Below are 72089 nucleotides of genomic sequence, written 5' to 3' on the forward strand. Positions count from 1 at the left end.
CCTTCCTGGGCCCTGGCAGCACCCAAAATCCTCAACCATGACTCTTGCAGCTAGCAAGGCTTGTTTGGGGTCTTTCTGCATGGAAACAGCTCTGCGTCCTCCAGCACACAGTGGGACATCTTCTGACCAAAGGAGACTTTCCTGGCACCTTCCGTTGTTGCAGAATCTTTGTCGTCTTCCACCTGGAGGCAGCCCTTTTGCACCTTCATTCGGGGTTTAGTGGGCTCCTTCACCCCCTTGGACACTTGCGTGACTCTTGGACTTGGTCCCCTTCCTCTACAGGTCCACAGGTCCAGGAATCCATCTTCAGTGCTTTGCAGTCAGTTGTTGTCCTTGCAGAATCCCCTATCTCAACTTTACAGTCTTTCTGGGGTAGTAGGGTAACTTTACTCCTACTTTTCAGGGTCTTGGGGTGGGGTATCTTGGACACCCTTAGTGTTTTCTTACACTCCCAGCGACCCTCTACACACTACACTAGGCCTGGGGTCCATTCGTGGTTCGCATTCCACTTTTGGAGTATATGGTTTGTGTTGCCCCTAGGCCTATTTTCTCCTATTGCATTCTATTGTGTTCTTCAGTGTTTGCACTACTTTTCTAACTGTTTACTTACCTGATTTTGGTGTGTGTGTATATTTTGTGTATATTACTTACCTCCTAAGGGAGTATATCCTCTGAGATACTTTTGGCATATTGTCACTAAAATAAAGTACCTTTATTTTTAGTAACTCTGAGTATTGTGTTTTCTTATGATATAGTGCTACGTGATATAAGTGGTATAGTAGGAGCTTTGCATTTCTCCTAGTTCAGCCTAAGCTGCTCTGCTATAGCTACCTCTATCAGCCTAAGCTGCTAGAACACCTCTAATCTACTAATAAGGGATAACTGGAGCTGGCACAAAGTGTAAGTACCACAAGGTACCCACTATAAGCCAGGCCAGCCTCCTACATCCACCAGGCACACTATCTGCACAATCATAGAGTGAAAGCTCTTTCGATTTCTGAACACCTGTTCATTTCTCCAGGGGGGTGACAAAGGCAATATGTCTACCATTAATTGGCCCAATAATGTTGGGGATATGTCCCATTGCATAGAAGTCAGCTTTCACTGTGGCCAAATCCTCCACCTGGGAGAAAACAATGTAGCTGCGCATGTGTTTCATCGGGGCAGACAACACTCTGGTCAGCACGTTTGAGAACATTAGCTGGGACATTCCTGCTGCCATGGCCACTGTGACTTGGAAGGAGCCACTCACCAAGAAATTGAGCACAGTTAGGATTTGCACAAGAGGTGGGGTCCCAGTGGGCTGACGGATAGCTGAGATCATGTCTGGCTCCAATTGGGCACACAGCTCTTGGATTGTGGCCCTATCAAGTCTGTAGGTAAGGATAATGTGCCTGTCCTCCATTGTTGCCAAGTCCACCAGGGGCCTGTACATGGGGGGATGTCTCCATCTCCTATTCATCCTCAGCGGTTGTACTCTAGAGGCAAAACAATGAGCATCTGGTCAGTTCTTAATATTTCCTCAATGTGCATGTTGTGACAGAAACAGTATCTTTATGTTTATTCCCAAAATGTGCTTATGTCGGCTGTGACGCAGTTAGGTGCCGTGGCCTGCCCCCCTCCTGAAATGGAGGACGCCTGTCCTGTGTGGAGTGACAGGTGGAAATGAGGTAATGCCGCTGACTTTGTGCGCCATTGCGGGAGGCGTATGAGTACCGCCGTGCAACTCCTCATTGGTTATGATTGGGCCCTATGGGTTACAGTGGCCAATGGTGATGTACGCCGGCGGTGACGGTTCGCACCACCGCGGATGTGACCGCCATTTTCTATCTGTTCACTCACTTGGTACCTGACCTTCAACAGGAGAGGACCTACACTGCAAGTGCTGCTGTGACGTGTGTCTGGAAGCGACGATGGCTCGAGTCACTGGGGAAAGGGACCCTGCCTTCACCGCTGCAGAGTTGGAGAAACTGGTGGATGCGGTCATACCCCAGTACCGATTGTTTTATTGGCATCCAGACCAACAGTTGAATACACTCTAGGCACGATGCATGGGGCATGAATGCATGGTGTGATGTGTGTGAAGGCCTTGTGTAAGGGGGGGTGGGAAAGGGGTCTTGGGCAGCATGTAAGGTGGTCTATCTATGTGCGTATGGGGATGCAAGGGATATGGTGGGCCATGGGTGTAACAGGCCGGACGGTATGACTGATACCTTTTCCTATGTTTCTTTTTCTGCAGGTCAGTGCCCATCAGAAAAAGGGTATATGGGTGAGTGCCATCGCCAATGATGTGCAGACCCTGGGGGTCTACAGCAGGCAGAGCACCCACTGTCGGAAACGGTGGGAGGACCTGAGAGGCTGGGTAAGGAAGGCGGCAGAGGCCCAGCTGGGGATGGCCTCCCAACGAGGAAGGGGTGCCCGTCGAACCCTGACCCCCCTGATGTTCCACATACTGGCGGTGGCCTATGCGGAGCTGGATGGGCGCTTGAGGGCATCACAGCAGCCACAAGAGGGTGAGTACAGTTTCCAAATCTGCAAATTGCACATAGTGGGTGGGTCTCTGGGTTGGGAATGTAGGCCTGTGGCTGCCCCTAGGCTAGGCCAGAAATTGCAGGGTAGGTTCCATGTTGGGCAGGGGCTGATGCACTCCACCCCCAAATATGCTAGTGGACATCTACTACTGGGCAGGAATCTGTGGGTCTCAGGTATGCTGCTATTGGAGTTAGGTATTACTGTCCATGGCCTGGTGACTAGCATCGTGAGTAGTAGTGCATCGCCTAGTACATAGGGCTGTCCCCTGTGTGATGTGTACACCAACAGTGGGGTTGTTGCTGGCATTGACCAAGTGTATCCTCTGTCTCTCTCCCCCCCCTTTTTGTTTTGTCCTTCTGTGCATTAGCATCATCTGGCTGAGGAGCAGAAGCACATGCGACGGAGGGAGCTGCATCCCACATGGCCCTGGAGGTCGAATCCACCGACCGCGAGGGCACCAGTGGGATGGAGGGTGAGGGGAGCACCACAGTGGAGACAGGAGGGGACAGTTCTGACAGTGATACCTCCTCCAATGGAAGCTCCCTGATGGTGGCAGACAGCTCTATGGCCACCCCAAGTACAGGTACAGCCGCCACCCCCGTACCAGCACTGCCCTCCCAGCAGCCCCTCAGTGAGTTTCCTGTGCCCACTCACCCAGGCGGGTGGGCATCTCCTTCACCCCAGGCACCTCAGGCCCTGCCCCAGTGAGCCCTGCTGCCCTGAGTGAGAAGGCTATTGACCTCTTGCAATCCATTTTTATTGGGCAGTCAACCATAGTGAATGCATCCAGGTGCTGGCAGGACATTTGCAACTTACAAATGCATTCCTGGAGGGCATTCAATCCGGCCTGGCGGCCTAACATAGATCATTCCAGGCTCAGGCCTCCTCCCTGATGGCAGCTATTGTCCCTGTCTCTAGCATCCCCCCTCCAACTTCCTCTACCCAGTCCCATTCCCCTGAACTCCAACCTATCCCAAACACACAATCAGACCAGCATGCACCCAAGACAACACACAGGAGTGGCTCAGGCAAACACAAGCACCACACATCATCCCACAGGCACTCACACAAACACCCTCCAGAAGCAGACACAACAACATCCACAGCCTCCACTGTGTCTCCCTCCTCGTCCACCTCCCTCCCAGTAGCGTCTCCACTCACACCTGCATGCACTACATCCTCATCCACTACCTCCATCACCATCACGCCTAACACTACACACCCCTCACTGGCAGTCACCACCCCCACATGATGCACACGTCCCCTGTGTCCTCTCCCACTGGGCATGTGCCCCCTCATCCCAAGGTATACAAACACAAGCACTCAGACACCCAACAGCCATCCACCTCACAGCAGCATCCAGCCTATGCACCTGTACCCAAACACAGCAGACAGACACCTCCTAAAACCACTCCCTCTTCCTCCACTCCCAAACCTTCACCCTCTTCCCGCCCCGGTGTCCCTAAGAAGCTTTTCCTCTCCACCCTTCACCTCTTCCCTACCCCTTCCCCTCCCCGTCCTTCACTTTGGGTAGGCAGAACCCAGGCCAGCACCTCAGCCACCCAGTCCACGGCCCCTGTAGTTTCGGCAGCTACTGCAGGTGTGAGTAGCTCCAAGGAGACACCCATCAGCACTGGCAGTGTTCCTGCACCAGCTGCCAAGGGCAAGGCAAAGGAACAACCAACAGCTGCCAAGGGCAAGAAGGGACCACCAGCTGCCAAGGCCAAGGATACATCACCTGCTGCCAAGGGCAAGAAGGCACCACCCGCTGCCAAGGCCAAGGATGCATCACCAGCTGCAATGGGCAAGGAGGCACCACAAGCTGCCAAGGGCAAGGGCAAAGTCCTTGCCCCTGCAGGCAGGAGGAACAGGAGGCCTGGTGCTGTGACAGGATTTGAGCCCCCATCACCAACCATGCCGCTTCAGCCATCCATGGCTGCAGAGGAAGGGCGGGAGCCTCCCCCCACCACTGGTAGGACCGCCACCAGCACCGCCCGAAGCACCGGCACCACCACCAGCACCACTGGCAGCAGAAGCCCCAGTCGGCTGCCGCCGAGGCTGCAGGGGAAGGGCTGGAGCCTCCCCCCACCACTGGCAGCACCGCCACCAGCACCGCCACCAGCACCACTGGCAGCAGCCCCAGTAGCCAGCCGTCCGAGGCTGCAGGGTAAGGGCTGGAGCCTTCCCCCACCACTGGCAGCACCGACACCAGCACTGCCACCACTATACAGCCGTCCCCGCCGACAGATGGACTATAGTCCTGCCTCCATGGAGTGTCATGCATCCTGCAAATCTCGTGGATCTGACACCCAGGTTAGAGACTGTGAGCTTGCACTCCCCATGTACTGCATCACAGGGCACAAAGCCCCCTCCAGAACCAGTGGAAGAAGGCACCCACTCACCCCCTCCTTGCCAGGATGAAGCACACTGGGCACAGAGCCCCCTCCAGAACCAGTGGAAGAAGGCATCCACTGATGTCCTCATTGCCAGGGTGAAGCACACTGGACACAGAGGCCCCTTCAGACCCAGTGGAGAAACCATCCACTAGAGAGACTGTGGTCTTGCACTCCCCAGGACCAAGCAGTGGGCAAACCACCCACTTGAGAGACTGTGGCCTTGTACTCCCCAGGACCAAGCAGTGGGCAAACCACCCACTTGAGAGACTGTGGCTTTGCATTCCCCAGGACCAAACAGTGGGCAAACCACCCACTTGAGAGACTGGGGTCTTGCACTCCCCATGACCAAGCAGTGGGCAAACCACCCACTTGAGAGACTGTGGCTTTGCATTCCCCAGGCCCAAGAAGTGGGCAAACCACCCATTTGAGAGACTGTGGCTTTGCACTCCCCAGGACCAAGCAGTGGGCAAACCACCCACTTGAGAGACTGTGGCCTTGCACTCCCCAGGACCAAGCAGTGGGCAAACCACCCACTTGAGAGACTGTGGTTTTGAACTCCCCAGGACCAAGACCAAGCAGTGTGCAAACCACCCACTTGGGAGACTGTGGTCTTGCACTGCCCAGGACCAAGCAGAGGGCATGTCGCCCCTCCCGGAGCAGTGCCATTGTACCATCTTCTGGCTGAGGTGCCCCCCCTCCTCACTCCCCCTGAGGTGCCTGTAGATTTCCGACCTGATTCCCCAGCAGTGTTCTCTCCATATTGAGGCAGGAGTCAAGTGGGGCCTTGGCTTATGTGATATGGCCCTGTGGCCCATGGACATTATGGACTGGGCAGTGCCCCTTCATTTGTATATCTGTAAATACTGTTTTGATTTTTGAAAACGTATTTCTAGTATTTTATATTATTACACTCACTTTCTTCCAATGATTATTCCTGAGGGGTGGGGGGGGTGAATATGTGATGTTATTGCATCTGCTTGTGTGTATGGTGTTGGGGATGAGGGTGGGGGTATTGTGTGTTGCGTGTGTGTCTCACTCTCTTCTTCCTCCCCCTCCCCTATATGCTAGGCGGCAGTAATCACTGTGGTCGTCATCGCCGGCGTTGGTATTCCTGGTGTAGGATGAGTTAGACCAGCATGGGGAACACCTGCAGTTCGGGCTCCATGGCGTTGTGGTTCTTCCTTGAGTCTCCAGAGGTGAGTCCTTTGCCTTCTGTGCACTGTTTCACCTGTGCTTTTGATGCGTTGGTACTGCCCCGGAAAAGGTGGCGGATTGGTGTGTTATAATACAGTGGGTGGAACCTTGTCTTCCGCCTGGCTGTTGGCGGTTACCGCCGTGGTGCTTGTTGCTACGGCCGTGGCGGTCAGTGTGTTAAAGTGGCTTTCTGTGTGGGTGTTTTTCCCCATGGTCATAATTAACTTTTTGTTACCGCCAGCTTGTTGGCAGTATTACCGCCGCTTTATCTCCGACCGCCACAGTTGTATTGAGGGGCAAAATCTCACTGCTCCAGAAAACCTCTCAAAGCGGCCATAATTGAATCTTCCTGGCCTGAAGAGCTATGACAGGGTGTGCCATGTGGGATATACTCAGGGATCCTGTAGAGTGGCCATTCTCCTTCACAAGACACTACCTCTTGCAGTAACAAGAATTACACGGGACGAGCAGGGCAGGTCTGTGCTCCTACAGGGCTCCCATGCAGGTCCTCTGTTCAACATAATGAGTGTCCATGTCCCAACAGTCCACCAGGCCACACTCAGGAACCTGATAGTGGCAATGGCTCTGGCATAACTGAAATGGGGGGTGACTTCAACAACATCATCGGACATTTGGACTGGTCCAAACCCCAGGGGGGACCGCAGAGGTGGAGAAGAGGTCTTAGTGACATATGGTGCATCAGAAACCCCGGGAAAAGGGCATATACACACACATCGGCGGCACATGTCTTGTGAGCCCTTATAGACTATTTGTTTCTCCCACTACTACTACTTCAGGGTTGCATATCCTACCTCAAGGGACTTGATTTCTGATCACACCCTGGTCCTCACTTGCCACATCCCGCTTGGAAGATCACCCGATGTGGCGGCTCAATGCTTGGCATCTGGTTGATGAACCATTTGTGGGGCATTTAACCACTAATTGAAAGCTTTCTTTGACCTTAAGAGGAGCACAGTAGATTCGGCAGGGGTGATGTAGGGAGAAAGCAATGTTTCTATGAGAGGATTAGCTCACTCTTACACTAAGGGAAGGAATATCTCACGCCGGAGTACCAGGCATTGCATCCAACGGTTGCTTTTGGCCCTGAATTGGATCCAAGCTGTAGGAGGCTCAACAGGTCATCTCTTGCTAGATTTCGAGAAGGCTTTCAATACTGTGCATTGGTCATTCCTGGAAGAGACCCTCACCAAGGTGGGGTTTGGGCCCAAGTTTTGCATATATGTCAAGGTCCTCAGGCCAGGGGGCATATCAATGGGATATTGTCTCACTGATTTCCGACCAGGCGAGGCACCAGGCAGGGGACCCCATGTCACCCTGTTGTTTGCCCTGACCATGGAGACCTTGGCAGCTTGGATCCACAGGTTTGGGGGTTTGACTGGGGCCTTGCAACAGAAGATCATATAGCCCTGCATGCAGACAGTGCTACAGTTTATATCCAGACCGACAGGTACAGGGCCACAGCTCTGTTATGTCCTGGAAGCTTTTGGGGCATCCTCCAGACTGATGGTTGACTGGGAGAAGTCTTTACTGGTGCCGTTGAGAGGAGGCAGTCAGGACAAAGGTTGGCAGCCCTGGGTCCAGATATGTCACCTGAGTTTTATATATCTTGAGAGATATATCTCCTGGGAGCTGGGCCTGCCCTGGAGCCTTAATCTTGATCCACTGACAGAGCGGATCTGAGAGGATATGATGAGATGGGACAACCTCCCCCTCAATCTTTTGGCAGGTTTGCCCTGTTTAAAATGGTCATCCTCCCAAAACTACTATAAGTCCTTCAGAACCATCAACAGCTCATCCAGAGGATGTGATTCAAGCCCAAGCATCCATGGGATGCAGATTCATCTGGGCCGGCAAACCCCAAAAACAGCAGTGAGTGAATGTGTCTGCTCAGTTTATGATGGAAGCCTTGCCATGGCAGAGGTCGTTCTCTATTAGTGGGTAGCCCAATAGGTATTTCTCAATGAATGGAATAATGCGCGTTGGGGAGATCTGGAATACCGGGGTGGTTTGCCTCTTTTAGATCTGAATACTGTTACAGGCATACTTTGTGGTATCCCCATCAGAACCTCCTTTTCGGAAGTGACCCAGGTGGTGTTTTGGGCATGGAGGGATGCATTTTGCTGACTGGCTGGGACCACACACTCACACGGAAGACACCCCTGCGTGAGGGTAGATGGTTGGTGCATGTGTGGAACTTGCAAGGCTTTCGGGGTGTGACTCCTTAGATATCTCGTGGCTGGGGGATGTCTGGGATTGAAACCCTATTCAAACATATCTCAAGGCTGGGGGATGTCCGGGATCGAAACCCCATTCAAACATTTCAGAACCTACAGGCTGAGTTCCAACTGCATGCCTCCCAGATCTTCAGATACCTTCAGCTCCATCATGCACTTCATGATTATCATAAGGAGCTGAATGAAGTCCCCACATACAGTCCACTTGAAAGACATTTACTTATGGGCCATCTAGGAAAGGTCAGAATCTAGGGCACTTACAGAACGCTTGTGGTGCATCTACCTGACCGGTTGAGCCCTTTGAAAGAAAAATGAGAAAGATAGGAAAAGGAGATGGATTAGGCAGACTGGAGCGACACGTGCATGGCTCAACAGGTGCTGGCATTATCATGAATGTTCCAACTGGTGCAGTTAAAATATTTACACTAAGCTAACCTTACAACCCTGTGACGATGGAAGGCCAGGGTCCAGGATAGCCCTACGTGTCTCAAAGGGGAGACGTTTACCATATGGTTCTGACCTCTCCAGTCATACAGAGGTACTGGGTTTCCATCATAGGAAACCTTTCCCAGGTGGTGGGGATAGATGTCGAACCATTCCCTAGACTTGCACTCCTTTGCATAATGGATGATGTGGGAGGACCCAAAAAGGATAGGATACTGGTGGAGCTGGAAACAGTGACAGCAAAAATGGATATCACTAGATAGTGGAGCTAATCAACAGCCATATCTCTGACTGTTTGGATTAAGGAAATGGATTGGTGTGGCAAATTGGAGGAGGTAATATGCACTACCAAGAGTTGATCTCATAAATTTGAGGCCATATTGAGGAAACGGTGGATCTAGCATGGCCTGGAGACCTAAAACTGGTCATGGTCACACCCCAGTCCTGTTATGCAGTGGGTGGAAAGGGGCAATGCAAATGGAAAATGGATGGCAGTATGTATGCAAAGTGTATTTCAGAAAGAGCAATTGTAATTTTCACTGCTGTTTTCATTAACATTAAAATTGTTTCTGAAAAAAAAGTCTGACTTCAACATTTATTTGGATTTTTAGTAACTATTGAAAATAATGGCTTCATTATTTCCCATCTGGTCCAATTCCCGCGATACAGTATTGGTAGATTAATCTGAACTCTGGTTTTCTAGGTACAATTTGGCCTGCCACAGTGAAAATAGCTTTTAGGGCCATGTCACTGTAGGAGCACATACACAATAATTTTCTAAATGTCCTGCTTTTAAATACCATGCACGCTTCCTTGTGAGCTACAAGGCTTATAAAGTCGTAACTTACTAATATTTAAAAGGGAAGTTTTTACCTGCTAAAAGGATTTTTTTAAACAGGTCTCAATGCCGGTTTTATACTACAGTGGTCAGGCTACAATAGTAGTCCTGAAACCTGTTTTACTTTGTCACAATAATTGATAACACAATAAGTGCTGAAGTCTATATGATACATTTTAACTTTCCATGCCATAGGTGTATTTTCTTTACATTTACTATAGCCATATAAAAATGTTAAATAAGCCTATGAGGAATTAGCCAATTACTACATGTTTTAGGGTTCAGAGCACATGCACTGTGCACTAGACAGCAGTGTCCTAGTGTGCAGAGTCTAAAAGTCAGCTATAAAATTCAGCACAAAATGGGATGACTATGCAAAAAGGGGCATTTCCTCACACTGCTAGGTCTGAAAACACTGACTTGGGTCTGATAGGAATGGAATGGGATGGCAGTGTCAGCCGAGGTCTTTGTTCGACTAGTACCACATATATCAAGCTCCTGGTTTGCATTTCTTAAATAGCGAATTTTAAGAAATGGATATTTTAGAAATGCAAAATGGGATGTATCAAAATTGCGAGTCGGTATTTGCGACTTCTTGAAATTTGCAAACACAATTTGCAATTAGCAAATACCGAATCGCAAATCATTTGCGACTCGGTATCTGAAAATCGCAAATTGCGAAAATTGGAAACCGGAACAGCCTGATGACATCACAACCAGGAAGTGAGTCAGCCCATGCTGTTTCCAGGAGCCACACCCACAGGAGCAGGCAGGAAGACACAGCCCAGCACCAGGGAGCCAGCCTTGTGATCCAGCCAGGACCAAATGACAACATGGCCACTGATGGGAAGGTGAAGGACAAGGGGGACAGGAAGTGCAAGCTCAAGTTCAGTGAGCAGGAATTGGAGGTGCTCACTGAGGAGGTTGTCAGGAACCATGACAAACTCTTTGGGAAGAACTCACTACAGGTCCCTGAAAGTGAGAAAAGGAAACTCTGGTTGGAAATCCAGACAAAAATCTGTGCAGTGGGTGTTGCACAGCGCTCTGTGGAGGAAATTCGCAAGAGCTGGTATGACCTGCGTTCTCGTGCCAAAGAAAGGGTAGCCACCAGGCTAAAGGAGGCAAGGAGCACCAGAGGAGGACCACCCATCCAGACACCGTCCACACCAATGGAAGACATGGTGGAGTCCACACTGCTTCTGGAAGCCGTCAGTGGTGTCACTGAAATTGACACCTCAGCGACACCTAGCAAAGGTAATTGCAGTAATGATGTGTATGACCATATGTACATGTACAAATGCCCCCTAGAAATAGCCATTAGCCTGATGAAGCATGATAAGTAGTCCTTGCCAAATCTTACATACAACACAACAATGCCTTGTGGGAGTGATAGGCCACAATCTGAAGGTCAATAAACCACATTCAAAACAACTTGGTGTTAAGCCACATAGAGAAACAACACACACACGTCACAGTGATGTGAGGTCAGAGTAGAAATTTTACTATTGTGCTACTTATTGTGAGATATACATTAATGACATTCTGCACATTGTCGTTGCAGATGTCCCGGGCCCTGCTGCAGCAGAAAGTGGAAATGTGGGGGATGTTCAAACACAGCCACAGTCTGACTCCAATACAAGTGAGTGTATCAGTATTGCACCAACATGACGCAGGGCAAGGGTGTTACCTTTCCCAGAGTACAACCTGGAATCAGATGAGTTGCGGGATGAACTCCACACACCACTCCCAGAGGAAAGATCCACAGGAACACAGCAGTCCCTGCCCCAGCGTCAGTCAACTCTCCTCAGGAGGCGTCACAATGCAGGCAGACAGTGCACAGAGGAAAGAGAGGGCCCATCAATCTTTAGCGGACTTGAAGCTTCCATGCTGAAAGTGCAGTGCCTGCAATGCAAACACATGAGGTCAATGCACAGGCAGTTGGCGTCATTCAATCAGAACATAGGCACAATGAACAAGCATTAGGAGTCACTGCACTAGGGACAGCAAACAGCAGCCGAGAACACAAAGGACTTGACAAAAGCCATTAGGGACCTCTGCACTGAGATTCAGCAGGAGCGTGTCAGCCACCATAGGCGCCATTACCAATTCATCAGAAGGTTTGATGGGTTCTGCTGATCGGTCAATCGGTTTGTTAGCTCAACTGCCATGATGTCACGACGTGCTGTGGGCATACAGGTGGAGATGGCACACTGCATTTGGGATTTTGCACAGGGCTTGGTGCAAATAACCAATGTCCTGGATGCAATGCAGACAGCACGCAGTGCTACAAATAGCGAACTGGGTGGTGGAGATATTGAGGAGTTCTCTAGCCTCAGCAGTCTTACAGCCCCTGTGATGGACCCTAGGCGTCGCAATACGAGACACAGTACTGAGAGGAACCCGCTACAAGAGGTGCCAGTGAGGCCACTGAGCACTCAAGTGGAGTGCGTGGACGTAGGAGGTACTGTTAAGGCCTACAGGGGACTACCGTAACATGTACAGTTATACTATGATGCTAATAGTGTGACACTGTTATTTGCACATGGTAGCCTATGCTTCATGGCTATGTCCTATTGACACATATGTTACCTGAAGTCAAGGTAATAAAGTTGCTAACTGAAGAAAGACATAAAATTGCAGTAGTGTTGTCATTACGTACATTAGAAATGGTTGCGTGTGATGTCAGCACGTCTTTGCCTGCCCTCTGCTGCACTGGTCCTGTCTACTGGGTGATGGAGTGGTAAGGGATCACCATCTTCATCAGAGTCTGGCTCCATTGGTTCAACCAGTATGCCCCTTCTTGTTGCTATGTTGTGCAAAATTGCACATGTAGCCACTATTTTACATGTCGTCTCTGGGCTGTACTGTAGTGACACTCCACTCTTATGGATGCACCTGAAGCGACTCTTTAGGAGACCAAACGTCCTCTCCACCACACTGCGGGGTGCCCTGTGTGCAACATTGTACTTCCTCTTTGCAGATGTTGCAAGGTTCAGGTAGGGCATCAGTATGTAGGTGTGCACTGTATAGGCACTGTCTCGTGGAATGAACAGACGGTAAAATGAGTACTGTTGGAATCTGACGTCACTATTACTTTAATGCAACATAGTCATCTATTACTTTACCCAGTAGGTATCCTTCACCAAACTCCCCAGCTAGCAGTCTTGTATGAATCCCACTGTGGCGAAAGATGTAGGAGTTATGTGTGCTACCTGGGCATCTGGCCACAAGATCGGTGATGATGTTAGAGGCATTGCTAATCACCTGTTTGTTCATTGAATGATGGTTTTTACAGTTCTGATAAACATACTCGTTGGCCGATGGTGGACAGATTGCTACATGTGTCCCTTCGATGGCACCTATGACATGAGGGAATTGTGCAATCTTATAAAACTTGATTTTTGTTTGTTGTAATTCCTGTGGGGTGTTGGGGAATCTTATGTGCTCTTGTATTTTGCTCAACATGGCATTGAGAAATGCATTGAAAAATCGTGAGAGGGCACTCTGTGAGATCCCCCTGCTGCTGCTATGACCCCTTCATAGCTCCCTGAGGCTAATAGGTGCAGAGAGCATAAAACCTGCACATGGGTGGGTATGCTATTGGTCCTGTGTGTGGTGCGCTGCAGTCTGGGTTGTAGATCAGCTTTCAGGTCAAGTATCATGGCTCAGCTTAACCTGTACTTCTCATAGATTTTCTCCTCTGTCTGGTCAAAAAGGATCATATGCACTCTGAAAATGCGCTCCTGTCTTCTCCTCCCTCTCCTCAAACCTGCCAAGATCCTCATCCTCCTCGCCATTACGTAGAGTGCAGCCATTGTGGAAGAGTGGCTGAGGCATTCTGGGCCTCTTTATATAGGTTGCACCTTGTTACCACCTGATTTCAATTTGTGATAAATTGCATGTGTGAAAGGCCATTCTGTACATTTTCGCAATTTGTGACTTTTTGATGCATTCCATTGCGACATGGTTTTGCATGTTGCAATCAGCATATCGCAAATAGCGACATGAAATACCGAATCGCTATGTGTGATCCGCTAAACTGTGTCGCAGTTTGCATCTCACAAATAGCAATTCGGTATTTCATGTCACTATTTGTGATACACTGATTGTGACACGCAAAACCATGTTATATTCCGTATTTTCCCACTGCGAATGCCTTTCATACATCGCAGGGACCATTTTTGAATTTGCAAACGTCCGATTTTTGGAATTCGCACCGTTTGCGAATGCAAAAAAGCTTGATACATCTGGCCCAATATTCTTCTGAAACGTATTAATAACTTAGAAAACATGTAAAAAATGTATATCATTGTGATCAATGTGACAACAATGAATCATTCTCAGTACGATTTTGCTCAACACATTTCAAAGATTCTTCAGAATCTGTTCAGAATGCTGCTTTTTGTAGATGCCAAGCCTTTTTCCAAATTTTTTAACATTTTTTATTTTTATGAAATTTAAAAGGCAGATATGGAAACTTGGGTTAGGCCAAGCAGAACTGCAGTGGCATGCAAATACAGTAGAATATAAAATAACATTAGAACATACATGGCATTTCAAGATTCTTCGTAACACAGAAGATGGGGAAAATCGACCATCCCAATATGGATCAAGGACCAGATTCAACTTACACATGAATCTCCATTTTGGGTGTTGTTTACAGTTGCCTACCTAGTAACATTTCTGTTAATATTATCCCACATTGTTGGAACCTTGGAGGTGGCCTAAAGGTTGAGTATGGTCTTACTATTTGGGGTGCTAACCAATGGGTTTAGTTTAATAAGGGCATGCTTTCCTTCTTATCTCCTTTAGAACTGAATAAATCTGAAATGTGCTTACCTGCTCAACATGGCAAGGAAATTAATGAAAGGTTTGTTGGCAGATCTTTCAGGCTGAATTTGTGCAGGTTGATACTGTAATTTCTGATACAGAACGACTACATATTTTTTAACTGAAGCCTGGGAAGTGCGTGGCCTTTCAGGTCACGGGGAACCAGCAGAACATGTAGGCAGCAAAACAATGAGTGATAATTAGAAGGGTTTGAATGGAGAGGTGAAGGGTGAAGATGGAGAAAAGGCTGGACACAGTTACTTTCAAGTATCCAAATTCTGCTTATACTCAGTTCCCAAGCCAGACGTCAAGACAAGCCCTTCCTTCCTTAGACTCATATGACCTTTAAAAATCATTCCCAATCCCCCACCAACAAAGGAGCCCCAAACACTCCAAGTAAAGTTTAGGGATGCAGCTTTATACTCACTGTTAGCCCTGACAGCCTTAGAGAGGTCTTCCCTCCAACTTTTTGCCCACATCCTCCAATTTTTTTACCTTGTTTTTGCTGGCTTTAGAACTCAGTACTCTTTACCACTGCTAACCAGTGCTAACAGGCTTGTTCTCTCGCCCCTAAAAATGGTACCATTAGCTTATCCTCAATTGGCATACTTAATTTATATATCAGTCCTTAGTTAAGTGAACTACATGAGCCCATGGCCTGTAAGTTAAATGGTACAAATGGTATAATGCTAGCACTGGAAGGGCCCCCATTCCTGAGTCATGGAAAGGTGCTATTGTAATACCTGCCCACAAAGAAGGCGACACCTCACAACCTAACAATGATAGGACAGTAAACCTAATTGATCAAAATATTTTTTGCTGTTGTGTCCTTGCCAAGATTCAGGATTGGATGTGTGAGAGGGATATTCTTAGCCCCTTTTAAGCAGGTTGTTGGCCTAAAATCTCAACTATTGAGCAGGCTTTTCATGTTTTACTGATTGATTAGTGCAATGTTATTATTGGCAAGGGCAACCTTTTTGATGTCTTTGTCGACCTCAGATCAGCCTTTGATTTAGTCCCAAGATCCACCTTATGGTGAGTCTTGGCCAATGAAAATGACCTAGAATCATTTATCTCTTTTGGTATGTCTTCATGAGAATAATTTTCTCCATATTAAGTGGGGGAAGCAGGAGACACTGACTGATAAGATCCCAGTCCTTAGAGAAGCACATCAGGGATGCCAATTGGCTTTTTTCCTTGTTTATTAATGATATTGTTTCTTTTCTAGCCCAGGTGAAGTGGATGCCCATGTAGTGGCTCGAACCAGAACACCAAGCCTCAAATTTATACTTTTTGACGCACAACTGCGCAAATGCAGTTTTGAGTCAAAAAGCTTAGCACTGGCTATCGTCATTTATTAGCGCCATCTGAGCATGAAATTTATACCATGACGCAAGACAGCGCTAAAAACTGGTTAGTGTCACATTTTTTCACGTTAACCATTGTGCCTTGTCGTAAGGCAAAATGACGTTAATGCCGCAAAAATTATTCTAACCTGTTTTACAGCACATACATTTTTCGCAAGATGGATTTTCACCATTTTTAACTGGATTAGTGTCCACTTCGGACGCTAATGGAGAAAACATTGCAAAGGAGAGGCAAAATGGACCCAGAAAGCCAGGAGAGACCCCGGGTGACCCCATTCAACCAGGAACCAGCCAGAAGGACACACACAAGTCCCAGGGGAGGGAGAAGAAAAAGAGAAAGTGTTGTTTTAGTGCGAAGGAGCATTGAAATACTTGTGAGAGAGGTGACGGAGCACCAACATCAACTCTTCATCACCTCCAAATTGCCAATTGGCAGGAGAGAGGCAATCTAGCAGCAGATAGTTGACAAGATCAACAGTATGGCAGAGGTGAGAACCATAACTGAGTGCAAGAAACGCTGGCATGATTGCAAGCAAAGGACAAAGGAGAAAATGGCAAGGAACAGGAAGGCAGCACTGCAAACTGGAGGTGGAAGTCCAGCACCACAAGAGGACCTGGAGGAGATGGAGGAGATGGTTGTAGTGGTCATCCCGGAGGAACTGGTCACTGGAATCGCAGAACAGAACAGTGCAGACTACCCAGAAACATCACAAATGCAGGGTAAGTTGCATGGGGGAAATTAATGCAAAATTGTCAAGTGCAAGAAAGGGGAGGCACATAGCACACACTCAATGCATGTCAAAGGAACACAGAGGGACACATTGCACATGAATCAAGTTGCACCATTCAAACGTGAGCAACACATGTACATAGACCTTGGTAGGGCCATGCACCACAACACACACACAGCCTGGACATATGTCAATCACCAGGGCTGAATACCTACGTGTACATATGCAGCACATAGGATGGAAGGCATGTCTAATGACTGTGCCTCTGGTTGTGTCATCACAACATCCCTTGCATGTAGTCAAACAAACCCTACCAGCATGACCAAGACATCAGAGACTAGGAAGTCAGTCAATACCATTCCTGGAGTTACGTCATGGTGGTGTCCCTTGTAGTAGCACCTTGCAACTGCCTTGTCTCATTGCCAAAACACACGTATGCTGCATCTTACAGCACACAGTTCATTGCAAACTTTCCGTACAGTACCAAGACATGCCGGTAGCATCACCCCCGCACATTAACAACACATCCACATAAGGTAGCCACCACTCCAACATGCAGTAAGGATGCCCCTCTGGGTGCAAGGAAAAGTAATCTGGGCAGGCACTGGGGCAATAAAAGGGTGGTCCTATATCACAGGAAACATGCCACTATCCAGTGTAACTAAACTGGTCTAGTGTGGAGCCACACATTACGGTGCTGATCAGAACTATTCCACTAGAGAAAATATGTACTACAGATTGAAAACTGTAGGTCACAACAAATACAGGCCGAGCCCACATCTACTCTGACACAACCATGTGAGACACATAGGAATGGGGTAATAACTACACAAATACAACACATGGTGTATGACTGTGACATAATGGTGTACAATTTCACATTGACGGCGGTGGATGGTGCATGGGCAAGTCTGGTGTTGGTAAGACTGCCAGTGCAGTGTACCCTTTGCAGTTGGCAGTATGAGTTACACGTTGGGATGGCGGGTGGAAAGCTGTCTGCTCATGGTAGCTCTGTGGGGCAGTTACTACAACATTATTGATGGATCAAATAGAGTCAGTGCCAGTCTTGGGGTACATTGGGTGTGACAGGACATGCTGCTCTTAGCCCTGCAAATCAGGCAGTGGAAAGCGCAAAGGGGCTGAGCATGGGGCCCCTTGCCCTGCCCATGCCAGGTGCATGAGCTGTGCAGGGTTACCCAGAGGCACATCACACCACATCACCACCAACATTTGTATGGGGGTTTCACCGCCACGCAAAGGCTTGTGGAAAAGTCGGAACACACCTCGAGGGTAACACTGATCGTAATACTGGTCTGGTGTCAGAAGATAGGTGGCATTGCCACTCTATAAGCTGCCGGCAACCTGCCAGTGCCAGGCTATTGCCCCATGGGGCATTCCCAGTAGACAACATGTGCCATTACCACCTGCGCTGTTGTATGTGGTCATATAGACAATGGCAGTCAGGTGGTCATAGAACCGCTGGACTTATGCACCAATATGACTGTCTGCAAAATCACAATCAAACTACCCTGAGGCCCTGACCTAACGTCAACTTCAGTAAACTGGCTATCTTCATTAATTATTTTACCATCAGGCACTGTCATTTAGAAAATGATGTACACAGCAAGAAATTATACCCTTGCTGACCATCCTGTTGCATCTCTTGCATCATAGTGCAAGGATGGCTGCATTGAGGGGGAGATCATAATTGTGTAGGAAGGAGCATCTTCCAGCACAGACAGAAATTTAAATTGAAATCTGATAGGTCCATGTGTGCTGTGCAATGTAGCACACATACACATATATCAACATGAGGAGCTATCAAAGGAAACAAAAGAATAGTGTTGTGGCAATGCCATCCCTGGGGTGGTGTAAGGTTTTAGTACCGCCCAGGTGTATGTGAAACATGTAAGACTGGGACAGGGGCATATTGTAATGTCTGTTGCTGTGACTTGACCCCTGCAACACCCATTGCAAGGCCCTACCATGCAAAAGGATGCATAGGAAGGGTCCACAATAACAATATGGTGTCAAGCCACCAAAAGGATTGACATCACACCTAGTAGATATGATGCAGCCAATTGCACCACCTGAGTTTCCCCTTATGTGATACTCAGGTGGGAAAAAGGGCTGCAACCATGATGCACAGGATCAATGTTTGGGAAGTAAGATGAGAATGAGCCTCAAATAGAAAGTCAGTGGCGTGACATGTCAACTGCCACAACATAGACAAATTGATTTCACACCATCTCTTTGCAGAGGAAAATGGCTCTCCTACTGATCTGCCTGTCCTTGAGTATCCCGATGACCTGGATGGCCAGCTGACAACCATCAGCCAAGAGACCCTCCAAGAAGTCCTTTTATCCCTCTAGGCATCACCTTCGGTCGCAAGGAGGACAAATAATGTAGCAGCCATCCCAGATGCCCCACCCAACACCCCAATACTACAACCTGCCAGCACTGACACAGCTGAGGACTCCGAGGACCGAGGGACCAGCTTTGAGAGGACAGTGGTAGGAGTCCAGCAGAAGCTTGCCAAGCAGGTGAGAGTAGGGATGGAAATTGTGGTAGCCAGCCTACAGGGAATGTGATGTGCTTTGTTACGGCCAATGAACATACTGCAGTCAAACAAGGCACACGTTCCCCACTGCATGGAGTTCAGCAGTATCTGAGGGACATAGCTGCTGCCATGAGGGAGAGGCCACAAAAACTGCCCTCCCAAACTACCAGCAGCATGATTGAGAACAAGCTGGACTCCATTCATGGAGGAGTGGCCTCCCTCAGAGCAGACATGGCTGCCTACCACCGGGATGTTGATGCTATCCTGAAAAAGCAGCAGCTCCTCCTTGCTGCAGTGATGTCATATTTTGTTCCACAAATGGCAGCTGCCGGGAATTAGGATTCCACATCTTCAACCACTGAATTGTGTGTGGCCCCCTCTGCCTCCCCACCACCACCATCAAGGGCAGAGGAGACACCACACACATCGTAGGATGAAGATGTGGAACAGATCAGCTTCACTTGTAAGATTTCCCAGTAGCACCAGCCCATGCCACATGGACAGTGTTCTCCTTTGTCTTGTGCTTGAGATCATGTCAGTGTTAACACTGTTGGATGTGTGCACTCTTTACCCACACATTGTTGACCTTTCTGCTATGGACTGTCATTCTCTCACTTACCAATTGGAATTCTTGTTCTTCTGCACTTAACAACACTTCACCCAAGCATGTCCCATGATATGTCCATCAACCCAGGGCTTGTGTTGTGTCCCAATTGTATGGATCTCACAAATTGGGTCACTGACCTGGACATTGCAAATAGCGCACTTAAAAACTTGTAAATAAACACCTCCTACACAAACAGCATGTCTTTGTGTATTGCGATCCATTTACCACGCTTATTAATTGTGATGTGTGTATCCATGTCATTGGTCACAGAATATCAGTACAAGAGTGCAGGACTGTGGGGGCACAAAGCTACACACAAGGTCCCTAACATGACAAATAATTATGCTGGTCTCATCCCCTACAAGAAATTCACTGAGTATATCACAATGAAGAACATATGTATGCTTCACTCACTATATACGGCAGGAATGGCTGTAAAACAGTTCTAGGACAAGATCATCAGTTGTGAGAACCAGTAGAACACATTGATGTGATACAAAGGTACCCAACCTCATTAGTGATTGCCACTGGTCAGTTTTGCAGGATAGAGTTCCAGTTTAGGCTGTTGTCAGATATGCCACAGTTCCTGACATTCCTACACAGGAATTCAACACTGACAGCTGAACTTTCACACCTACCTGCCCAATACAAAGTAAACATAGTCATCTTGAGTGATGGGTACACTGGATGGCAGATGCATGGACAAGCAGATGTGTTGTTGCTGCCAATCTGACAGCCCAGTTGTCAATAGGTGATGTCAAGAGAGGTATTTGGAGGCAGGACAGAATCTCTAGGCCAACACACAGTTTGCACTGTAAACGTATGGGAAGACCCTGAGACACAAGTATATAACACAAAATGTATAGGAGTATGTAAAACTGTTTATTAAAATTTCAACTAACCTAATAAATAAATAAAACCTACCCTATCCTAAACTAACCCATTCTAACTATATTTATCCAACAACTAAAGCTATCTACCCTATGCTAAGCTTAACTAGCACATTTAATACCACACTTTAAACATTGCACCCCCCCTTAAGTTACAAGACACATGCAGGACAACATATACCAATACTACACATATACTAACTAATCCTCAACAAATATATATTTTTTTGTATTTTTTCTATATATGTTTTTAAATTTTTTATTAAAGAAAACACATAGATACCCCAACATGACCAAATTAATTAACACATTGTTAGAAATGAGGTCTTTGGTTGGCAGTCAGGTTAACCCCTGTCCAAGCAAGGACCCTCACTCTAGTCAGGGTAAAGGAGAATCACCCTCAGTTAACCCCCGCTCACCCCATTGGTAGCTTGGCACGAGCAGGCAGGCTTAACTTCAGAAGTAAGGCGGAAAGTGTTTGTGCTAATACACACTCAGTGAAAACACTACAAAATGACACAACACAGGTTTAGAAAAATAGGCACAAAAAAAGACCAAAATGACAAAGACCCAACATAAACAAGTCAAGGTATGAATTTTTAAAGAATAAGGCCCTCATTACAACATTACACCCACATTACCCACAACCCTTTCAATGAAAAAAAAGATTGCTAACTGAGAGAGAGACAAGCCAGGAGCACCTACTCAATCTGAGCCACAGAACACCATCACCCATACACCATCCACGCACCTCACAGCACACACCCCAACACATCACCTGACACACCCTCACACATACCACTTGCAGCAGGCGTCCATTGCTAGGAAGATGGAGCTATGGCGGAGAGACCTGGACAGGGTCAATGCCGTGGGACAGCACCTCAGAACAAGGGATGACATCAGGAAGAGGTGAAACGACCTACGGGGGAAGGTGCGTTCTGTGGTTGCAAGACACCAGGTAGACGTTCAGAGGACTGGCGGTGGACCCCCACCTCCTCCCCCACAACTAACAACATGGGAGGAGCAAGTCTTGACAATAATGCATCCTGAGGGCCTCGCAGGAGTAGCAGGAGGACTGGACTCTGGTAAGTCAAATCTTTCCTATTAGATACCCCACCCTACCTGTATGCCATCACAAAATCCTACCCCTACCCTCACCCCCATCACTCCACCACCTCACACATACCTCACTATCACAACCCACCCATCCCAAAATCAAGCCCTGCATGCCACACCAATGCATGGACACCCATCACAGACCTGCATGGACACCCATCACTAAAGCATGCACATTAGAGAGAATCACCTAGCACACAAAATCACCACTTGCACAAGGCAAAGCTGACAGGGCAATCACACCCATACAGGGAAACACACCCATGCACAAGATGGCACACACGGATACAATAACACTGCATTTACATCCCCACAGGACCCCTACTGAACGTCACCAGAGAGGAGGTGCCACCAACATCCAGTCCCCTCCCAGAAGAGGCCCACAGTGACGACAGCAGCTCTGAAAGCCTGGATCATGATTATCGACCTGGCCCATCAGGGACCTCTGGACAGTCGGTTACCCTGCCACAGTCCCATACCACCACAGAGCCTTGCCCCTCAGGAAACACCACCACAGTAACCACCCAGGGACCCCATACCACTGTCCCCAGGACACGTCAATCAGCAGTGTGTCCACTACTACAGGGAACCCAGGCAACCCCACAAACACAGGATGATCAGGGACAGGGGGTCAGTGGCAGTGGGCACACAGTTCAGGTGACAGAGGCACAGGACAACAGGGAATCTGGGAGGACTACTGTGTGACAGAGGGAGGACAGACCCAGGGAACCCACTCTCCACATGGCACTTGCAGGGATCCTGGGAGCATACCACCATTCCCAGGAGACCTTGGGCCAGATACTGGCCAAGTTGCAGGAGTTCCAGCGGCTGAAGGAGGGACAGTACCTGGGGATCAGGGAGGACCTCAAACACATCCACACCATCCTGATCACCATTGCAGGGGTGCTGGCTGACATGGCCAACACCATGAGGGAGGCAGTGGTACACCAACGTACCCCTGACACTAGCCACACCGAAGATCAGCTCTTCACCTCTGCCGGCGCTAGTGGATAGGAGACCCTGCCACAGGACCAACAGGCCACCAGCACCCCACCCCCTGCAGAAGGAGAACCACTTTGTAAACGGTCCCTGCGATCCAGGCAGAAGCCAGAGAACATTGCCAAGACCCCCACCAGGAAATAAGACTCTCCTGAATGTCGCCCTTGTGTCCCACTATGTCACCCTGTCCACCTTGAACTGCCATTGCTCCCCTTCCTATGCCCCCTTGGGCAATTCCACTGTGATACAAAGAGACTGGACTCTATCTGGACATTCCTCCACCATCACCCAAGCCCATTGCACATCCCCCTCCACCTCTTACCATTTAAATAAACACCCTTGGAGCAAATACAAGTATGGAGTCTGTCAATTGATTGCAATATGTGTTAGTTTAACAAGCTGTAAACATTTTACTCCATATGTGCAGTTATATATACATTGGTATGACCTGTAGTGGGCAGCAGTAAACACACCAGGAGCCAGAGTGGGCCACAGAGATCTGAAAATAGAGATGCCAAAGGGTACAGTGGGTGGCCATAGACATAGGGAAATCAGGCTGCCATGTCCAATGTCTAATACAAAACTGCAATGTAAAGTTGAATGAGAGAACATCTGTTGTCCACATCTTCATCCTCTGCCTCCTCTTCGTCACTGTCCACAGTTTCCACCTCTTCCACAAGACCATCTCCAGGCTCATTCTCCTGCAGAAGAGGCACCTGGCGACTCAAGGTCAGGTTGTGCAACATGCAACATGCAACATGCAACAATGACCTGGCACACCTTCTTGGGTGAGTAGTACAGGGATCCACCTGTCAGATGGAGGCACCTGAACCTGGCCTTCAGGAGGCCAAAGGTTCTTTCAATTATCCTCCTTCTTCACCCATGTGCCTCATTGTAACATTCCTCTGCCCTTGTCCTGGGATTCTTCACTGGGGTCAGGAGCCATGAGAGGTTGGGGGTAACCAGAGTCACCTGCAAATATCGAGGGATACCTGTTAGCCACTCATTCACCCTTAGGGACAACCCCATACCCATACACCAACATATACTGGGTGGGGACCATGGGCTCACCTATTAGCCACACACGGTGCCTCTGGAGTTGACACATTACATATGGAATGCTTCTATTCCTCAGGATAAAGGCATCATGCACAGAGCCAGGATACTTGGCATTCACATGGGAGACGTACTGGTCCACCAAACACACCATCTGCACATTCAAGGAGTAAAAGCTTTTTCTATTCCTGAACACTTGTTCATTTCTCCGGGGTGTGGCAAATGCTATATGTGTACCATCAATGGCACCAATGATGTTGGGGATATGTCCCAGGGCATACAAGTCAGCCTTCACTGTGGCCAAATCCTCCAACTGGGGGAATACGATGTAGCTGTGCATGTGTTTCAGCAGGGCAGACAACACTCTGGTCAACACGTTGGAAAACATTGGCTGAGACATTCCTGATGCCATGGCCACTGTTGTTTGGAAGGAACCACTTACCAGGAAATGGAGGACTGACAGGACCTACACTAGAGGGGGGATACCTGTGATCTGGCGGATAGCTGAAATCAGGTCTGGTGCCAATTGGGCACGCAGTTCTTGGATTGTGGCCCGATCAAGTCTGTAGGTAAGGATAATGTGCCTGTCCTCCATAGTCCCAGGTCCACCAGGGGTCTGTACACAGGGGGATGTCTCAATCTCCTATTCATCCTCAGCGGTTGAACACTAGGGTGGAAAGGGTGAGCAGAGAGTCAGTTGATGTGCCAATGTCTGCTGTGACGCAGTTGGGTGCCATGCCCTGTGCCCCCCTGAAATGGCGGCTGCCTGACCTGTGAGGAGAGACAAGTGGAAATGAGGTAATTCTGCCGGCATTGTGCACTGTTGCGGTCGGTGGTCGATGACGGTCGCGCAACTTCGCATTGGTTATCATTGGGGCCTATAGGTTCCAGGAGCCAATGGCGATGTACACCGGTGGTGATGGTACGCACTGCCGTGGACATGACTGCCATTTTCTATCTGTTCAATCACTTGCTTCCTGACCTTCGACAGGAGAGGACCTATACTGCAAGTGCTGCTGTGACCTGTGTCTGGAAGCGACAATGGCTCAAGTGTCTGGGGAAAGGGCCTCCCCCTTCACTTTGGAGGAGTTGGAGATATATACTTTACTCTATGGTTCTCCAGACAAACAGGTGAGTACACTGTGAGCATGAAGCGTGGGCCATTAATTTATGGATTGCTGTGTGTGTAAGCCTCATGTATTGGGGGGGCTGAGGGGTCCTGTGCAGAGTGCTGCATGTCTGATGGTCAATGTCTGTGTTTAAGGGGATGGGAGGGATTTTGTGAGACATGAGTGTAACAGTCCAGACGGTATAACTAATTCCTTTTTTCTATGCATATTTTCCTGCAGGTCAGTGCCCATCAGAAAAAGGGTATTTGTCGTGCCATCGCCAAGGAGGTGTGGACCCTGGGGGTCTTTGACTGGCAGAGCACCCACTGCCGCAAACGGTGGGAGGACCTGCGCTGCTGGGCAAGGAAGACGGCGGAGGCCCAGCTGGGGCTGGCCTCCCAACGATGAAGGGATTCATGTCGCACCCTGAACCCCCTGATGTTCCGCATCCTGGCAGTGGCCTATCTGGAGTTGAATGGGCACTTGAAGGCATCACAGCAGCCACAAGGGGGTGAGTACAGATTCAGATTCATAACTTTGTGCGTGTTAAGGTTGTACCTGGGTGGGGGATGTGAGCTGTGGGTTCCCCTAGGACAGGGTGAATTGGCAGGGTTAGGCCCCTTGTTGGTCAGGCTCTGAAGCACGCCGCCCCTAATAGTGTTAGTGGGCACCTACTACTGGGCAGGGTACTGTTGGTTTCAGGTGTGCCGCCAATGGTGTTGGGCAATGTACCCCATGGGCTGGTAACTGGTAGTGCATGGCCTAGTGCATAGTGCTGATCCGTGTGTGTTGTGTACTCCAACGGTAGTATTGTTGCTGGCATTAACCAAGTGTATCCTCTGTCTCTCCCCCACTTTTTGTTTTGTCACCCTGTCCTTGTGTGCATTAGCATCATCTGGAGGAGGAGCAGAGGCACCGGCGACGGAGGGAGCTGCATCCCACATGGGCCTGGAGGCCAAATCCACCAATGGTGAGGGCACCAGTGGGAAGAAGGGCGAGGGGAGCACCACAACAGAGACAGCAGGGGAGACTACAGACAGTGACTCCTCCTCCGATGGAAGCTCCCTGGCGGACACTTCTGTGCCCACCCCAACAACAGGTACAGCCTCCACCCCCTGTACCAGCACCGCCCTCCCAGCAGCCTCTCAGCGTGTTTCCCGTGCCCGCTCACCCAGGAGGGTGCGCATCTCCTTCTCCACAGGCCCCTCAGGCTCTGCCCCAGTTAGCTCTGCTGCCCTCAGTGAGGAGGCTATTGACCTCCTGAGATCCCTCACTCTTGGGAAGTCAACCATACTAAATGCCATCCACTGTGTCGAGAGGCATTTGCAACAAACAAATGCATACCTGGAGGGCATTTACTCTGGTGTGGCGGCCCAACAGAGAGCATTTCAGGCTCTGGTCTCTGCACTGATGGCAGCCATTGTCCCTGTCTCCAGCCTCCCCCTCCAACTTCCTCTACCCAGTCCCAATCCCCTCAACCCCAACTTGTCCCAAGCACACCTTCAGACCAGCATTCACCCAAATCAACACACAGAAGTGGCTCAGGCAAACACAAGCACCACACATCATCCCACATGCACTCACACAAACACCATCCAGAAGCAGACACACCAACATCCACAGCCTCCACTGTGTCCCCCTCCTCCTCATCATCCACCTCCCTCCCAGTAGTGTCTCCACTCACACCTGCATGCACTACATCCTCATCCACTACCTCCATCACCAGCACGCCTATCACTTTACTCCCCACACTGGCAGTCACCACCCTCACATCCAAATACACGTCCCCTGTGTCCTCTCCCACTGTGTCTGTGACCCCTCCTTCCATAGTACACAAACGCAAGCACACACCCACCCAATAGTCATCCACCTCACAACAGCATCCAGCTCATGCACCTGCACCCAAACACAGCAGAATGAACCTCACACAACAACTCCCTCTTCCTCCACTCCCAAACTCTAACCCTCTTCCCGCCCCAGTGTCCCTAAGAAGCTTTTCCTCGCCACCCTTGACCTCTTCCCTCCCCTCCCCCTTCCTTCACCTCAGGCTAGGGTGGCCAGAACCCAGCCCAGCACCTCAGCCACCTAGTCCAAGTCTGCTCTGGGTCCTGCAGCTCTGAGAGGCTCTAAGGAGGCATCCGTCAGCCCAGCCAGTGTGCCACCAACACCTACCAAGGCCAAGAAGGGTCTGCCACCAGGAAAGGGCAAAAAGGGGAGAACATCCAGCAAGAAAAAGAAGGCACAACCAGCCAGCAAGGCCAAGTCAAAGACTCCAGCTGGCAGAAGCAAGGAGGCACCACCATCTGCCAAGGGCAGGAAGGGGCACAGAACACCAGCCAGGGCACTTCAGCTGTCCGAGGCTGCAGGGAAAGGACTGGAGCTTCCCCCTCTGCTGGCAGCACCGCCACCGGCACCGCTGCCACCACCGCCACCTGCACCGCGGCCAGCACCACCACCTGCACCGTGGCCAGCAGCATTGCAAGAACTGCCACAAGTAGCACCGCATGCAGCACCGCCACCAGCAGCAGCAGCCCCAGTGGCCAGCCATCCGAGGCTGCAGGGGAAGAGCTGGAGTCTCCCCCCTCCACTGGCAGCCCCGCCACCTGCACTGGCACTGCAAACACTGCACAGCCCTCCCCGCCGGCAGATGGACTGTAGTCCTGCATCCATGGTGTGTCATGCATCCTGCCCTCAGAAAATCATGCAGATCTGACGCCCAGGTGAGTGACTGTGACCCTGCACACCCCATGTGCTGCATCACTGAGCACAAAGCCCCCTCCATAACCAGTTGAAGAAGGCATCCACACACCCTATCCTTGGCAGTATCAAGCACACTGGGCACAAAGCCCCCTTCAGAACCAGTGGAAGAAGGCATCCACTCACCCTATCCTTGGCAGGATGAAGCACACTGGGCACAAAATCCCCTCCAGAACAGTGGAAGAAGGCATCCATTAGAGAGACTGTGGCCTTGCACTCCCCAGGACCAAGCAGTGGACAAACCACCCACTTGAGAGACTGTGGCCTTGCACTCCCCAGGACTAAGCAGTGGGCAAACCACCCACTAGAGAGACTGTGGCTTTGTACTCCCCAGGACCAAGCAGTGGGCAAACCACCCACTAGAGAGACTGTGGTTTTGCACTGCCCAGGACCAAGCAGTGGGCAAACCACCCACTAAAGAGACAGTGGCCTTGCACTCCCCAGGACCAAGCAGTGGGCATGGAGCCCCCTCCAGGAGCAGTGGCGTTGTACCATCTTCCTGCTGAGGCGCCCCCCCTTCATCATTCCCCTGAGGTGCCTGTGTGTTTTCAACCTGATGCCCCTGCAGTGTTCTCTCTGTATTGAGACAGGAGTCAAGTGTGGGCTTGGCCTATGTGTTTTGGCCCCGTGGGCCACGGACATTTTGAGTGGACATAGTCCCGCCTTTTGTAAATATTGTATATTTGTAAATACTGTTTTTGAATTCTAAATGTATTTATAACTATTCCTAATATAACACTAATTTTAGTCCATTTGTTTGGTCCTTGCGTTATTCCTGAGGGTTACGGGGTGTTTATGTAATGTTGATGCACATGTTTGTGTGTATGGTGTTGGGGGTGGGGGGGTTGCATGTGTGTGTCACTCTCTTTTTCCTCCCCCCCTCCCCTCTCCCCTGTGTGCTAGGTGAAGTACTCACCGTGGTCGTCGTCGACGGCATTGGTACTCCTGGTATATGAGCAGATACACCAGCATGGGAATAAAGTGCAGCTCGGGCTCCATGTCATCCTGGTTCTTCCTTGAGTGTCGAGAGGTGAGTCATTTCCCTTCAGAACACTTTTTCCGCTGTGCTTTTGATGGCATTGGTACCGCCCCGGAAAAGGTGGAGGATAGGCCTCTTCTGATACAGTGGGTGGAACCTTGTCTTCCACCTGACTGTTGGCGGTTACCGCTGCGGTGTTTGTTGCTACCGCCGTGGTGGTCGGAGTGTTAAAGTGATTGTTTGTGTTGGCGGCTTCCACCGTGGTCATGACTCAATTTGTTTTACTGCTGGCCTGTTGGCAGGGTTACCGCCGCTTTACCACTGACCGCCAGGGTTGTAATGAGGGCCTAAAACTCTTAAATCCTTTAGAAAACAGTGAGAACACTGTTAACGCACAAAAGTACCTGGAAAGCGTCAAAATAACACCGCACGGGCGAGTGTGCGTCAGAAAAGGCCAGCGATGCGTCGATTTTTCACTTGCAAGAAAGACCGTGCGTTGTTTCTCCTCCGGTCAGTTCGGCGTGCAACGTTTCTCCTCTCCCGCAAGAGACCAATGCATCGACCCGGACAGGCACCTCGGGTCCGAGCAGGTTTTGCATTGTTTTTCTGTGCCCAGCGATGTTGCGTTGAAAATCTTGTCGCACAGCATCACAAAACCACGCTGTGTAGGGTTTACGTCGTTATCAGTCTCCGTTAGCGGGTGTTGCGTGCCGTTCCTCCAGCTGTGTTGCATTGATCTTCCAGCTGCAGTGCATGTGGACCATTGATTTCTGCTGCAAAGCCGGTGGCGTGCTGTTTATCAGCCTCATCATGGAAGGTGCATCAAAAATGTCCCTACACGGCGGTCTGTGTGTGGATTTTCAGTCTTTCTCTGCCAGCTTCACCTTTCAAGGGCCCAGAAACTGCATAGGGCACCACTTGGCAGGGCAGGTGTCTCAGCAGAGAGTCCAGGTGCTGGCAGGGGAAGTCTTTGATGGCTCTGAGACTTCCACAACAGGAGGCAGGGTCAGTACAAGCCCTTGGAGATTCTTCACAAGCAGGAGTGCACAACAAAGTCCAGTCTTTGTCCCCTTTCACAGGCAAAAGCAGCAACTGCAGGATAGCTCCACAAAGCACAGTCACATGCAGGGCAGCACTTTTCCTCAGCTCTTCAGCTCTTCTCCTTGGCAGAGGTTCCTCTTGAGTCTAGAAGTGACCTAATGTTCAGGGGTTTTGGGTGCTCTTCTTATATCCCTTTCTGCCTTTGAAGTAGTCCTACTTCAAAGGAAAGTCTTTCTTGTTTGTGAGATCCTGACTTGCCCAGGCCAGGCCTCAGACACACACCAGGGGATTGGAGACTGCATTGTGTGAGGGCAGACACAGCCCTTTCAGATGTGAGTGTCCACTCCTCCCCTCCCTCCTAGCACAGATGGCTCATCGGGATATGCAGGCTACACCTCAGCTCCCTTTGTGTCACCCTGAAGAGAGAGGTGCAAACAGCCCAAATGTCAAACTAACCCAGACAGGGAATCCACAAACATGTAGAGTCACAGAATTATTTAAGCAAGAAAACGCCTACTTTCTAAAAGTGGCATTTTCAAACAAACAATCTCAAAACCAACTTTACTAAAAGATGTATTTTTAAATTGTGAGTTCAGAGACGCCAAACTCCACATGTCTATCTGCTCCCAAAGGGAATATGCATTTTAATCACATTTAAAGGCAGCTCCAATGTTAACCTATGTGAGAGATAGGCCTTGCAACCGTGAAAAACGAATTTGGAAGTATTTCACTGTTAGGACATGTAAAACACATTAGTATATGTTGTACCTTGAACATGCACTGCACCCTGCCCATGGGGCTACCTATGGCCTACCTTAGGGGTGTCTTACATGTAAGAAAAGGGAAGGTTTAGACTTGGCAAGTGGGTACACTTGCTAAGTCAAGTTGGCAGTTTAAAACTGCACACACAGACACTGCAGTGGCAGGTCTTAGCCATGTTTACAGGGCTATTGATGTAGGTGGCACAACCAGTGCTGCAGACTCACTAGTAGCATGTGATTTAAAGGCCCTGGGTACCTATAGGGAACTGTAATAGGGACCTACCAGTAAATCAAATATGCCACTCATGGAAACCCAATTACACATACATTTCACATAGGAACACTTGCACTTTAGCACTGGATAGCAGTGGTAAAGTGCCCAGACTAACAAAAACAGCAGAAACATAGTTCAGCACACATCAACAACCTGGGAAACAGATGAAAAAGGTTAGGCAAGACCACGTCAAGGATACCAAGTCTAACACGTGTCCCCCCAGCTTAAAGTGGGAAGCAACTACCCAACCTCATGGGAGTTCTAATCACTAACGTGGAAAAATCTGGACAGACCATCAGCATTGGCGTGTTCTGTGCTAGGGCGGTGTTCCACTGCAAAGCCCATCCCCTGTAGGGAAATGGACCACCTCAACAGTTTTGGATTCTCACCCCTCATCTGCATTAACAACCTGAGGAGCCTGTGGTCGGTCTGACCCCGGAAGTGAGTCCCAAACAAGACGGGTCTTAGCTTCTTTAGCACCCAGACCACAGCAAAAGCTTCACACTCTATGGCACTCCACCTACGTTCCCTGGGAAGTAACTTCCTCCTAATTAAGGCTATAAATGTATCTAGGCCCTCTTCATTAAGCTGCGAGAGTACTGCTCCTATACCATTCTCTGAGGCATCTGTTTGCATAACAAACTCCTTGGAATAGTCAGGTACCTTCAGCACAGGTGCTATGCACATGGCAGCCTTCAGGGCATCAAAAGCGGTCTGGAAAGGCTCAGTCCAGATCACCTTCTTTGGTTGCTTCTTGGAAGTCAACTCAGTCAAGGAGGTAACAATGGTGCCATACCCCTTGACAAACCTCCTGTAATAGCCAGTGAGGCCTAAAAAGGCTCTCACCTCAGTCTGGGTCTTGGGAGGTTCCCAAGCCAGAATGGTGACAATCTTTGGCTGTACGGATGCCAACTAGCCACTCCACTTGCCTTAGTGAGGCCTGCCTTTTGCAGGGCCTCCAACACTTAGTAGAGGTGTTGCAAATGGTACGTGGCACTGAACTTATCCAGTCCAACCAACACCTGGTTAACCAACCTCTGAAAGGTGGCAGGGGCATTTTTCCTTCCAAAGGGCATCACCTTAAACTGGTAGTGCCCATCTGGGGTGGAGAATGCCGACCTCTCCTGAGCCCACTCTGTCAGGACGATCTGTCAATACCCAGAGCTAAGATCAAATGAGCTGAGGTATTTGGCAGCTTCCAAACGGTCAAAGAGCTAATCAGCTCGGCGGATGGGGTACGCGCCAGTCTTGGTGACCACATTGAGTCCCCGGAAATCCACACAGAACCTGAATTCTGGAGTGACAGCAGGAGCAGCAGGCTTTGAGACCAATACCACAGGGCTGGCCCAAGGGCTGCTAGAAAACTCAATCACCCCCAACGCTAACATTTTGGAGACTTTGGCCCTCATTATGAACACGGAGGTAAACACCGCACCGCCGGTGGTGGTGGTAACAACCGCCAACAGACGTGCGGTCCGAACCGCCAAATAATGAACCAACTGAAACACAGGCATCCTGAAAAACACTCACCGCCAGCAGAGGAGTGGCAACAATAACAGCAGATCCCGCCCACAGGCCGACGGAAAGGCCTTACCTGCCCATCAAATAATGAAGCACTAGACCACCGTCAGTTCCAGGATGGGAACCACCACCATGCAAAGCTAGGCGGAAACAAACCAAATATAAAGAAACAATCACCGGAAGCTCACACAACATACCGAAGCAGACATGGAGATAGAGTTGCCCTGCTCCTTGCCATATATCTCCACAACCGAGACCGCCGATGAAGATGACAGCGGTAAGTACCGCAACCTACTAAACAAGGGAACAAAGGGCACAGTTACCTACCCACCTACTCCACCCACCCTGTAACACTCCCACAACCCTTCACAGCAGCACAAGCCATACACCCCACAGCAAGAGGTACTTACCTGACACAAGGCAAATCCAACCTGCCCAAAGTACATGCATGTGCCCCACACCCCCAAACAATGAAACGAGAGATCACGGATCCCAAGTGTTCCTCAAACAACACAGGCTACACATTAACCTTTATTCTGCTCACTGAGCAACAGAAGTGCATAGAAGGCCAATGGTCAGTCCATAGTGAAAAAAGTCTGATGGGCCACAATGGCCCCCAACTTGACTCCTACAAGTGCAACGGTACTCCACATCATAGAGGCAACGATGGGGCATCCAGGCACCTCAGGGAACAGGGGTAGGGTGTGATGGGGGTGGGGATTTACAACCTGGGGGGCTTAGATTTCTGTTTGGAAGGTGGAGGGTGTTTGCCCTTGGAAGGTGGGGGAGTGGGCTTGGACCGGGCGGTGGCAGATGGACCTGGTGCAGCATGGGGCTTCTTCCTCTCTGGAAAAGGGGCACGGGAATGACAAGGGCAGACAGAGGCGGGCTGTGATGTGGGAGGAGTGGACAGGACAAGGATGTGAGCACGTTTAGGGACGAGACGGGGTGGGCCAGTGGGTTCAAATAGGTCAACAGGGGATACAAAAAGTTTCTTAGGTGCAATTGGGGTGGACCTGGAGGAAGGCGTGGGAGTGGAGGTAGAGGGAGTGGTCGAGACAGGTGTAGGTGTGCATGATGTGGCTGCAGGTAACTGGACAGTATGCTGAAGTGTGGTGGATGTATGATGAGTGTGTGTTTTGGTGCGTTTGAGTGTCTTGGGAGGAGGGGGGTGGACACAGTGAGACAAGACAGGCTGCCAGTGTAAATGGATGTTGTCTGGGTGTCTGCAAGTCTGATGAGTGTGCTGCATGTGTCAACTAAAATCGTTGTGGTGAATGTAGGTGTGGTGTCTGGGATGCATGAATGGATGTGTGCTATTGTGGTGACTGCAGGAATAGGGTCAGCAACATTGAATGAGGGTGCAGTGCCTGTGGGTGTGCATGTACAGGGGACAGAAAGGTAGGCAGAAGAGGTGAACACCCTGGGGGAAGTGGATGTTGGTGTGTTGCATGTGTATGTTGGCTGTGTGTATACTTGTGGTGGGAGGTGTGGTGCTTGTGTTCTGAAGTGTGCTTCTTGTGTGTTGAGGTGTGTGCCTGCGTTTCAGAATGTTTGCTTTGGACGGGTGAAGTAAGTGGGGTGCTGGAAGGGGTAGAGGTGTTTGGAGGGGGGACGGAATGACCAGGGACACTGGCTGCCATCCAAGAGCGGCCAGAGCCTGAAAAGATCTCTGTAGGCCAGACACGGCACTGTGAATGCCATCCAGATAGGCACTGGTCTGCTGCACCTCTGATGCTAGCCCCTGGATGGCATTGACAATGGTTATCTGCCCTACAGAGATGGTTCTCAGGAGGTCAATAGCCTCCTCTGTGAGGGCAGCAGGGCTGACTGGGGCAGAGGAGGAGGGGCCTGGGGCAAAGGAGACGCCCACCCTTCTGGGTAAGCGGGCACGGGCAACTCGGTGGGGAGGAACTGGGAGGGCAGTGATGGTATGGGGGTGGCGGAAGATGACACAATAGGGGTGGGCCAACTAGGGTCCACTACCGCCAGGGAGCTTCCATCGGAGGAGGTATCGGAGTCAACACCTCCAGTGGTAGTTGCCCCCGTGGTACTTCTTTCGCCCTCCAGCCCACTAGTCCCCTTGGTGTCAGACGACTCTGCCTCCGAGGATCTGTGGGCCGCTGCTTCCCCACTCACCGGTGCCTCAGCTCATTCCCCAGATGATGCTGATGTACACAGACAACACAAGAGAACAGGGATGGGGAGACAAAACAGGAGAGACACTTGTAAATAGCTGAATGGAGGTACATTAGTGGTTCACACATACACCCACCCAGAAAACCTTCCACCAGGCAGCACCTGCCGCTATACACCTGGCTATGCCCCTGACTAGTGGACAGAACCCTGCTCTAAAGCCATTCCCCAACTAACTTAAGGACCTGACGTACTGCAGACTTGACTCAAACACCTCTACGCCCCATGGGGACCATTGTGTAGATGGACATCAGTCATAGTCCCTTCCACTAGACAGCATAAATATGAATGCACACACACACATCCATCAAGGGGCCAAAATATGGTATATGTACTCACTCCCTTGTGACTGCTGTGCATCCTTCAAGCGCCCATCCAGGTCCGGGTACGCCACCGCCAGGATGCCTTGCATAAGGGGGGTCAGTGCCCAACGGGCACTCCTTCCTCATTGGGAGGACTTCTCCAGATGGGCCTCGCAGATCTTCCTCACCCAAATCCGCAGGTCCTCCCACCTCTTCCTGCAGTGGGTGCTCCACCAGTTGTAGACCCCCAGGGTCCGCACTTCCTTGGCGATAGCATGACAAAGTCCCCTCTTCTGGCGGGCGCTTACCTATAAGGGACACACAGAAAAGTAACACTGATGTCAGACACTGGCCAATCATATACAGCTGGCTATACGTCCACGATGGGATGGACATTTCAAACAGCCTAACAGCACACATGCAGCATGTTAGGAAGCCTGGATGATACAGTGTCACAAGTGCACACATGTATGCAGCCAACACCCACCACTACACAAATCTATGCCCCCCAATCCTCCTACTCACCTGTACCTCTGGCCAACTGTAGAGCTTGGCGTACAGGGGCAGGACCCCGTCCATGAGCTTCTCCAATTCCTTGTTGGTGAAGGCCGGGGCCCTTTCCCCTGCAACACGTGCCATTTCCATGACCAGAGGCAGGACACAGCACTACAGTGGAGTGGAGTACCTGCATGCACGAGATCAGGGAGTCAAGTAAAGTTGGGGTGACGAGTTTGCGTACGCACCGCGGTGGTGTGCACCGTCACCGCCGGTGGCACTCATGATACGCTAAGAATGCCCATTGACAACCATGTCAACCAATGAATTCGCGCACGGCGGTAAACACCACCTTAAGCTATTACATCAACCGCTAGCGGTATGAGGTCACTTCCACCTCAACACTTCTGGATTTCAGGAGGCAGACATTTTGGCCTTAACTATGCAGTTGTAAAACCCTCATCAGCACAATGCAGGCCCGATTGTCCCCTAAACACCCATAGGCGTGTAACAATATGCATTACCTCACCTGACCAGTCCCGATATATCATTGTGGTCATGTTGCTGTAATGTCATACACACTAAGAATTTGTGTTGTCGACAATCATGCCAGCAGTGCTGAATGAAAAACAATGTGTGCAGATGTATGTGTCTTCCTCACACGTGTTTTCAACTCCTCCTAGGTACAGACCCTTGTGGCGAGGAGGGCCCCATCGGTTTACAGACCACTTGTTGATTTGTGGACTATGGTAGAGCGTCACATCATTATCAATTACAGACTCACTCGTGCAACTATTCATGAACTTTGTGCATTACTGGATCTAGCACTGACACGGCAAATCGTAATCAGCATGCTATCCATACTGAAGTGCAGGTGCTCGCTGCACTCCATTTCCTGGCCACGGGCTCATTTCAAGTGACAGTGGGCATGGGTGCACGTTTTTCACAGCCACTGTTTAGCATTATACTGTCCAGACTTCTGAATGCGTTTGTACGACACCTACAGTCCTATGTGAGGTTTCCCCAAAGTGCTGATCTCCCTGCCATCATGTCGGACTTCTATGCCTTAGCAAACATACCCCATGTGATAGGTGCCATCGATGGCACCCACATAGCTGTCATCCCCCCAAGAGTCAGTGAACAGGTGTACAGAAACAGAAAGAACTTTCATTCCATGAACATTCAGTTGGTGTGTACTACTACTACTGCAGACAGTACATCTGACATGTGAATGCCATGTTCCCTGGTTCAGTCCATGATTCCTTTGTGCTGAGGAACAGTAGTGTGCCACACAAGATGGAACAACTACAAGAGGACAGAGGGTGGATCATAGGTAGGTGTTTCTGACACTTATTGCCACATAGCAGACAGCCAGGCTGTCTGCCTCTGAGGGTTGTCAATGACAGTCCTGTTTTGCACCTTTTTCTAGGTGATTCTGACTATCCCAACTTGCGTTGGCTCCTGACACCAGTGAGGAATCCTGGAACAGATGCAGAGAGGAATTACAGTGATTCCCGTGGACGTACTGGGTGGGTGATAGAGCACACAATAGGTCTCCTGAAGGCTAGATTTTGTTGCCTACATATCTCTGGCGGTTCCCTGGCCTATAGGCCTGTGAAGGTGTGTAAAATAGTGGTGGCCTGCTGCATGCTGCACAAAGTGGCTGTGAGAAATTCTATCCCCCTCTTGGAGGAGGATGTTGCTATATATCCAGAGAGATTTCTCAGAGTGATGGTGATGATGATGATTGGGACGATACCAGGACCCAACTGATACAACTCTACTTCCAGTAACTTTGTGGGACAATTGGATGAGATTGCTGTCTGTGCACCATACTGTCAGTGTGCCTTGTCATCTAGGGGGGTGTTGGGTCAATACCCATTGCTACTGTGACCAGGTCTGCATAGGACAGGTTAAAATATAGTATAGTAGTTCAACACATCTGTAGGCACATCAACATGTAATGCTTGTGGTGCATTTCCTGATAATCAGATAATAATAAAAGAGTTATCATACAGTTGCATCCCTACTTCACTTTTTTTTAAATTTAATAACAGGGGACATTGTAGCAGGTGAAAAGGTGTTTTATTTGGTGCAGGGATTAAAGTGTGTAGATTACAGTGATGGGAGTGGGCTACTGTTGGTTGTACAATATGGCAACATGGTCACAGCATTGTTGGCAGTAGTGATATGTCCATCAATGCTAACAAGAGTTTGTTGTAGTTTTCACACAGTTTGGTCGTTGATTCAGTGAGACACTTGGAGGACAGTTCTTGCCAGAGTCACTTCTATGAGGGGGCCTTGGTCTTGACAGGTGTTCCTCTGCCATGTCTGGGCCTGAAGGTCCGTTGGGGCACCTGGTGTTGGCCGGTACAGGTTGAGATGGATGCCTCCTGTGTGTCCTGAGAGGGTGGTACATGTGCAGTTGCTGCTGATGCTGTTGTTGTCGGGTCTGTATCCTGGCCTGTAATGGGGGCTTCCTGGTCTGTGTGGGCCTCAGGCTGGGTTGGGACAAAGTGCAGCAGCGCACCTGCTATTCTGGCCATTGTGACATTGTGCAGTTTCCACTGCTCCATGGCCTCTTGGTGGTGTGCTCGCTGCATCCTTTGACTCTGCTCCAGGGTGGATACTATCTGGGCCAATCTGTCCTGGGTACCGTGATATGCTCCCAGGACCTCAGAGATCACGTCCTGGGCTGCAGCATCCATCCTGTGGCCTCCTACCTGGGCCACTGATGGCCTACCACTGGGCCTAGCCCCCTGTGCCTGTGTACCCTGGGGCCATCGTCTTCCTGCCTGTTGGTAGGGGGTGACTGTGGCCTCTGTACTTGTCTTCCACCAGCCTGTGGCCTGGATACACAGGTATGGGGATGGCTGCCCTGGGCTGATGTTGTTGGCTGGGTGGTAGGGGTGTCAGTGGTATCCTGGGTGGGGCTGCTAGATGGTGACAGTCCAGGACAGTGTGAGGGGCCAGGGTGATTGTCAGTGTCCATGGTTACATCCCCAGTTTCCTGGGAGGTATCTCTGTCTCCCTGTGGGTCATTGGCACTCCTTGTCCTGTCCCTCAGGGTGGCATGGGTGGTGGTGCCTATTGGGGGAAATGGACATGTCTGTTACATTAGCATGATCGGATGGGGTGCACAGGACTGGGCGGTTTTGTGCAGGTTTTCACACTTTGGGGCCATGCAGGTTGCTTTCATGAGGTTAGCATTGCTTTTTGCTTAGGATGTGGAGGTGCATTGTGGGTGCTGTAGGCCATTGTGATTCCTTGCAGGGGTGGGTGGCTGTGCACAGGGGCAGGGATGCGGGCTTGTTAGTGGGTTTGTGGGCATGCAGGGTGACTGGATGTAGTGATTGTGGCCTGGGTGGGGTTGTGGCCCTGGTGGTAGTTGGAGGGGTGAGGTGGTATATGCATTCCAGGTGTGATGGATATGGGGTAATTGTAGATGACTTACCCGAATCCATTCCTCCAGTGAGTCCAGTGAGTCCCTCAGGGTGCAGGGTGGCCAATACCTTTTCCTCCCAGTCAGTGAAGTCGGGTGGTGTTGGTGGAGGTCCTCCCCCAGTCTTCTGGACTGCAATGTGGTGCCTGGATGCCATGGACCTGAACTTCCCACGCATCTCTTGTAAATGTCGTCCCTGGTGCGTGGATGGTGTCCCACTGAATTGACCTTGTTCACTATTGTCTGCCATAGCTCCATCTTCCTGTCGATGGATGTGTGCTGGACCTGTGCCCCGAATAATCATGGCTCGACCTTCAGGATCTCGTCCACCATGGTCCTTAGCTCCCTTTCTATGAAGTGTGGGTGTTTGGGGGGGTGCCATGGTGAGTGCTGTGAATGGTGTCTTGTGTGGATCTTGGTGAGGGTGCTCTTGTGTGGTTGAGTGTATGTATCGTGGATTGTGGCGTTCAGTGTATGCTTCTGGGGTTCTCTGTATTAGTTGGCCTAATTTTGTTGCAAAGGATTGTGGGGTGTGTCCTTGAGTGTTTTATAGTGTTGTGGATGTGTGTCAGGTGCATGGGTTTCAAACTTGCCAATGTATGCATTTCTTGCTGTTGTATCCACTTGCTGCCCGTGGCGGTCTGTACCGCCAATGGTTGTTCGGCTTCCACTGACCGCTGCAGTGATTTGTGCTTCATTATTTGGAGGGCGGGGTGTTTGTGTGCTCGGCTTTGGCGGGTGGGAGGTCCAGCATTTCCACCGACAAGGTCCTGGCAGTGACTGGTGGCTGGGAGATTTTGTCGGTTTCTGATTTTTTCATCATTATATGGCTGGTTCACTGTATGTCAGGAACAAATATAAGTCCAATCCCAACCGCTGATCACCAATCTTAGAAATGGGGTCTTTGGTTGGCAGTCAGGTTACCCCCTGTCCAAGCAAGGACCCTCACTCTAGTCACGGTAAAGGAGAATCACCCTCAGTTAATCCCCGATCATCCCTTTGGTAGCTTGGCACAAGCAGACAGGCTTAACTTCAGAAGCAAGGTCTAAAGTATTTGTACCAACACACACAGTAACTCAGTGAAAACACTACAAAATGACACAACACAGGTTTAGAAAAATAAGTAATATTTATCTAAACAAAACAAGACCAAAATGACAAAAATCCAACATTCACAAGTGAAGTTATGAATTTTTAAAGAATAAGGTGGTCATTACAACTCTGGCGGTCGGTGTTAAAGCGGCGGTAAAACCGCCAACAGGCCGGCGGTAAAATATTTGGAATTATGACCGTGGCGGAAACCGCCAACAAAGACAGCCACTTTAACACTCCGACCGCCACGGCGGTACAGACAAACAGCGCGGCGGTCACCGCCAACAGACAGGCGGAGGACAATGTATCACCCACAGTATCACAACAGGCCAATCCGCCACCTTTTCCGGGGCGGATTCCCCGCAGATAAAAACACGGGGGAAACAGCCATTTCAAAGGGAAAACGCTCACCTCTACACACCCCACGAGGAACGACGACACCATGGAGCCGGAACTCCATATTCTCCCTGCGATAGTCTTCCTGCTCCTATACGAGGATCAATAACGCCGGCGGCGAAGACCACGGTGAGTACTGCACCTACGACATAGGGGAGGGGGAGGGAAAAACACAGGGACACACACAACCAACATCACAACCCCCACCCCGACCCTCACCCACTACAACACACACACCAATGCATAACCGAACATTAAAGTAACAACCCCCAACCCACCCGGAAGAATGCAAAGACAAAAGGAAATGAGTTGAACCATTGTAATATATCAAAATACAGTAACCAAATATATACATATATATATATATATTTATATATAAATATACACATTAAACAAAATATACACCACGATTAGTAGTGCAGGTAATGCACCATTCATTGTCCGTGGCCCACTGGGCCCAAAATGCATGGGCGAGGCCCACACTAGATACCTGATCAAAACGGAGAGAACATCACAGGGGCATCAGAGAGAAATACAACAGGCACCTCAGGGGTAAGGGAAGGGGGGGGCACCTCAGCCAGATGAGTGCACCACGCTAGATCCACGAGGGGGCTCCATGCCCATTGATGTATCCTGGGGAGTGCAAAGCCACAGTCTCTCAAGTCTCTATAGTGGGTGGGTTGCCCACTGTACCATCCTGGGGAGTGCAAAGCCACAGTCTCTCAAGTCTCTACAGTGGGTGGTTTGCCCACTGTACCATCCTGGGGAGTGCAAAGCCACAGTCTCTCAAGTCTCTACAGTGGGTGGGTTGCCCACTGTACCATCCTGGGGAGTGCAAAGCGACAGTCTCTCAAGTGGATAACAGTCTCCACTGGTTCTGGAGGGGGACTGGTGCCCAGAGTGCTTCATCCTGTGCAGGACAGACGGAGTGGATGCATGTCTCCACTGGTTCTGGAGGGGGACTGGTGCCCAGAGTGCTCCATCCTGTGCAGGACAGACGGAGTGGATACATGTCTCCACTGGTTCTGGAGGGGGACTGGTGCCCAAAGTGCAGCACTCACATCGTGACGGTCCCAGTTGCGTCACTGCCCCTGCCGCTAATGGGCTAGCGGTGATCACCTTGGCAGTCTTTGCCCTGTTCGGCGGTCCCTGCCCTGTACAGCGGTGCTTGCCATGGCGGTCTTTGCCCTGTTCAGCGGTGCATTCCATGGCGGTCTTTGCATTGTTCAGCGGTGCTTGAGTTGGCAGTTTCTGACCTGTTCAGCGGTGCTTGCCCTGTTCAGCGGTGCCTTACATGGCGGTCTTTGCCCTGTTTAGTGGTGCTTGAGTTGGCAGTTTCTGACCTGTTCAGCGGTGCTTGCCCTGTTCAGCGGTGCCTTCCATGGCGGTCTTTGCCCTGTTCAGCGGTGCTTGAGTTGGCAGTTTCTGACCTGTTCAGCGGTGCTTGCCCTGTTCAGCGGTACCTTCCATGGCGGTCTTTGCCCTGTTCAGCGGTGCTTGAGTTGGCAGTTTCTGACCTGTTCAGCGGTGCTTGCCCTGTTCAGCGGTGCATTCCATGGCGGTCTTTGCCTTGTTCAGCGGTGCTTGAGTTGGCAGTTTCTGACCTGTTCAGCAGCGCTTGCCCTGTTCAGCGGTGCCTTCCATGGCGGTCTTTGCCCTGTTCAGCGGTGCTTGAGTTGGCAGTTTCTGACCTGTTCAGCGGTGCTTGCCCTGTTCAGCGGTGCATTCCATGGCGGTCTTTGCCTTGTTCAGCGGTCCCTGGCCTGTTCAGCGGTGCTTGCCATGGCGGCCTTTGCCTTGTTCAGCGGTCCCTGGCCTGTTCAGCGGTGCTTGCCAAGGCGGTCCTTCATTGCCCAGCAGGCCTGTGGCTGGCGGTCCTTCATGGGTCAGCTGGGCTGTGGCTTGCGGGGCCCTCCTGGCCAGTGACGATTGGGCTGGCCTCCTGGGCAGTGACTCTGGTGGTGGCATCCTGGCCAGTGACGATTGGACTGGCCTCCTGGGCAGTGACTCTGGCGGTGGCCTCCTGGCCAGTGACGATTGGGCTGGCCTCCTGGGCAGTGACTCTGGCGGTGGCCTCCTGGCCAGTGACGATTGGGCAGGCCTCCTGGGCAGTGACTCCGGCGGTGGCCTCCTGGCCAGTGACAATTGGGCTGGTGGTGGCCTCCTGGGCAGCGGGGATGATGGCGGTCTTCTCCGCCGTGCTGCCCCTCCCAGACTTTGGAGATTTCTTCTGCCCCTTCCCCACCTTGGGAGGAGTCACAGCTGAGTCGACACTACCCCCGGGACCCTTGTGAGCGGCTTTGCTGGCTGGAGTCTTCCCCCTCTCCTGCCGGGCACTGTCCAACTTCTGGTGCTTCACAGGGGGGGGGACTGGCTGTGCTGTGGCTCCGTGCCACACTGGCTGGCCTGGTGGCCGGTGCACTCCACATACCTGTAACAGGCACCACTGGTCCCGGCGATTTTTTGGCTGAGGTGCTAGTACGGGACCTACTGTATGAGTTGGAGGGGGGGTGGGAAAGAGGTCAAGGTTGGCCAGGAAAAGTTTCTTAGGAACACTGGGACGGGTAGCTGGAGGGGGTTTGGGAGTGGAGGAAGAGGTAGTGGTTGTAGGAGGTGTACGTGTGGTGACTTTGGGTGAAGGTGCATGCGCTGGAGGCTGTCGTGAGGTGGATGGCTGTTGGGTGAGTGTAGACGAGACTGGGAGGGAGGAGGCAGACGACGAGGAGGGGGACACAGTGGAGGCAGTGGATGTTGGTATGTCTGCATGTGTATGATGCTTGCGTGAGTGCCTGTGGGATGTGTGGTGCTTATGTTTGCCTGAGCTTCCCTTGTATGGTGAGGTGTGTGCAGGCTGGTCTGATGGTGTGCTTGGGATAGGCAGGGGTACAGGGGATTGGGTCTGGGTGGAGGAAGTTGGAGGGGGGAGGCTAGAGACAGGGACAATGGCTGCCATCAGTGCTGAGGCCAGAGTTTGCAGGGTTCGATGAAGGGCAGCCTGACCAGAATGAATGCCCTCCAGGAATGCATTTGTGTGTTGCAATTCCCTTTCTACACCCAGGATGGCATTCAAAATGGTAGACTGCCCAACAGTGAGGGACCTGAGGAGGTCAATGGCCTCCTCACTGAGGGCAGCAGACGTGACAGGGGCAGGGGCTGAGGTGCCTGGGGCGAAGGTGATGCCCACCCTCCTGGGTGAGCGGGCATGGGGCGAAGGCTGAGGGGCTGCTGGGAGGGCGGTGCTGGTAGGGGGGTGGCAGCTGTACCTGTAGAAGTGGGGGGCACAAATTTTGCCGCCACCACAAGGGAGCACCCATCGGAGGAGGAGTCCGTGTCGCTGGTTGCTGATCCTGTCCCGCCGTGAAGCTGCCCTCGCCCTCCGTCCCACTGGTGTATTCTGAGTCCGTGGTGTGGCCCTCCATGGCCATGTGGGATGCAGCTCCATCGTGCTCCGGTGCCACTGTACCTCCGCCTGATGATGCTGATGCACACAAGAACAGGGAGACCACAAAAAGGGGGGGGACGACAGAAGAAAGACAGGTTGAGTGCATGGCTTACCGCTACCGTTGGCGGACAATACAGACACAGCAGCCCCCTGCACTACGTCGCGCTGTTGGGCTCTACAGATGCAATTCCTGGGATATGTCCTACATGGCTATGGTCGACATCTGCACACATAGATGACACAGGGGCATGTATACCTGTACTTGGCACTCTACAGAGGTGGGGTGGGGTGCCACATGGCCTGCATTACGGAGGGGCCTAGCCTACGGAACTCACCCTGGCCTAGGGAAACCCACAGCCCTCCTCCCCCACCCAGACACCTTCACTGCGCACAAAGTCCCCTGAATGATGTTGTACTCACCCCCTTGTGTCTGCTGTGATGCCCTCAAGCGCCCATCCAACTCAGGGTAGGCCACCGCCAGGATCCGGAACATCAGGGGGGTCATGGTTCGACGGGCGCCCCTCCCACGTTGGGAGGCCATCCCCAGCTGAGCCTGCGCCGTCTTCTTGCTCCAGCGGCGAATGTCCTCCCATCTTTTCCGGCAGTGGGTGCTCCGTCTGTGGTGGACCCCCAGGGTCCGGACGTCCTTGGCGATGGCACGCCAAATATCCTTCTTCTGGTGGGCGCTGACCTACATGACATGTACAGGGGAAGAAGAGAAGTCATTACCAACTGCACCATCGAAGTGAGTGGCCCACATCCCTACCCTTGCCATGTGGCACATGCATTCACAGTCCTTCATGCACGCAGAACTGTGCCCCCTTCATTCTTACAACCAGCCCTCTCCACACAGGCATAGCCCATACAACGTGCTCCCTGTGTACTTACCTGTTGGTCTGGAGGACCGTAGAGGAGCGTGTACTGGGGGAGGACCCCGTCCACGAGCTTCTCCAACTCCTCTGCAGTGAAGGCAGGGGCCCTTTCCCCAGACGCACGAGCCACTGTCTCTTCCAGACCGAGGTCACAGCAGCACTTGCAGTGTAGGTCCTCTCCTGTCGAAGATCAAGTATTGAGTGATTGAACAGATAGAAAATGGCGGTCACGTCCGCGGCGGTCGCGTACCATCACCGCCGGCGTACATCATCATTGGCTCCTGGGACCCATAGGGTCCAATGTTAACCAATGCAGCATTGCGCCGCGGTCTTCGACCGCCTACCGCAACAGTGTACAATGCCAGCGTAGTTACCTCACATCCCATTGTCCCACTTTAGAGGTCAGGCAGCCGCCATTTCAGGGGCCCACATGGCCTCATTACCAACTGCATCACACAGACCTAGGCCTTGTCGCACAACACAAATACAGGCCAGATTTTGTGTATGAATGGTGTTCTGTGTAGACTGTGGGTACATACCTCTGAGTTGCTTGACTCTGTGGTCGCTGTTGTCATTCCTAGGCACCGTCCGCTGGGACATGTGAGGAGATGGCGGAATCCTCCGGTGTACCGACCGCTGGTGGACCTGTCGACAATGGAGGAAAGACATTTGATCATCACCTACAGGTTTGACCGTGCAACAATCCAGGAACTGTGTGCCCAGTTGGAGCCAGACCTGATGTCAGCAATCCGTCATCCCACAGGGATCCCCCCTCAAGTGCAGGTGCTATCAGTGCTCCATTTCCTTGCAAGTGGGTCATTTCAAACAACAGTGGCCATAGCATCAGGGATGTCCCAGCCTATGTTTTCCAACGTGTTGCCCAAAGTGTTGTCTGCCCTGCTGAAACACATGCGGAGCTACATCGTTTTCCCTCAGGTGGAGGATTTGCCTACAGTGAAAGGTGACTTCTATGCCCTTGGACATATCCCCAACATCATAGGTGCCATTGATGGGACCCATGTAGCTCTGGTCCCCCCCCCCCCACAGGAGTGAACAGGTGTACAGGAACCGGAAGAGTTATCATTCAATGAATGCACAGATGGTATGTTTGGCAGACCAGTACATCTCCCTGGCTCTGTGCATGACACCTACATCCTGCGGAATAGCAGCATCCCTTATGTGATGGGTCAACTCCAGAGGCACCGGGTGTGGCTATTAGGGGACTCTGGTTACCCCAACCTGTCATGGCTACCTACCCCAGTGAGGAATCCCAGGACCAGGGCAGAGGAACACTACAATGAGGCCCATGGGCGGACTAGGAGGGTGATCGAACGCACCTTTGGCCTCCTGAAGGCCAGGTTCAGGTGCCTCCATATGACAGGTGGTTCCCTATTCTACTCACCAAGGAAGTTGTGCCAGATCATCGTGGCCTGCTGTATGCTTCACAACTTGGCTTTGCGATGACAGGTGCCTTTTCTGCAGGAGGATGGTCCAGATGACGGTGTTGTAGCAGTTGTGGAGCCTGTGGACAGTGATGAGGAGGAAGCAGAGGAAGAAGACATTGACAACAGGGACTCAGTCATCGAGCAATATTTCCAGTGACACACAGGTGAGAACACATTCCTGCCTACTACAAGTACTTTCACACTTCTACCTCTATCCTGTCTGTCGATTTCGCCCAGTATATGGTAACTGAGTTGTACATTTCCCTTACGGTTTCACAGGTGTGGCTTACAACGAGTGTCATCTGCTTAGATTCCTCATGGACTTGAGATGTGTGACATAGGTATGTTGACATTACATTTGAAAATGCATTTTGTCACTGTCATTGCTAATACACATTTTCGAAATCACAGACTGACTCCAGATTGCTTTGTGGTTCAAGGGTGTTTATTGAAGTGCTCAATATTGGAGGGGGGTTGTAAAATGGTGAGGGGTGATGGTGGAGGAATGTCCATGGCAGAGTCCAGTCTATTAGTCTCACAGGTGCATTGCCCATATGGGCATAGTAAGTGGATCTGGGGCAGTTCCAAGATGGACAGGGTTACAAAGTGGGACAGTAGGATGACAATCAAGGTGGTCTCATTTCTTGGCGGGGGTCTTGGCATCGTGCTCTGTCTTGTTCCTGGATCTCAGGGACCGTTTGCGGGGTGGTTCTCCGTCTGCAGGGGGTGGGGTGCTGGTCCTGTGGTGGGGCGTCCTGTCCACTAGAGTGGGCAGTTCATCGTCCATGCTAGTGTCAGGGGCCCCTTGCCGTAGCACAGTGTCGCTCCTGGTGTTAAGTATCTCCTTCAGCACCCCTACGATGGTGCCCAGGGCGGAGCTGATGGTTCTGAGTTCCTCCCTGAACCCCAAATACTGTTCCTCCTGCAGGCGCTGGGTCTCCTGAAACTTGGCCAGTACTGTTGCCATCGTCTCCTGGGAGTGGTGGTAGACTCCCATGATGGAGGAGAGGGCCTTGTGGAGAGTGGGTTCCCTAGGCCTGTCCGTCCCCCTGTCGCACAGCAGCCCTCCCAGTTCCCCTGTGTTCCTGTGCCTCCGTCCCCTGGACCGTGTGCCCACTACCACTGCCCCCAGGTCCCTGTTGTTGTTGGGGTGGTGGGTTATCCTGGGTTCACTGTAATGGTGGACACACAGCTGATTGACATGTCCTGGGGACGGAGGTATGGGCCCTCTGGGTGGGTGATGTGCTGGTGCTACCAGAGGGTGGAAGGTCTGTGGTGGCCTGTGACTGGGTGTGGGGAACCGACTGTCCCGAGGCCCACGACGGTCCGGGCTGGTCATCTGGATCCAGTTGGACAGAGCTGCTGTCATCACTGTTGGCCTCTTCTGTGGGTGGGGTGGAGATGTCTGGACCCTCCTGTCTGGTGACGTTGGGTAGTGGTCCTGCAGGGGTATAAAAGCATGATTATTGCATCTGTGTGTGTCATGGTGTGCAATGGGTGGGTGAGCGTGTACCCCAGTGCTAGCATTCCTGTGTGGGGGATTGTGTGATGATGGTTGAGGGGGGTGTTATGGGTATGTGCAGTGGGCATGCTTTAGTGATGGGTGTCCATGGTTTGATGTGTCATGCAGGGCTTGATGTTGGGATGGGTGGTTTGTGTTATTAGTACATTTGTGAGGAGTTGGAGTAATAGGGGAGGGGGCGAGGGTGGGGGTCTGTGATAGCATGCAGGTAGGGTGGGGGATATGATAGTTAAGATTTGACTTACCAGAGTCCATTCCTCCACCGACTTCTGCGAAGCCCTCAGGATGCAGAATAGTCAAGGCCTGCTCCTCCCATGTTGTTAGTTGTGGGGGAGGAGGTGGGGGTCCGCCGCCAGTCCGCTGTACCGCGATGTTGTGTCTTGAGACCACAGAACGCACCTTCCCCCGTAGGTCGTTCCACTTCTTCCTGATGTCATCCCGATTTCTTGGGTGCTGTCCCACTGCGTTGACCCTGTCGACAATTCTTCGCCATAGCTCCATCTTCCTAGCTATGGAGGTGTGCTGCACCTGTGATCCAAATAGCTGTGGCTCTACCCGTACTATTTCCTCCACCATGACCCTGAGCTCCTCCTCAGAGAACCTGGGGGGTCTTTGCCGTGCCATGGGGTGGTGTAGGCTTCTGTGTGGTGTGGTGTATGTGGTGATAAGTGTGGTGATATGTAGTGGTGTGTGGTGTTTAGTGCATAGAAGTAGTGTGGGTGATGGTGTTGTGTGCCTGTGGCTGCTAGCTTGTGGATGGTGGTGTCTCTCTCTCGCTTTCTTTCTGAATTTTTTGTCGTTGGGGTTTATGGGTGATGTGGGTGAGTGTTTTATATTGTATTGGGTGTGTGGGAGTGGTGTGTGTATGTGTATCAGGTGTGTGTATTTTGAATTGTCCAATGTGGCTGTGTTTTGTAAGAGTGTGTGTATTTTGAGCGTGGCGATGTGTACCGCCAATGGAATACCGCGGTTGAAAGACCGCCGCGTGGATTCGTGGGTCGTGATAGCATGGGCGTATTTCTGTTGGTGTGATGGTGGAGGTTTTGTTTTCTCCAGTTTATCACTGACCTTTGGTGTGGCGGACTTGTGTGGGTGTCTGAATTTTGTCGGATTTCGGGATGTGGGTCGTAATAGCTGTGGCGGAATTCCACGGCCGCGGCGGTGTGTTGGCGGTCTTCTGCACGGCGGTAAGCAGCTTTTACCGCCAATGTTGTAATGACCCCCTAAGAGTCTTAAATCTTTTGAAAAACAGTGAGGGCACAGTTAGCATGCAAAAGTACCTGGGTGGTATCAAAATAACACCGCATGGGCAAGTGTGCGTCAGAAAAAGCCAGCGATGCGTTGATTTCTCACTCACATGTGAGACCGTGCGTCATTCCTCGTCTGGTCGGGTCGGCATGCGTCGTTTCCCCTCTCCCGCAAGAGAGAGATACATCGATCCGGACAGGCACCTCGGTCGGGGGCAGGATTTGCACTGTTTTTTCACGACCGGCGAGGTTGCTTTGAAAATCCAGTTGCACAGTATCACAAAACCTCCATGCATGTGGTTTGCGTCGTTATCAGCCTCCGTTAGCAGGGGTTGCGCACCGTTTCTCCAGCCACGTTGCATCGATCTTCCAGCGCTATGCAGGTGGAGCGTTGATTTCAGCCACAAAGCCGGCTGTGCGTCATTTATCAGCCGCTTCATGGAAGGTGCAGCGAAAATTTCCCCGCACAGCGGTATGTAGGTTGATTTTCAGTCTTTGTCGGCCAGCCTCACCTTTCAAGGGCCCAGGAACTGGATAGGGCACCACTTGGCAGGGCAGGAGTCTCAGCAGAGAGTCTAGGTGCTGGCAGGGGAAGTCTTTGATGACCCTGAGACTTCAACAACAGGAGGCAAGCTCAGTTCACGCCCTTGGAAATTATTCACAAGCAGGAATGCACAACAAAGTCCAGTCTTTGTCTCTTTTCACAAGCAGAGGCAGCAACTGCAGGATAGCTCCACAAAGCACAGTCACAGGCAGGGCAGCACTTCTCCTCAGCTCTTCAGCTCTTCCTCTTGGCAGAGGTTCCTCTTGAGTCCAGAAGTGATCTACTTTTAAGTGGTTTGGAGTGCTCTTCTTATACCCCTTTCTACCTTTGAAGTAGGCCTACTTCAAAGGAAAGTCTCTCTTGTTTGTGAGATCCTGCCTTGCCCAGGCCAGGCCCCTGACACACACCAGGGGGTTGGAGACTGCATTGTGTGGGGGCAGGCACAGCCCTTTCAGATGTGAGTGGCCACTCCTCCCCTCCCTCCTAGCACAGATGGCTCATCGGGATATGCAGGCTACACCCCAGCTCCCTTTGTGTCACTGTCTAGAGAGAGGTGCAAACAGCCCAAATGTCAAACTAACCCAGACAGGGAATCCACAAACAGGCAGAGTCACAGAATGGTTTAAGCAAGAAAATGTCTACTTTCTAAAAGTGGCATTTTCAAACACAAAATCGCAAAACCAACTTTACTAAAATATGTATTTTTAAATTGTGAGTTCAGAGACCCTAAACTCCACATGTCTATCTGCTCCCAAAGGGAATCTACGCTTTAATCATATTTAAAGGCAGCCCCCATGTTAACCTATGAAAGAGATAGGCCTTGCAACAGTGAAAATCGAATTTCGCAGTATTCCACTGTCAGGACATATAAAACACATTAGTTTATGTCGTACCTTAAACATACACTGCACCCTGCCCATGGGGCTACCTAGGTCCTACCTTAGGGGTGTCTTACATGTAAGAAAAGGGAAGGTTTAGGCCTGGAAAGTGGGTACACTTGCCAAGTCGAGTTGGCAGTTTAAAACTGCACACACAGACACTGCAGTGGCAGGTCTGAGCCATGTTCACAGGGCAACTAATGTGGGTGGCACAACCAGTGTTGCAGGCACACTAGTACTAGTAGCATTTGATTTACATGCCCTGGGCACCTCTAGTGCACTGTACTAGGGGCTTACCAGTAAATCAAATATGCCACTCATGGAAATCCAATTATACATACATTTTACATAGGAGCACTTGCACTTTTGCACTGAATAGCAGTGGTAAAGTGCCCAGAGTAAAAAAAACTAGTCCAGCACACATCAACAACCTGGGAAACAGAGGAAAAAAGTTAGGGAGACCATGCCAAGGTTGCCAAGTCTAACTCACATAATAAGTAAAAAACCCACTGCCAAATCCACTTATCCTATCTAATCTACATACCTACACTAACCTAACACTAACCCCCTACAACTCACAATAAAATATATTAGAACATCAGAAGGGAGGGGACAGAACTTAGAGGTGGCAGATCACATCAGAGTCAAAGTTTTGTCTTCTTTAGTTTTGTTTACGTATTTCAACATCTTTTTTTTTAGCGGCTACCTCTTCCTCCAAGCTGTCCAAACATTTTTGTATGATGGATGCATCCCTCTGCAAATCCTTCAGCAACTGTGCGGCCATGGCAGCAGGTGAAGTGGGCTATTGCGCTGATGTGGTTACAGTTGCAGCCGATGTTGTGGGTGTTGTGCCAGCTGTGCCCCTGCATTGTTGATGGGCTTGGAGTCTGCTGAGCCTTCTCAGGCAGTGTGTAGACCCATTTTGGAAATGCCAGTCATTCCCCTGTTGCCTTCTCTGCACAGTATCTGTGAGCCATGCGTCTGAACCCAGACTCCACTGCCAGGATGTGGCGGTACCTCACTGCCGTCTTCTGAAAAGCACGCTGCTCATCATTTCTCTTGTTGGCATCTGTAAAATGGAGACAGGCAACCATCAGTGTCAGCACTGTGTGCAGTCTGTACAGATTAGTAGCTTGCACGGCTACATCTAATTGCACATGCACTCCAACTCACATTCCGGAAAAGACAACGGCCCTGATAAATCTAACGTCAACGCTGCTGTTGCATCATATTTTTGACGCTAATGCGACGCAAACCTAGAAAATAAACCAAACTTTTGGAAGTGTGCGCAGCTTTTGCATTAAAAAAATTATACAAAGGCAGTGCTAACTTTACATAGATGAGGCCCAAAATTCCTCATCATCTGTGTCTATTTCCAACCATACATCACAAGTAACTTGGTCATTGGGAAGATGGGATGCTGTTGGTATCCAGAAGGGGTCAGAGTTGATAGGTACACATGCAAGTCTGATCATTGTGACTGTCACCTACACTGTGGACATCACATCTACCTACAAATTAGTATTCCTCTCCCCCTGAGCCAAAGGGGTGGCGGCCATGCAATCCATCATCGCAACTGTCCTGGTCATCCACCAAGTCCTGCCCACTCATACATGGAGTCAAGGAGTCAAGGAGTAGACCATACTAGGAGGACTGCCAACTAGGAAGCTGGTATCCACAGGTCTATCACATCTACATTCATGTATCCAGGTGTGGACACCCATCAATACCGGATCTGCCACTACTATTCCTTTCACACCCACTTCCATGCCAGCACACGTTTGGCCTTGACCTGCATGCAAGCCAATTACATTCCACAAAAGTGTGACATACATGGGGTGCAAAAGACAGAGCACCATGCTGGGGGACAACTGCCAGCCCAGTCCTCTATCTTCATGACAATACAGGGATGCACCAAATTAGGATCAGTATGGTGCATCCCTGTATTGTGAGAATGATGGAGTGCACCACTGCCAATTTTCTGACAGCGTTCCACTCCATCATTCTTAGACACATATGTCCCTACATGTGGCTTGTCACCACCTTGTGTACATGATGCTGGCCATTGTGCACATCAAGCCTAGTAAGACGTGACACTCTGGTGGTGCTTGGGGATCCTTTAAGTGGGCCATAATGTCACCATCCAGACTACTCCAATACCTGATCATTAGACAGCTTATCACATCTGGCAGTGAATTCAACACACATGACTCAATCACACCAAATCCTGGCTTACTTCACAGGACACACATAATCACACTTACTGGATACATCTGGGTCTTCAAATCGCGCTACTTCACCAATCGTGTAGGGGGCTGGTCTACCTGGAAGACATGAATGGTAAACCATGCTTAGTGTCAAATCATAGTCACTGCAAGTGGACAACAAATTTCAGTGTGAACTAGTTGAGAGAAGTGAGCTAGTCATCCTAGTGGAAATCAGTGCAACAGACACACACCTACGATCACATAATGACACAGACACTCAGGTGAGTTAGAGCCACATAACTGAACACTAGCACTGGACCAGAAACTCCTGTAGTGCTACACACTGCAACATTCATATGTGGCATTGTCATGCAGCTGTCTGTGTGCACGACACCTCCATTGCCAAATGGGACTGTTTGATCATGTATTTTCCATCTGAGGGCCATGCTATGGTTATAGCAGTGGCAGGACCATTGTCACACGCATGGCATTTCTGTCTGCCACAGATGTAGGTAACAACTATGTCATCATCATAGCTCACAGACACGCTACTTCCCTGGGATTGTGTGGGTATTGAAAGCTGTTGGGGATTTGCATTACACACCCTGCAATGAACAGAGTTAAATGTGGGTGACATCACAAGACAGACATACTTAAGGAATTGCCATGGCTGTGGACTCATGTGCAGTTGCTTTGTCTACCTGCACATTGACTGCATTGTGACATGCATGTATTGCAAATACTGGTTGGCCTGCCACTGCTGCCATTGTGCACTATTGTCAATCCAGTGAGGGAGAAGTACATGGGCATAGACATAGCGTTCAACACGGACATACTTGTTCTGTGGTCGCAGGATGCATCTGGTGCTGTAGGTTAGTGAGGGATGTGGCAGAGATGGAGCTGAAGCAGTGCAGCCTCATACTGTCAGTGAGGAGCTGTGTGGAGGTGGAACAGACTGCACATGTGTGTGGTAAGGGGCAGTAGGGGCAGTCTGTGACAGAACATGATCTGGAACATGGAATTGCTAGTAGTGTCTTGCCAAATCATGTTCAATCTCCCTTACATGGTCTTGCCCAATGACACAAAGGGGCCAATAGGACAACAGTGGTGCAGCACCTGGGACTTGAGTAATGAAAAGTGAGCGCTGCCTTTGCGTCATTTACCAACGCATATGCAACGCTAATTTACAAATAATTTGTTTGAGGTTAAATTTGTGTTGTTAATGCATCACTCAGTGATGCATGGGTGGCGCTACGCTCTCATTATTCCGGCCCATATGCTGCCCCACATGATGTGTGTCCCTTAGCACACCCCTGACAACACCATGTGTGGACCATCTATAGAAGATGGCACAACATGATATAAGGGGGAGTTGTGTAATAAAAACATGACACTACCCATGTGCTTCACAAGACTTATAACTCAGTTACTCAAGCTTGTCCTGCAAGGCACCCAGCGGCGCTTTGTGATAGAAATGCGGCTCAATTGTAAGTCTGCAATGATCATGCATTGAGTAATTCATAACTGATGTGGCAAAGTTGTCTAATGGTATCAAATGCCCCATATTCATTGCCCCCTGAGGCAGGTAAACCCCCTTTGCTTACTTAATAGCTGGGGCAGGGTCATGTGCGTGAAATGTTGTCAAAGTTGCGCTATGCATACATTGCGCCACTTTGTTGACACAATCCAGGTTAAAATATGACACAAATCGGGCTTAATGTCATTTTCTGGGTCCGCTTCCCACCTGTGTATCATTTTTTCACAGGTGGATAAATATGGCGTCAGGGGCTTAGAGTCATCTTTTGGACGGGAGTGCCTACCTTGCATCTCATTGACACAAGGTGGTTTCACACATCCAAAAAATGACATTAACTCCTATATTTTGATGCTAGACGGGTCTAGCGTCAAAATATAAATATGGAGTTAACTTTGCACTGAATTAGCGTAAAAGAAAACACGCTATATCAGTGCAAACTGAGTATAAAAATTGCCCCAATTTCACTATTTTCTGACAACATGCTTTTGATCTCCAAGACCCAGAGCGGGCTTCAGAAGCTCCTACATTGTTTCAAGGAGTTTTGCCTTGCCTGGGGTCTGGAGAGCAACACTACTAAAACTAAGCTGATGTTGTTTAATCTGCATAAGTTGTTTAGAAATAATATTGTCCTCGGAGGGTCGCCCCTTGAAATTGCAGATTCCTTTACTTATTTGGGGGTTTTGATCAGTGGGAGTATGCCCTAGAAACCTCATGTTAATAAAGCCACTTTAAAGCTTAAACAACTTTCAGGGGTGCTATAAAGAATTTTGTGCATCATGTACCATAGCTATTACATTAGCAATTTGTGTATATGAGGCCAAGGTTTTGGGGTCTATTTTGTATGAGGTGAGTTATGGGGATTTTCCAATATTCAGCTGCTTACCAATGGTGAAAATAAATGTTTCCATAATTTAATCTCTCTCTCTTTTTAAGCACCCCTTTGCCTCCACTTCCCTTAGGTATGGGACTTAGCAGCCTAGCTGATAAAACCAGGTTACGCCTCATTTTGTACTGGTGCCATTTATGGACCACCCCTGAACTTGTGCATTATGCAATAGCTCTTCAGAAAGTAATGGCCATTGACCGATTTCATAAATTCTCCTAGCTTGTGAATATCAGAGAGTCGTGTCAGCTTCTTGGGGCGTCAGGTCTGTAGGAATATGCTGCCACCACCAGCTTTCCATTTATACATTCCCTATAGTCATCTAATGGGCAGCTGTCCCAGAGAGTGACTTTAGAAAGGCTGAGTCCTCTAAACTGGTTAGTGACTTCCTTGGTTTTAAACCTTTGAGCAAGTGTGAGTCATACTGGGATCAGGTGACTATTGTTATAGATAGAAAGTTATACTACCAGTTTAGAATGGGCACTCTCCTGCTGAGTGTCTTTACAACTATTGGTCAGTTGGGGCTTCTGCTGAATGCCCCATCTGCTTCCCTACAGCAGAGAGCATTATGCATGTCTTTTTTGCTTGTCAGGTTATTCCCACCCTTGAAAATGCTGGCTTGCTCCTCTATGCAGACGTCCAGGTGTTAGCCGCCATTCTGTTGCTCTTCGCATCCTAAGAACAGATTGTAGTCCAATATTTGCTACCCCAGTAGCCAAGTTTCTGGGTGTGATATGGATACTTCACAGGAAGGCACTTACTTCCCTCATTGATTAAGCTGAGCACCCTGCCTTAGTTGTGTATTATGCAATGGTTGTATTCCATTGACACTTTTTGTATCTGATTATTCTGTTTCAGCAGGTTTCTAACATTTAACTCTATTGCTACTTGATGCACATTATATGTAACAAGAACCTGTTCTGCTGCAAATGTACTTTGAATTAGTCATTGTGTATTTTATTTGTACTTTTATGTCCTGGTGGCCAAAATAGAGTTATTTTGAATTAATGAAATGGTATATGTAAGCCTGCAGCAAAGCTTGTGTCTCCCACTTGAGTACTTTAACCATGTCTCAAGACTTCCATTACAGAGCATGTATGTGCAACTCTACACTGCCATGTCAACCTGGCAATCCAACTCTTCTGCCAGGACCAAACCTTCCCTTTTTATTCATATAATTCACCCCTAAGGTAGGCCCTACACAACCCAGAGGGTAGGGTGCAATGCATTTAAAAGGCAGGATGAGTATGTTTAAGGTTTACATGTCCTGGCAGTGAAAAACTCCTCATGTCGTTTTTCATTACAGCAAGGCCTATCTCCCCATAGGATAACATTGGGATTACCTTATTACAAATTATAAGTGTCATTCACCATGTTAAAGAGATAAGCATTTCGAGTTTGGTGTCTCTTGAATCACAATTTAAAATCACAACTGATGGTGAAGTTTGATTTTAAATAGTAATTCTAAAAATATGACATTTAGAAAGTTGGCATTTTCTTCCTTTAGCCATTTTGTGCCTACTGCCTGTCTCTGATCACTTGTCTGAGGTGGGTGGCAGCTGGGCTTTGTGTATTTTCCCTAGACAGCCAAACACAATGATATCTTCGGTGTTACTTGATGAGCTTTGATGCACCATCCTGGCAGGATTGGATGGAGGCGCTGGCCACAGCTTCACCTACACCTGAATAAGTTGTGTCCTGTCCCTACTCAAAGGGTAGCATAGTTTCCTGTACTGAGTCTGGAGCCATGGCAGGAAGGGCAGGACCTCTGTGCACTTCAAAGGTTTGTTTTTGAAGCTTCCCCTACTTCATAGGCCTAACTGGGTATAATTACTGGACCTCTGACATTACAAACTCAGTACACTTCTGGACCTGTAAATACTCTGCTAGAAGAAGACTGCTGAGCTGCTGAAGGACTACCATTCTGCTGAACTGCTGCTTTGCCAGAATCCTGCCTTGCTGTACTGCCTTCTGCTTGCTATTCCCCTGCCTCAGTGAGAAGGACTGGACCTGCATCACATGAACCCAGAGTGACTCCAAGGACTACTCAACTGGTCTCCTGATCTGACGTCTCAGGGACATAAAATACTTCCAACCACCCGGCTCCTGCACCTGAACTCTGCTATCTGTGAGTCTGTCCTGCCAGGTGGTGCCACCCCAATCCTAAACCCTTGGAAGTGAACCCAAATAGTCCACATCATTGATGCTGTCTTGTAGTCAAGCCGGAGGCAATGTTGCAGTGCGTAGGGTGCAACAGCATCCAGCACACTTTTCACTGTCTGCTAAACAGACAATGAAAAGTGCTACAGGGCTGACCATGGGGGCCCCTGCACCCCATCTCCACCAGCTTTTACATGGCAGTGTAACCACCATGTAAAAGCTGGTGGAGAGGGGGATCATAATCCCCAGGGTGGCACTGCATGCAGAGCTGCCCTGGCGGATTAGGACTGCCAGCACTCTCAGTGGAGTTAAACTGGTGGTGCTGGTGGTCTCACCATGGCTGCACCGATGCGGTCATAATGTGGCGGTCTGGCCACAGCCAAAGCAGTCGGACAACTGCTTTGGCAGCGGCCAAACCGCCACCACAAGTCTGGCAGTCCCAGAAGCGCCAGACTCATAATGACGGCCTAGGTGTCTCAGGCACCAATGAAAAAAACATCAATTTTGAGCTACTGCACTTAAAAGGCACAGAACGATTTATTAACACATGAGTGATTAGAAATCCTTTGGATATTTTCTTGTGCACCAACTACATGGTAACACAAAGCTCTTATCCTTTTTAGGGTCAAGAGGCTTTTAACCACGCTCATGTCACGCCTGTCATTTTCGTTAGTTTGTGGGCTTGTGTTTTAACCCCTTTGCTGCCAGGCCTTTTCCCCCACAGGTGCAAGCCTTTTTTTGGCTATTTGGGGCAGTTCGCACTTAGGCCCTCATAACTTTTTATCCACATAAGCTCCAAATAAGCTACCCACACCAAATTTGTGTCCTTTTTTCCAACATCCTAGGCATTCTAGAGGTACCCAGACTTTGTGGGTTCCCTTGAAGGAGACCAAGAAATTAGCCAAAATATTGTGAAAATTTCATTTTTGTCAAAGAAATTGGAAAAAAAAGGGCTGCAGAAGAAGGCTTGTGTTTTTTTTCCTGAAAATGGCATCAAAAAAGGGTTTGCAGAGCTAAAATCACCAGCTTCACAGCTTTCAGGAATAGGCAGACTTGAATCAGAAAACCCAATTTTTCAACACAATTTTGGCATTTTACTGGGACATACCCCATTTTTACAATTTTTTGTGCTTTCAGCTTCCTTCCAGTTAGTGACAGAAATAGGTAAGAAACCAATGCTGGGTCCCGGAAAGCTAAACATTTCTGAAAAGTAGGCAAAATTCTGAATTTAGCAAGGGGTCATTTGTGCAGATCCTACAAGTGTTTCCTACAGAAAATAACAGCTGAAATAAAAGAATATTGACATTGAGGTGAAAAAAACCAGCCATTTTTCTCCACGTTTTACTCTGTAACTTTGTCCAGCAATGTCAGATTTTTGAAAGCAATATACCGTTACGTCTGCTGGACTTTCCTGGTTGCGGGGATATATAGGGCTTGTAGGTTCATCAAGAACCCTAGGTACCCAGAGCCAATAAATCAGCTGCACCTTGCAATGGGTTTTCATTCTATACCAGGTAGACAGCAATTAATTTGCTGAAATATAAAAAGTGAAATATAGGTATCAAGAAAACCTTTGTATTTCCGAAATGGGCACAAAATAAGGTGTTGAGAAGCAGTGGTTATTTGTACATCTCTGAATTCCGGGGTGCCCATACTACCATGTGAATTACAGGGCACTTCTCAAATAGATGTATTTTTTGCACACTGTCCTACATTTGGAAGGAAGAAATGTAGAGAAAGACAAGGGACAATAACACTTGTTTTGCTATTCTATGTTCCCCCAAGTCTCCCAATATAAATGGTACCTCACTTGCGTGGTTATGCCTACTGCTCGCAACAGGGAACACAAAATGGACACATCACATTTTCACAAAGAAAACAGAGGTGTTTTTTGCAAAATGCCTACCTGTGGATTTTGGCCTGTAGCTTAGCCGGCACCTAGGGAAACGTACCAAACCTGTGTATTTTTGAAAAATAGAGACCTAGGAGAATCCAACATTGGGTTGACTTGTGGGGCTCTGGCCAGGTTCTGTTACCCAGAATCCTTTGCAAACCTCAAAATTTGGCCAAAAAAACATGTTTTCCTCACATTTCGGTGACAGAAAGCTCAGGAATCTGAGAGGAACCACAAATTTCCTTCTACTCAGCGTTTCCCCAAGTCTCCCGATAAAAATGGTACCTCACTTGTGTGGGTAGGCCTAGCAACAGTGAAAGGAAATGCCCCAAAACGCAGCATGGACACATCACATTTTGACAAATAAAACAGAGCTGTTTTTTTCAAAGTGCCTAGCTGTGGATTTTGGCCTCTACTCAGCCAGCCCCTGGGGAAACCTAGCAAACCCACACATTTTTTAAAGGTAGACACCTAGAGGAATCCAAGATGGGGTGACTTGTGGGGCTCTGACCAGGTGCTGTTACCCAGAATCCTTTGCAAACCTCAAAATATGGCCAACAAAACACTTTTTTCTCTCATTTCGGTGACAGAAAGTTCTGGAATCTGAGAGGAGCCACAAATTTCCTTCCACCCAGCGTTCCCCTAAGTCTCCCAATAAAAATGGTACCTCACTTGTGTGGGTAGGCCTAGTGCCCACGAAAGAAAATGCCCCAAAACACAACGTGGACCCATCACATTTACACAAAGTAAACAGAGCTGTTTTTTACAAAGTGCCTAGCTGTGGATTTTGGCCTCTAACTCAGCCGGCACCTAGGAAAACCTACCAAACCTGTGCATTTTTGAAAACTAGAGACCTAGGGGAATCCAAGATGGGGTGATTTGTGGGGTTCTCACCAGGTTCTGTTACCCAGAATCCTTTGCAAACCTCAAAATTTGGCCAAAAAACACTTTGTCCTCTCATTTCGGTGACAGAAAGTTCTGGAATCTGAGAGGAGCCACAAATTTCCTTCCACCCAGCGTGCCCCCAAGTCTCCCGATGCAAATGGTACCTCACTTGTGTGGGTAGGCCTAGCGCCCGCGAAAGGAAATGCCCCAAAACACAACGTGGACCCATCACATTTTCTCAAAGAAAACAGAGGTGTTTTTTGCAAAATGCCTACCTATGGATTTTGGCCTGTAGCTCAGCCGGCACCTATGGAAACATACCAAACCTGTGTATTTTTGAAAAATAGAGACCTAGGAGAATCCAAGATGGGGTGACTTGTGGGGCTCTGACCAGGTTCTGTTACCCAGAATCCTTTGCACCTTAAAATTTAGCCCCCAAAAAAATTGTTTCTCTCATTTCAGTGACAGAAAGCTCTGGAATCTGAGAGGAGCCACAAATTTCCTTCCACCCAGCGTTCCCCCAAGTCCCCCAATAAAAATGATACCTCACTTGTGTGGGTAGGCCTAGCGCCCGCGAAAGGAAATGCCCAAAACATAATGTGGACACATCACATTTTGACAAAGAAAACAGAACTGTTTTTTACAAAGTGCCTAGCTGTGGATTTTGGCCTCTAGCTCAGCCAGCCCCTGGGGAAACCTACCAAACCCACACATTTTTGAAAAGTAGAAACCCAGAGGAATCTAGGATGGGGTGACTTCTGGGGCTCTGACCAGGTTCTGTTACCCAGAATCCTTTGCAAACCTCATAATTTGGCAAAAAAAACACTTTTTCCTCTCATTTCGGTGACAGAAAGTTCTTGAATCTGAGAGGAGCCACAAATTTCCTTCCACCCAGCGTTCCCCTAAGTCTCCCAATAGATATGGTACATCACTTGTGTGGGTAGGCCTAGTGCCCACGTACGAAAATGCACCAAAGCACAACGTGGACCCATCACATTTTCACAAAGTAAACAGAGCTGTTTTTTAGAAAGTGCCTAGCTGTAGATTTTGGCCTCTAACTCAGCCGGCACCTAGGGAAACATACCAAACCTGTGCATTTGTGAAAAGTAGAGACCTAGGAGAATCCAAGATGGGGTGACTTGTGGGGCTCTGACCAGGTCCTGTTACCCAGAATCCTTTACAAACCTTAAAATTTGGCCCAAAAAACAATTTTTCCTCTCATTTCGGTGACAGAAAGTTTTGGGACAAAACACTTTTTTCTCTCATGGGGTGACATGTGGGGCTCTCACCAGGTTCTGTTGCCCAGAATCCTTTGCAAACCTCACAAATTTGGCCCAAAAAACACTTTTGCCTCTCATTTTGATGACAGAAAGTTCTGGAATCTGAGAGGAGCCACAAATTTCCTTCCACCCAGCGTTCTCCCAAGTCCCCTGATAAAAATGCCAGCCCCTGGGGAAACCTAGCAAACCCACACATTTTTTAAAGGTAGACACCTAGAGGAATCCAAGATGGGGTGACTTGTGGGGCTCTGACCAGGTGCTGTTACCCAGAATCCTTTGCAAACCTCAAAATATGGCCAACAAAACACTTTTTTCTCTCATTTCGGTGACAGAAAGTTCTGGAATCTGAGAGGAGCAACAAATTTCCTTCCACCCAGCGTTCCCCTAAGTCTCCCAATAAAAATGGTACCTCACTTGTGTGGGTAGGCCTAGTGCCCACGAAAGAAAATGCCCCAAAACACAACGTGGACCCATCACATTTACACAAAGTAAACAGAGCTGTTTTTTACAAAGTGCCTAGCTGTGGATTTTGGCCTCTAACTCAGCCGGCACCTAGGAAAACCTACCAAACCTGTGCATTTTTGAAAACTAGAGACCTAGGGGAATCCAAGATGGGGTGATTTGTGGGGTTCTCACCAGGTTCTGTTACCCAGAATCCTTTGCAAACCTCAAAATGTGGCCAAAAAACACTTTGTCCTCTCATTTCGGTGACAGAAAGTTCTGGAATCTGAGAGGAGCCACAAATTTCCTTCCACCCAGCGTGCCCCCAAGTCTCCAGATGCAAATGGTACCTCACTTGTGTGGGTAGGCCTAGCGCCCGCGAAAGGAAATGCCCCAAAACACAACGTGGACCCATCACATTTTCTCAAAGAAAACAGAGTTGTTTTTTGCAAAATGCCTACCTATGGATTTTGGCCTGTAGCTCAGCCGGCACCTATGGAAACATACCAAACCTGTGTATTTTTGAAAAATAGAGACCTAGGAGAATCCAAGATGGGGTGACTTGTGGGGCTCTGACCAGGTTCTGTTACCCAGAATCCTTTGCACCTTAAAATTTGGCCCCCCAAAAAATTGTTTTCCTCACATTTCGGTGACAGAAAGCTCTGGAATCTGAGAGGAACCACAAATTTCCTTCTACTCAGCGTTTCCCCAAGTCTCCCGATAAAAATGGTACCTCACTTGTGTGGGTAGGCCTAGCGACAGTGAAAGGAAATGCCCCAAAACGCAGCATGGACACATCACATTTTGACAAATAAAACAGAGCTGTTTTTTTCAAAGTGCCTAGCTGTGGATTTTGGCCTCTACTCAGCCAGCCCCTGGGGAAACCTAGCAAACCCACACATTTTTTAAAGGTAGACACCTAGAGGAATCCAAGATGGGGTGACTTGTGGGGCTCTGACCAGGTGCTGTTACCCAGAATCCTTGGCAAACCTCAAAATATGGCAAACAAAACACTTTTTTCTCTCATTTCGGTGACAGAAAGTTCTGGAATCTGAGAGGAGCCACAAATTTCCTTCCACCCAGCGTTCCCCTAAGTCTCCCAATAAAAATGGTACCTCACTTGTGTGGGTAGGCCTAGTGCCCACGAAAGAAAATGCCCCAAAACACAACGTGGACCCATCACATTTACACAAAGTAAACAGAGCTGTTTTTTACAAAGTGCCTAGCTGTGGATTTTGGCCTCTAACTCAGCCGGCACCGAGGAAAACCTACCAAACCTGTGCATTTTTGAAAACTAGAGACCTAGGGGAATCCAAGATGGGGTGATTTGTGGGGTTCTCACCAGGTTCTGTTACCCAGAATCCTTTGCAAACCTCAAAATTTGGCCAAAAAACACTTTGTCCTCTCATTTCGGTGACAGAAAGTTCTGGAATCTGAGAGGAGCCACAAATTTCCTTCCACCCAGCGTGCCCCCAAGTCTCCCGATGCAAATGGTACCTCACTTGTGTGGGTAGGCCTAGCGCCCGCGAAAGGAAATGCCCCAAAACACAACGTGGACCCATCACATTTTCTCAAAGAAAACAGAGGTGTTTTTTGCAAAATGCCTACCTATGGATTTTGGCCTGTAGCTCAGCCGGCACCTTTGGAAACATACCAAACCTGTGTATTTTTTAAAAATAGAGACCTAGGAGAATCCAAGATGGGGTGACTTGTGGGGCTCTGACCAGGTTCTGTTACCCAGAATCCTTTGCACCTTAAAATTTAGCCCCCAAAAAAATTGTTTCTCTCATTTCAGTGACAGAAAGCTCTGGAATCTGAGAGGAGCCACAAATTTCCTTCCACCCAGCGTTCCCCCAAGTCCCCCAATAAAAATGATACCTCACTTGTGTGGGTAGGCCTAGCGCCCGCGAAAGGAAATGCCCAAAACATAATGTGGACACATCACATTTTGACAAAGAAAACAGAACTGTTTTTTACAAAGTGCCTAGCTGTGGATTTTGGCCTCTAGCTCAGCCAGCCCCTGGGGAAACCTACCAAACCCACACATTTTTGAAAAGTAGAAACCCAGAGAAATCTAGGATGGGGTGACTTCTGGGGCTCTGACCAGGTTCTGTTACCCAGAATCCTTTGCAAACCTCATAATTTGGCAAAAAAAACACTTTTTCCTCTCATTTCGGTGACAGAAAGTTCTTGAATCTGAGAGGAGCCACAAATTTCCTTCCACCCAGCGTTCCCCTAAGTCTCCCAATAGATATGGTACATCACTTGTGTGGGTAGGCCTAGTGCCCACGTACGAAAATGCACCAAAGCACAACGTGGACCCATCACATTTTCACAAAGTAAACAGAGCTGTTTTTTAGAAAGTGCCTAGCTGTAGATTTTGGCCTCTAACTCAGCCGGCACCTAGGGAAACATACCAAACCTGTGCATTTGTGAAAAGTAGAGACCTAGGAGAATCCAAGATGGGGTGACTTGTGGGGCTCTGACCAGGTCCTGTTACCCAGAATCCTTTACAAACCTTAAAATTTGGCCCAAAAAACAATTTTTCCTCTCATTTCGGTGACAGAAAGTTTTGGGACAAAACACTTTTTTCTCTCATGGGGTGACATGTGGGGCTCTCACCAGGTTCTGCTGCCCAGAATCCTTTGCAAACCTCACAAATTTGGCCCAAAAAACACTTTTGCCTCTCATTTTGATGACAGAAAGTTCTGGAATCTGAGAGGAGCCACAAATGTCCTTCCACCCAGCGTTCTCCCAAGTCCCCTGATAAAAATGCCAGCCCCTGGGGAAACCTAGCAAACCCACACATTTTTTAAAGGTAGACACCTAGAGGAATCCAAGATGGGGTGACTTGTGGGGCTCTGACCAGGTGCTGTTACCCAGAATCCTTTGCAAACCTCAAAATATGGCCAACAAAACACTTTTTTCTCTCATTTCGGTGACAGAAAGTTCTGGAATCTGAGAGGAGCCACAAATTTCCTTCCACCCAGCGTTCCCCTAAGTCTCCCAATAAAAATGGTACCTCACTTGTGTGGGTAGGCCTAGTGCCCACGAAAGAAAATGCCCCAAAACACAACGTGGACCCATCACATTTACACAAAGTAAACAGAGCTGTTTTTTACAAAGTGCCTAGCTGTGGATTTTGGCCTCTAACTCAGCCGGCACCTAGGAAAACCTACCAAACCTGTGCATTTTTGAAAACTAGAGACCTAGGGGAATCCAGGATGGGGTGATTTGTGGGGTTCTCACCAGGTTCTGTTACCCAGAATCCTTTGCAAACCTCCAAATTTGGCCAAAAAACACTTTGTCCTCTCATTTCGGTGACAGAAAGTTCTGGAATCTGAGAGGAGCCACAAATTTCCTTCCACCCAGCGTGCCCCCAAGTCTCCCGATGCAAATGGTACCTCACTTGTGTGGGTAGGCCTAGCGCCCGCGAAAGGAAATGCCCCAAAACACAACGTGGACCCATCACATTTTCTCAAAGAAAACAGAGGTGTTTTTTGCAAAATGCCTACCTATGGATTTTGGCCTGTAGCTCAGCCGGCACCTATGGAAACATACCAAACCTGTGTATTTTTGAAAAATAGAGACCTAGGAGAATCCAAGATGGGGTGACTTGTGGGGCTCTGACCAGGTTCTGTTACCCAGAATCCTTTGCACCTTAAAATTTGGCCCCCAAAAAAATTGTTTCTCTCATTTCAGTGACAGAAAGCTCTGGAATCTGAGAGGAGCCACAAATTTCCTTCCACCCAGCGTTCCCCCAAGTCCCCCAATAAAAATGATACCTCACTTGTGTGGGTAGGCCTAGCGCCCGTGAAAGGAAATGCCCAAAACATAATGTGGACACATCACATTTTGACAAAGAAAACAGAACTGTTTTTTACAAAGTGCCTAGCTCTGGATTTTGGCCTCTAGCTCAGCCAGCCCCTGGGGAAACCTACCAAACCCACACATTTTTGAAAAGTAGAAACCCAGAGGAATCTAGGATGGGGTGACTTCTGGGGCTCTGACGAGGTTCTGTTACCCAGAATCCTTTGCAAACCTCATAATTTGGCAAAAAAAACACTTTTTCCTCTCATTTCGGTGACAGAAAGTTCTGGAATCTGAGAGGAGCCACAAATTTCCTTCCACCCAGCGTTCCCCTAAGTCTCCCAATAGATATGGTACATCACTTGTGTGGGTAGGCCTAGTGCCCACGTACGAAAATGCACCAAAGCACAACGTGGACCCATCACATTTTCACAAAGTAAACAGAGCTGTTTTTTAGAAAGTGCCTAGCTGTAGATTTTGGCCTCTAACTCAGCCGGCACCTATGGAAACATACCAAACCTGTGCATTTGTGAAAAGTAGAGACCTAGGAGAATCCAAGATGGGGTGACTTGTGGGGCTCTGACCAGGTCCTGTTACCCAGAATCCTTTACAAACCTTAAAATTTGGCCCAAAAAACAATTTTTCCTCTCATTTCAGTGACAGAAAGTTTTGGAATCTGAGAGGAGCCACAAATTCCCTTCCACCCAGCGTTCCCCCAAGTCTCCCGATAAAAATGATACCTCACTTGTGTGGGTAGGCCTAGTGCCCGCAACAGGAAATGCCCCAAAACACAACATGGACACATCACATTTTTCCACAGAAAACAGAGGCTTTTTTGGCAGAGTGCCTACCTGTGGATTTTGGCCTGTAGCTCAGCCGGCACCTAGGGAAACCTACCAAACCTGTGCATTTTAAAAAACTAGAGACCTAGGGCAATCCAAGGTGGGGTGACATGTGGGGCTCTCACAGGTTCTGTTTCCCAGAATCCTTTGCAAACCTCACAAATTTGGCCCAAAAAACACTTTTGCCTCTCATTTTGATGACAGAAAGTTCTGGAATCTGAGAGGAGCCACAAATTTCCTTCCACCCAGCGTTCTCCCAAGTCCCCTGATAAAAATGGTACCTCACTTGTGTGGGTAGGCCTAGCACCCACGAAAGGAAATGCCCAAAACACAACGTGGACACATCACATTTTTCCACAGAAAACAGAGGTGTTTTTTGCAAAGTGCTTACCTGTGGATTTTGGCCTCTAGCTCAGCCGGCACCCAGGAAAACCTACCAGACCTGTGCATTTTTGAAAACTAGAGACCTAAAGAAATCCAAGATGGGGTGACTTTTGGGGCTCTCACCAGGTTCTGTTACCCAGAATCCTTTGCAAACCTCAAAATTTGGCTACAAAAAACTATTTTTCCTCACATTTCGATGACAGAAAGTTCTGGAATCTGAGAGGAGCCACAAATTTCCTTCCACCCAGCGTTCCCCTAAGTCTCCCAATAAAAATGGTACCTCACTTGTGTGGGTAGGCCTAGTGCCCACGAAAGAAAATGCCCCAAAACACAACGTGGACCCATCACATTTTCAAAAAGAAAACAGAGGTGTTTTTTGCAAAGTGCCTACCTGTGGATTTTGGCCTGTAGCTCAGCCGGCACCTAGGGAACCCTACCAAACCTGTGTATTTTTGAAAACTAGGACCTAGGGGAATCCAAGATGGGGTGACTTGTGGGGCTCTCATCAGGTTCTGTTACCCAGAATCCTTTGCAAACCTCAAACTATGGCCAAAAAAACACTTTTCCTCTCATTTCGGTGACAGAAAGTTCTGGAATCTGAGAGGAGCCACAAATTTTCTTCCACTCAGCGTTCCCCCAAGTCTCCCGAAAGAAATGATACCTCACTTGTGAGGGTAGGCCTAGTGCCCATGACAGGAAAAGGCCAAAAACTTGTAGAGATTGACGGGATAGCACAGCGAGTTGCTAAGCACATATTCTTCTTTTATACATCTTTAGGCTGACTCTGCTTTGGGGACACACACAAGTGAGGTGTCATTTTACTTGGGAGACTGAGGCAAACGCTGGGGAGTAGGAATTTTGTGCTGCAGCGGTGATCCTACTTAGAAAAGTTTGGAAAATATGTTTTTTTAAGCAAATTTTGAGGTGAGTCTGGGTAAGAAAATGTTGGGGGATCCACACAAGCCAGACCTCCCTGGACTCCTTGGGTTGTCTAGTTTAAAAAAATGTCTGGGTTTGGTAGGTTTCCCTAGATGAAGGCCACACAGGACCAATAACATAGGTGCCCCCCCCAAACACAGGTAGTTTTGCAATATATCATTTTGATGTGTCCACGTACGTCCGTGATGTGCCAAACACTAAAATTGTGAAAAGAAATACACTTAGGTTATGTGAAAAAGACCTCTCACCCATCAACCAAATTGGTGGCATGCTTCATCATTGGGTTCCCACCTAAGACACCTAGCGTGTCACAAGTGTGCTGCGACTCCTGATTACAGCGGAGCAGGTTTTGTCATTTGTACCACACATACTGGTTGGATTTGGCACGAGGGTGAGTGATGGTTCAGTAGATCAAATTTTATTAACAAGAGATTTCACAAAAGTGAAATGCACTGTTAATAACTTAAAGGCCAAAAAACTGAACCAATGACTCACAGCTCGTGAGCTGTAAAGCAGCGTCAAGGCACTAACCATTTTACAGTCCATTCACACACCTTTCATACATGACATGCACAAGACCATTCACGCCGCCAGCCACAGGCCCAGCACATTACAACACTCGCATCAACAGGCAGCACCACTCAAGGGCCAATCACTTACATACGCCCACAGGCCTGATACAGCAGTCACACTAGCTGATGGGAGTGTGTGGACTGACGTTTGGCTGGCACCGTTAGCCAAGCGCCACTCCAAGCCCACCGCCAGCCAAGCGCCATCTCACCCACAACGCCAGCCAAACGCCACCCCACGCACACCGCCATCACTTTTTTTGTTTCTGAACAACAAAGAAACCACTAACTAATGATATAATAAGTACAAAACTACAAACACAAAAGTTCCAACTAAATACGTGACAGTAATGCCAACCGTGAAACTGAACATATGAAAATATAAAATAGGCAGTTTATGCTCACGGTATTTCCCCCCAATTTATTTTTGTGTGGTAACTTCTAAAACAGCTGGCCACACACAGCCCAGGCTTTGAAGGGCAATCGGGACAGTACATCCGTCTCTCCCTCCGGATACCTCTTCGGGCACATACTCTACATTTCTTAGTGGGCAAGTCTTTTTTGGGAGTGGGAGGAATGTGATCTGGAAAGTGGCGATCTTTCAATCTAGCCACATCCTCCACCACTGCTACTCTAGGAACTCTTGCCTGTTCCACCACAATAAGGCTCTCCATCACCGACTCCTGAAATGTAACAAATTTGATCCTTGACTCAGATGAACAATCCTTGAACACGATAAAAGCATTAAAAGTTGCCAAATGAAATAAATGTAGGGCCAACTTTTTATACCACACGTAAGACTTACGAAGAGCAGTGTAAGGTTCCAACCTCTGATCTACTCTATCAACACCACCCATGTGCCTATTGTAGTCCAAAATGCACTCAGGTTTGCGCACTTCGTCAACCTGACCCCAAACAGTCACAGGGGAAGTACTCTCATCATGGATGGTAGATAGCATGTACACGTCCCTCCTGTCTGAAAATTTCAGAGCTAGCAGCTCATTATTCTGCAAGGCACTGCACTGTCCCCTCTCAAGTTTTTTACAGACAAGCTCCCTTGGATAGCCTTTCCTGTTAGAACGGATTGTTCCACAAGCAACAGTGCCCACTCTAAACAACTCCTTGAACAACTACTCCAGTGTAGAAATTATCTATGTACAAATGGTGACCTTTGTTAAACAGTCATCTACAAAGTTCCCACACAATTTTTTCGCTAACTCCAAAAGTGGCTGGACAACCAGGAGGATCAATACTGGAATCCCTACCAGTGTAGTCCCAGAAATTATACACGTATCCTGTACTGCTTTCTGACAGCATATACAATTTAATCCCATACCGTGTCCTCTTACTAGGAATGTGCTGCTTAAAAACTAAACACCCCTTGAAAAGGACCAAAGACTCTTCCACACTTATCTCTTTGCCTGGAACATAGACCTCTGAAAACCTATTTACAAAATGATCAAGGACAGGCCTTATCTTAAAAAGACGGTCACAATCAGGGTGATCTCGTGGCAAGACTAAAGCATTGTCTACAAAATGCAGCATACAAAGAAGAAGCAAATAGCGATTACGTGTCATCGTTGCAGGAAATATAGCCGTTACCATCAAGGGACTAGTAGACCAATAAGAATCCAGTGACAGCTTCCTTATCAACCCCATCAAAATAGTCAAACCTAAGAACTTTTTCATCTCTTCCAGATATGTGGGAACTCACTGAGTAGCTCTAGACTGAGGCCTAAGTCTGGCAGTGTTGTCCCTCAAATATTGCTCTGCATACAAATTAGTCTGCTCAACAATCTCTTCCAAAAATACATTGTCCATAAACAAGTGAAAGAAATGGACAGGCAAAAAGTTTTCCGTATTGACTCTACACACTGGGAGACCAGTAAATGCAGGTAACTGTGGCTGCTCCATGTTTGGGGCAATCCAGGTGTCAGGTCTTCTAATGGAAAACCCTTCAGACCCAGGCTGCTGCACTCTTGGCACATCAATGTCCTCCTCTAAAACAGGCCTTTCATCTGCACTGAGAGTGGCTTCCTCATCAGAAGAATTCTCTCGGACAGAAAACTCACTGCCAGAATCTCTCACTTCCTCTTCTGCCTCAGATGCAGAGTCAGTCTCATAATCATTTTCTTAAGACGACTCAAAAAGCATGCCAACAACCTGCTGAGCAGTCACTCTGTGGCTAGCCATGATCCTCACTAACAACAAATGGATTGCCAACAACAACCAGCACTAAAATAAGTAATAAACAAAGTGTAGCTTTATCACAAAGTTATGTATTAAAAAACTATACCACTCACTTGCCTGAAAAAGCTACTCACCAGCAACTACTCTGCACAGACACAGCAATCACCAATGGTATCCCACTAAAAAGAAAAAAGAAAATTATACATATGACAACACAGCTATCATTATGCTCAAATCTAAGGACAATTTCACACACAAAACTGCATTTAGTACACCACCTACAAACATGTAATTCATGCATGTCAACAATACTCCTTTTTAGTAAATTGCTTTTACTTACCTAAAACATGCAACTATGCAAACCGCAGGACAACTACTGCCAAAACCACAAGGATCCACAGCAAAGGAAGCAAAAGCTTTGATCTAGAACAAAAAGAAGAAATAAACTGTTATAATCACAAATACAAATACTTCGCCAGTTGACAAACACCCCGCCACCAAGAACTTAGAAATTGTCCCTGGTGCCTAAGTGGCTTCTGCCCCCCTTGGGGGCAGATGGGCCTAAAAAAAATAGGCCGATCTGCCCCCAAGTGGGGCAGAAATGGCCAACAGCTCTCTACCCTGTTTGGTAGGGCGAACCTTGCCCAAGGAGGTGAAAGGGGGCGCCCCAGCACAAAAAAACCAGGGGGAGCAAAAAAATAAATCCCTTCACGTCTTGGTGGCTTCTACCCTCTTGGGGGCAGATAGGCTTAAAAGAAATAGCCCGATCTGCCCCCAAGGGGAGCAGAAATGGCCATCAGTAATGTGCCCCACTTTGGGGAGTGACGCTTGCCAAAGGGGCCGCCCCCCCACACAAAACACACACACACACAAGATCCCTGGTGCCTAAGTGGATTCTGTCCCCCTTGGGGGCAGATAGGCCTAAAACAAATTGCCCGATCTGCCTCCAAGGGGGGCAGAAATGGCCAACAGCTCTGTGCCCCCTTCTGGGGGGCGACCCTCGCCAAAGGGGGCACCCCCATCACAAAACAAAAAAAGAGGAACAAAAAAAAATCTCTGGCGTATTGGTGGTTTCTGCCCCCCTTGGGGGCAGAAATGGCCAATTCTAATTTTCCCCCCTTCGGGGGGGTGACCCTTGCCCAAGGGCTGCCCCCAAACACACAAAACACACACATACCGCACAATCCTTGGCGCCTAGTGGAGTTCAACCCCCCTGGGGGCAAGATCGGCCAAAAACATGGCTGATATAGCCCCGGGGGGGCAAAACATATAAAAAATAATTGCCCCCGGGGCAGCGACCCTAGAGAATTGCTGCCCAAAAACATAGGTAAATTACAATCCCTGGTAGTCTAGTGGTTTTCGACCCCCCCCCCCCCCCCAGGGGCAGATTGGCCGAAAAAACAGCCGATCTGCCCCCAGGGGGGGCCAAAATAGGATTATTTATTGCCCCCAAGGGCAGCGCCCCTTGCCTAAGGGGTCGCCGCCCAAAAACATAGCTAAATTACAATCTCTGGTTGTCTAGTGGTTTTCGACCCCCCAGGGGCTGATCGGCTGAAAAAATGGCCGATCTGCACCCTAGGGGCCGAAATAGGATTATTTATTGCCCCCCAGGGCAGCGACTCTTGCCTAAGGGATCACTGCCCAAAAACATAGGTAAATAACAATCCCTGGTAGTCTAGTGGTTTTCGACCCCCCCCCCCCCCCCCCCGGGGGCACATCGGCCGAAAAAACGGCCAATCCGCCCCCAGGGGGGTCCAAAATAGGATTATTTATTGCCCCCCTAGCCCAAGGGGTCACTCCCCAAAATAAAACCACAAAAAAATCCCTGGTGCCTAGTGGGGATTCCTGGTCCACGATCGAGGGCCCCGCCCATGATCGTGGACCAGGAATCCACTGCAAACTGGCACAGTGGGAAAGGAAAAATTATTTCCTTTCCCC

The sequence above is a fragment of the Pleurodeles waltl genome, chromosome 1_1 (assembly GCF_031143425.1).
Source record: "Pleurodeles waltl isolate 20211129_DDA chromosome 1_1, aPleWal1.hap1.20221129, whole genome shotgun sequence".
In the NCBI taxonomy this organism is placed as follows: domain Eukaryota; kingdom Metazoa; phylum Chordata; class Amphibia; order Caudata; family Salamandridae; genus Pleurodeles; species Pleurodeles waltl.